Source organism: Dipteris shenzhenensis, chromosome 2 (genome assembly GCF_047967505.1).
Source record: "Dipteris shenzhenensis isolate YYH24624 ecotype China chromosome 2, Dip_SZ_1.0, whole genome shotgun sequence".
Classification (NCBI taxonomy): Eukaryota; Viridiplantae; Streptophyta; class Polypodiopsida; order Gleicheniales; family Dipteridaceae; genus Dipteris; species Dipteris shenzhenensis.
In genome coordinates, this window is record NC_141597.1 from 14,366,303 (window position 1) to 14,438,391 (window position 72,089).

At 43.4% G+C, this 72,089-nt stretch overlaps 1 protein-coding gene and 1 pseudogene across 1 annotated transcript; both read left to right on the forward strand.

Annotated features, from left to right (window-relative positions):
* Positions 1 to 44,593: 44,593 nt before the first annotated feature.
* LOC147904364 (uncharacterized) lies at positions 44,594 to 46,791 on the forward strand. Its single transcript, XM_087394119.1, has 3 exons — positions 44,594 to 45,691; positions 45,900 to 46,165; positions 46,326 to 46,791. Exons 1-3 carry the CDS (start codon positions 44,624 to 44,626, stop codon positions 46,555 to 46,557), a joined length of 1,566 nt encoding a protein of 521 aa, XP_087250245.1. The 5' UTR covers positions 44,594 to 44,623; the 3' UTR covers positions 46,558 to 46,791.
* Positions 46,792 to 59,474: 12,683 nt separating this feature from the next.
* LOC147904365 (uncharacterized) lies at positions 59,475 to 60,829 on the forward strand (annotated as a pseudogene).
* Positions 60,830 to 72,089: the final 11,260 nt, after the last annotated feature.

A 72,089-nucleotide genomic window follows, 5' to 3' on the forward strand; every position in this document is an offset into this window, starting at 1 on the left:
TAGTTGAGTCAATGAGAAGCCGCTTGGGGGAGTTGCAGGGAGCCTATGTTGTGAATGGTCACTGCCTTCAGATTTTCATGCAAGGCTTGAGTTGCCTTGTAGATGTAGTTGGAGCTGACCGAGTGAGTCGAGATTTGGAGCCACGGGTCTACACATGTAGGTTTCTCTCTCTCCCTCAATGAAATCTCTCCCTATCTGCTGTCACAAATCTCTCAACACAAATACCTATCTTTCTCTCTCTCTCTCGGAGAATGAATGGGCGAAAATCTCTCAAAATGAACTCTCAAAGAAGATGAACGGAAATCTTCTTCCAATGGACGAAATTTTCTCTCTATGGAAGAGAATGCACACTCAATCACTCTTGATCTCTCAATCTCTCAATCACTATCTCACTCTCACAAGAAGGATGGTGCCTCAACGGAAGGTAGAACCATGCTATGATACCATGACAAAATATGAAGAGTGGAGATGAGGAGAGTGGGCACAGCTATAAAGCACACCACAAATGACTAACTGTACACTAGATTTAGTTTTGAAAATGTAGAATATATACAAACCCATTTAGGGTTAGGGTTAGGGGATCTAACCCTTTCAGTGCTATGCACATATGATCACATGATGGTGCTATGCACACATGATCACATGATGTTGAGCGTGAACTCTCAACATTGTTTCCCCTCTTGAAGCCTTTTTATGGCTAGGGTTTGAGGGGCTTTCCACCCTTTGTTCGATATGTCAGTTTGTGCAACTTTGGGTGCCTCTTACTACCAAGATCACACAATCCCCCTTGGTATTTTTCCATCAGAGAACCATCGTCACTCTTGATACTGGCATCTCCTTAAATGATGACCTTGTTGGATGACTTTACATGTTGATATGAGAGATGAAAAGGGTGGAGCTCTGGGATGAGAACTCTATGGATGAACTGTGGATGAAGAGTGGTGCATGCAAAGTCCCACTACCCACATTGTTGGTAGCCTAACCTAGCATAGGTAGCAATTTTGGCCACTAGATAATATCTCTTACACTCCGGTGTTCCATCCTTTTGACTCTGCATAGTAGTCTTATGCCGACAATACCGCCTCGAGCACTCGGATCCCCAAGCCAAGGGCAAAGGTGTATAGTAGGAGCCCATCACAGTCAATGATCTCTCAGGAGATATTGGGCTCCACCTAGGAGCTCAAGCTATTTTGGCAAACCCCACTATGCCCCATGTCTCAGCCTCAACCATGGCCCACCCACAGGAGACGACATCCTTAGTGCCCACCCACAGGAGACCACATCCTTAGTCAATGGCTCCTCCTCCTCTCCATGGGCAAGCCTCACAAAAGACCTCCAGTTCTGCAATGTGCCCCATTATCGGTCACCAAGTGGGTATAGCCACACGGCCGAGCAACTCTCCTGTGCCAATCAAATGGAGCAACAATTATTCAAGGCGATGGCCCAGCTCCCACAATTGGCATAAATGATTCTGCAGAGATAGAAAGAACAAGCCTCTCAGCTCTCCTCGACTCTCCTCCAGGCATAGTTCTCCGCACGTGACAGCCACACCTTAATGGTCGCCGCCCAAGCCATAGGGCAAATGGCCCTTGATCAAGTAGAGGAGTACCGCAACAAGGAAGAGGAGCTCAAGCTCTTAGTCACCAAGCTCAAGGATGAGCTCACCACTGCAAGTGTATCTTGGACCAAACACTCATGGATTAGGTCAACAAAGTAGAGTCCCGCCTCCGAACTGCAAATGAACAATGAGTGCAAGTAGAGGCACAACAAGCAATGACTTAGGAGGGCTATGACCACTAGATCCAGACCCTGCAAGATCTCTTGGCACATGAACAGGTGCTAACTATGTCAATACAAGAACAGAATGAGTGGCTGCATACCCCCGGCCACCCAGAGGACTTTGGGTTGGAGGACCATGAGCAGCAAGAATTTCACATGTACAGGGAGGTCTTCACACAGTTAGCCACTTATACACTCGCCCCACACATTGTCCCCCAAACACTCCAACTGCACTTCGAAGCACTCCGCGCATAGAATCTCATCTTCCACCTCGACCTCACTGCTCCACTCCCTCCTAATGCCCTCCAAACCATCCTCCACTATATTGCCGCCCCTTTATCACCATGTCTTATTTCTCGTTATACCTTCAGCCATCTAGTGTCTCTCTCCTTCTCCCCTCTGACCTCCAAACCCTCACTGCCCATCCAATTTTGCTTAAATTCCAGGCATGGTTTCGAGTCATCTCATAGAGTCCACAAATTATCCTTAGGATAATGATGTGATGCAATTAGCCAAGCCTGAGGAACTCATCTCATGGGTCTGCATTCCTGACAATCTTCAAGTTGACATCAATTGGATGCAGACCTCTACAATACTTACGCAAGGGCATCTCGCAGCTTACCACTCCACCATCTACCATCCCCTCGACATCATAATACTCTACAACTGGGTGTACAACTGGGTGCTACAAGCTCTCCAAGAATCACTTTAGTCCTTGGTTAGCAATTTTGATACAATCCACATAGCATACCCCGAGGAAGTTGTCGAGGAGGAGGGCCAAGAAGCCATCATAGTATTTAATTCTTCCACCCCACCTGCTGAGCTCCCACACCCGCCTCCCATTGATCCCACCCAACCCACCCAGCAAGCCACCCAGCCCGTCCCACCCCCCTTCCTCACACAAATCTTCATGAATACTCTTCTAATGCCTCTAACACCAGCACCACATGACATGGGACCTCCCTGTCCATCTCATCTACTGCCCCGATCATCCTCTCAGAAGAGGCCCTCAATACGTTTTCTTAAGTCATCCCATTTTGTTCATATGCTCGTCGACATGGTGCCCATAGGGACAATGGACGAGGAACCAATGCCAATGGAAGATGATGAGGTTCCTCAAACTCCTCCCTCCTTGCCGAAAGATTACAGTGGGGACCCGACTTGCAATTGTTCTAGGAATTGCCTGATAGTGCCCTCATGCACCACTAGAAGAAGTAGCTCAAAGGATCCCACCATCTCTATGAAATTCTGGAGGTGTGCCCCCTTACATAGTTCATCACCCAGCCCTTCAACGAATGACTGGCGGTGGTGCACACATCTCAAGTGCACATGAGGAGGTTACCACCTCTCCCTTGATGCTCCACTTCCCCTTATCGATGCCGATGCCAATCTCCAGCCTCGCTGGTGCATCCCCTTCCTAAAAAAGGAGCAATTTTGGCATAACTACCGCAGTGCCCACGTCGATCAATGAGTCTACCCCTTGTACATGCCCATGGAACGTCAATGGACTTGGGCTGAGTTTTGTGAGCTCCAACAATAGGACCCCAAAATTTTGAACAATTTTTCAAAGTACAATTTTTCGAAAGAGATGACACAAGAGGGATTTTGCTTTCATCTCCAATCCTTCAACAATACTTATGGCTCTGTCCTTGATCTAGCCATCGTTGCAGCTGTCCACTTCAACCACCTTCTCCTCTTACTCCTCCATGATCTCCCAACCCACAGTCGGCCAAGCTACGCAATCTCAACAATTAGATTGTCTTCAACCGTGACATTGGCCCCACTCAGTTTCAGGACCTCTGCCTCTACCTTCGCATTCGCAACCTCCACCCCGACATCGGCCCCACTTAGTTTTAGGTCCTCTGAGTCTGCGACCTTGCCATCACATCCGCATGTATGAGGACATGCACACCACCCATTTTTGGAAGTTTCGCTCATACCTAACTTGGCTCACTCCCTGCCAATTGAACCACTATGTAGTCCTCTAGATGGTCCTCTCCACCCACCTCCTCCACCTTCCTCACACAAATCTTCCTAAATTCTCTTCTAATGCCTCTAACACTAGCATCGCACAGCATGGGACCTCCCTGTGCATCTTATCTACCACCTCGATCGTCCTCTCGAAAGAGGTCCTCAATACACTACTTAAATCATCCCATTTTGTACATATGCCCGTTGACACGGTGCCCATAGGGACAACGGATGAGGAACCAATGCCAATGGAAGATGATGAGGTTACTCAAACTCCTCCCTCCTCCTTGTCGCAAGATTACACTGGAGACCCGACCTGCAATCATTCTAGGAACTGCCTGACAGTGCCCTCATGCACCACTAGAAGAAGTAGCTCGAAGGCTCCCACCACCTCTATGAAATCCTAGAGGTGCGCCCCCTTACATAGTTCATCACCCAGTCCTTCAACGAATGACTAGCGGAGCACACATCTAAAGCGCACACGAGAAGGTTACCACCTCTCCCCTGATGCTCCACTTCCCCTTACCGATACCGATGTCGGCGGGTCTCCAGCCTCGCTGGGGCATCCCCTTCCTAAAAAAAGAGCAATTTTGGTGTTACTACCGCAATGCCCACATCGATCGACGGATCCACCCCTTGTACATGCCCATGAAACGTTGATGGACGTTCCTCGAGCTCTAGCAATGGGACCCCAACATTTTGTACAATTTTCCAGAGTACAATTTTTCGAAAGAGACAATGCAGGAGGGATTTTGCTTTCGCCTCCTATGGCTCTGTCCCTGATCTAGCTGTTGTTGTAGCGATCCACTTCAACTGCCTTCTCCTCTTACTCCTCCACGATCTCCCTACCCATAGTTGGCTGCCGACAGTTGGCCAAGCTCCACAATCTCAACAATCAGATTGTCTTCAACCTTGACATCGGCCCCACTCAGTTTCAGGACCTTCGCCTCTACCTCCGAGTCTGCAACCTCCATGGCCATCACATACACACGTATGAGGAAATGCATGCAACCCATTTTTGGAAGTTCTACTCCTACCTGACTTGGCTCACTCCCTGCCAATTGGACCACTACGCAGTCCTCCAGATGGTGCTCTCCACCCACCTCCTCCAGCGTGGTTGATCTGAGGCAACTCACGAACAGGAAGGGGGACATGTTAACATCCACAAGGTACAGTTGCAAAATGCATGGTAATCAATAACTAGAGATGATTAGGCTTCATGATTTACTTCAACGGTTGCAGCCATGGAAGGAGTGCAGTGCATGCTTCACGGGGTTTGAGCCACAAATAACCCAGGCGGTTATAGGACTCATGGGGTTTGAGCCACAAATTGCTCAAGATCGGCCTCGTATACAAGTTTTGAGCCTCAAATGGCATAGGACTTGAAGGCACGAGGTTAACACCAGTGCTATTTGGGACCCGCTTAGCACCTCCTAATGCCAGGATTGTCCCAAGTGCTTTTATATGGTTAACACAAGTGCTATTTCTAACACACAAGGGTGGAACAATAGAGGAGAGATGGAAAGGATAGTAGAGTTTCCTTGGCACTGTGATGCCAAAAATTGATATTTTTTATTTGGCTTTGGTATTGTTTTTCTCTATGTTTGATAAGAGTTTGAGTATCAAGTAATAGCCTAGCGACTCTCACTTATTTCTATTTTCTAAGATATTGTATGGGATTGAGAGGATGAGTGGAATGGATCATTATAAATACCATGTGTATGAATGATTAATACCTTGGTATGGGGTGAGAGTTATTTGTGTATGGGATATTATGGGGTTTTTTAGAAAATAGGAAGAGTGAGTCATATAAAGAGGTGGGCTCATGTCCATGTGTTCCAATAATATAAGAGAGGCCACATGCCAAGCATGTGGAAGGCATGTGGAGAAGTGTGGAGTCAAGAGGAATCCTTCTAGAATTCCTATGTGGAATAAGGAGGATGTGGACATATGGAAAAGAGAGGGTCTTTATGGGCTCCATGTGGGGAGACTCTTGACTTTCTCAATATTTTAAGAGTCTTGAGCATCTTTTTATGGGACACACACCAAAAAGGACATGGATGGTGACATACGGGCTTATGTGATTGATAGGGAAAGGAATCTATAGGTAGCAATTGTAAATGGGCAAAGGAGGGTGACAAAATCTCTATAAAAGGAGCCCTCCTCTCCCTTGTTCAACATCTCTTCCACCATTAGGCCTCATGTTGTTGTAGCTCTAGTCTCCTCAAGCCTCTTCTATGAGCCTTCTCTCCCTCTTGTAGATATTCTCTTATGTAGACTCTTGAGCCCATCTCTCTCTAGTTTATTCTCTCTCTATGAGTAGTCTTGAAGCTTTTGCTCCCTCTTGTACGTATGAAACCTCTTCTTCTCCCTTGTGTTTGTAGTATTTTGAGTTGCATTGGAGTGGAGTCTCACTCTATTGACAATAAACATCACTTCGTATTCCCTTTTCTTTCTTTCAAAGCCTTAAAAGTTTTTTCTATTTGGCCACTCATTGCACACACATGGTCCATCCATTTCTCGAGCCACCAAAGGAGTTACTTACCTTCTTTTAGGTGAAATCTATGAGTGGTGGATCGTTGATGAAGGTGGAGTCTTAACAGAGCATCCTACTCAGGCGAAATTAGCATGGATGGAGGGTAGTTTTTATGACAGTTTGACCCCCTGTTAGTTTTTTGCTCATAACTTTTCGCTCGATAGTCCGATTTTGATGAAACTTATATCAGCGCAAAGCTCTCTTTAAGCTTCATGTCTGTATGTATTTAGACTTCAAATCAAATACTAGAGCAAAAAGTTATGAGTCTCTGTGTCTCATTTATTTTTATGATAGTTTTTACCCCTGTCTAGTAAACCACCCATAACTTTTTGGCTGCTTCTTTGTTTCTTACAAAACATATATCAGCACGAAGCTCTCTTCAAGGCACATGTTTCCATATGATTAGACCTTGGATCAGATATTACAATAGAAAGTACAACGTATCGCTCTTCTCTTTGGCACAGACCGGCTTGCTGAGATTATGGCCTCTGCTGATCCTTTCCTTCTCCCTATGCTTGAGTACAACATCACTTGGGATGTTACCATCTTCATTCTCATCTAAGGGAGGAAAGTATGGTGTGTTATCTTGGCATAAAAGCTTCTTTTTAATGTCCCTTTCTCAATGATAAATATATTTATCACGCAGTTTGAAGGCAGTAGGAAGTGAAGATGGACAAAGTATGAAAGGGTAGCTTTGTGAGTTGTGGCATATCTTGATGATGATCTTGTGATGACATGGATGTTGGCTATGTACGAGCTTCAATGTATAAGAGTAGACACTGCCCTTGTTCTTCTGACAAGTGGTAAGACCCTCTTCATCTTCAATCTATTTGAAGGCATATGGGACACAAGAAAGATCAAAGAGCAAAGGAGTTACAAGATTGGCTACACCAAGAACCTCTCCAATGACAATGAACTTCACACTATGGTAGCTTGGAAAAGAAGAAGGAAAAGGACAATACATGCTATCAAAGGGGGGTATTTCCCCACATCTTTAATTTAGAATTTTTGTGTGTGTGGTCAATAAGGGTTCTCTGCCTTGGGATGTCCCCCTGAAAAGATTGTATTGGGTTTTGCAAGGGTTGCTAGTCATTTTGTCAAGAAACCTCCAAGAGAGATTGTAAACCAGGGACCAAAATTGGAGTGAGATCATGTTGGAGCTAGGGTGTCCAAATGAGTCTATTGCCAATGCAACTTAGAGTGAGTCTAGGTTGGGATCATGTGTGTTGCCACCAGAGGTGGGCAAGCCATGAAGTTTCCCATAGACTACTACTAGGGGTCAAGGTCATCAATTTGTGGGGGGGTGTTAGAACAAATTGATGAAGGTATACCTATGTTTGTGTATGCTTGTGTGTCCATGTGTGTGACCACCTATGTGGTGAGTGTGCCTGTAGTAGGTGTGATTGATAGTCAGTCGGTGTGAGTGTGGAAGGTTCTAGTGGATGATTGAGAGATTCATGGAGAGATCAGTGGAGTGATGTGTGGATCTGGGATGCTCTCTCTTGAGCTCACATACAATGTATCACTAGCCTATATATTGGAACTTCCTCTCATGAATAATGTACACTTTTTCCTTCATTGTTGATCTCATCATGTCTTCCTTTCAGTTCCTTCAGATATCACCCCCAACGAGGAGAACACTTTGATAGCTCTCCTATGAGAACACAAGGATTGCATGGCCTGGAAATACATCGATATGAAAGGGGTGCTTACCAAAGTAGTGCAGCACATGATCCCCATGCTAGATGATGCAAGGTCGATATGTCAATGCCCCTACCCTATGAATCCCAAGTATGCACTCATAGTGAGGGAGGAAATCCAGAAACACATAGATGTGGGTTTCATCTATGAGATTGAGCATACAGGCTGGGTTCACCCATCGTGATAGTCTTGAAGAAAAATGGAAAACTAGAGTATGCATGGATTTGAAAAAGGTTAACGCTATGAGATTGAGCATACAGGCTGGGTTCACCCATCGTGATAGTCTTGAAGAAAAATGGAAAACTAGAGTATGCATGGATTTGAAAAAGGTTAACGCTACCACTAGGCATGACCACTACCCCTTGCCATTTACGAAACATGTCCTAGAAAGGGTATCCAAAAGGGAAGCCTATAGCTCTTTAGATGGATTTTCTGGTTACGACCAGGTGTCTATCCCCTCATAGGATCAACATAAAATAGCCTTCACAACCAAGTGGGGTGTGTATGCAGCTATAGTAATTAACCAAATTATGCACTTGCCACCTTCCAATGGATGATGAGCACAGTATTCAAGGAGTACCTAAGAGACTTTGTGGAAGTCTTCTTGGATGACATATGCATGAACTCGACGTGGGATGATCACCTGAAATACCTCAAACTCTGTGTTGGAGAAGTGTTGCTTATACCACATATCCTTGAACCCTCTTAAGTGCCAATTTTGGGTCAAACATGGTGTAATTCTTGGCCACATGGTGTCTTGCAATGGAATCTCTACGGACCACAACAAAATCAGATTCATCTTGGAATTACCACCCACCACCAATGCCAAGGGAGTCCAATGATTTACTGGCCACACGGGCTACTACATAAGGTTCATCTTCCCATTATACAAATTGCTAGTATCCTTTGAGTGGACGGAGGAATGCCAAAAATCCTTCGAAACCCTCAAACTAGCCCTAGCCACTGCACCGGTGTTAAGAGCACCCAACTGGGATCTAATATTCCATGTCCATATCGATGCTTCCAACTTTGTATCGGGTGTGTGCTAGTCCAACAAGGGGAGCATAATCTGGACTACCCAGTGTACGTTGCGAGCCACCAACTAAATGAGGCCAAGTTTAACTACACAACAACTGAGAGGGAAGGTCTGGCCATGGTCTATGCAATCAAGAAGTTCAGGCACTACTTGTAGCTACTAACAAGTTTGTCTTCTTCGTGGACCACCAAGCATTGTTATACTTGTTCAACAAGCCATGCATGATGGGATGCATCACACATGGATGCTAACCCTCTTGGAGTTCCACTTCACAGTCGCTATACATAAGGGGAAAACCCATGTCCTAGCCGACCACCTGTTGAGAATCCCAAGCGGTGAAGCCCCGATGGGAGTCAAAGATGACCTCCCTGACGCTTCCCTTTTCTTCATTGACATCTTACCTGAATGGGCCATCGAGATCGGCGGTCACTACCTGGCCAACGGCCTACCCCTTGGCCAAGCTCTTAAGAAAGATAGAGCCTGCAAACTCATTAAGGACACAATGCTATATCGGCTAATTGTAGGCCAACTATACTGCATGGGCAAGGATGGCATCCTGTGAAGATGTGTGTGCGAGCACGAATACATCAAGGTGCTCAAGGAAGCCCACTCGGGAATTGTAGGAGGGCATTTTGTCACTGATGTTACAACACGTGAGGTGGTCCAAGTTGGCCTTTGGTGGCCGACTCTCTTCGGAGACGTAGCCTAATTCATTAAGTGGTGTGACCCCTGCCAACATGAGCAAATCCCACACAAGGTGGACATGATGCCCTTAACCAAAATCTTAACCGATCAGCCCTTTAAGAAATGGGGCATCGATTTTATTGGATCCATAAGTCTAGTAGCTAAAGGAACCGGGGCTAGATACATCATCGTGGCCACAGATTACTTCATCAAGTGGGTAGAAGGGAGAGCCACCATGAAGGGAGATGCGAGATCCACTGCCAAATTCTTATATGAACAAGTTATCATGTAGTTTGGATGTCCCTTAGAGTTAGTCAGCGACCAAGGAGCTCATTTCCTCAATGATAGTGAATTCATGATCATACATAGGAAGTCAATGCCTACTATCCTAGGGCGAATGGCTTGTTGGCTGAGAGCTCCAATAAAACTTGCTGTAAGATCATAACTTGTACAGTAGAGGCCAGTTGTACGGACTGGGACCATAAGCTCATTGTAGCATTATGGGCCTACAAAACATCCTACAAGGTGGCCACGTACTGTACTCCCTTCAGCCTAGCCTTCGGGGTGGAGGCGATGATGTCGATGGAGTATGTAGTGCCTAGTCTTCGTCTTACTTTCAAGGAAAGGCTTACAAAGAATGCAGTGGCAGAACGGTTAGTTGAGCTTGAAAGGTTAGAAGAGACAAGGTTGCATGTAGCCTACTCTCTCTGGGTGGAGAAGGCCCGGTGCAAAAAGTGGTTTGATCACAATCTCAAGAACAAAGACCTGGTAGAGGGAGATTTGACACTCCTCTACAGTGTCCGCAATACCAAGCGCAAGCTCAAGTACTGAGGTATGGGTCCCTACCACGTGGTTGAGATCACTCCACAAGGGGCATGCCGAATAGCCACCCTTGATGGAATAGAAATGGATGGCTACCTTAACGGGAGCAAATTGAAAAGATACTATGGACCACTCACACTGTCTACCCTTCAAGCCATCCATAGACAAAAAGAACTCAAGGCCGAGGTAGCTAGGATGAAATACCAGGCCATTGAAGAAGCTAGAGCATGTAACGCTAATCTCAGACAGTGTAAGCAAATGATACTACTTAAGGCAATGCTTGAACCATTGGGACTAGCAAATGAGCTAACAATAGAACCAGCTAGGTTGCATGTTCAACTGAAGGGCCCATGCATGTGCATCATAGTACTCGTGGATCTGGGAGCAAGCCACAAATTCATCTCTCGTGAGGTATGGGAAAAGCTATAGGTACCCCTAAACCTCACCATCACTTTCATAAGGGCTATCAATGGCCAACTCATAAGCACCTTGTGTTTTGTGAACTTAAGTGTAACAGTTGTCTGCCAAGTAGTAGAAATACACTTTTATGTTCTCCCCACAGAAGCAGCTGACAAACATATCATATTTGGAAGGACTTGGTGTTATGCTGTCCCGAGGGGTTCACTAGGGTTTATCATATGGTACCACGTGAGTGTAAGGGAGGGGGGTACATAAGGGAAGGAAGGTACATTTTATAAGGTAATGTCCCGTAAATAGGGGGTAGATAAGGGGAATTTTCATATATTTATTGCACGCAGGTGACGTCTCCTTATAACTACTAGTGAATCCCCCGTGTACGCTGTGAACTATCAAATCAATTGGTGTGCCCAAACAACTTCTCTCACAAATGGTGGTAGAACTGCGGTAGTCTCGCTATGTGGACCAAGTTCTACTCCTTCACTTTCAGCCTCATCAGCCCATGACAAAGAAGTTCTCCAGGAGGGTGGACCGGAAGCCCCATCCACCTCCAACCTTGAAGGCAGAAGAAGGCCAATTGTAGTGGCAACACAGTGCTATTGTCCATTTCAGCACCATTGCTGTCCTCCACTCAAGAAAGTCATGAACAACAAGTACAAGGGACTATCGTCTGTGCTCAATGCTACTTCAATCAAAACCGATGACTAGAGGGAGTCCAAGCAGCATAGGAGTCCCTAATTGCTCTAGAGACATTTTTGTTGAAAGCATCTGTGCCAAGAAGAAGGACGCACTGCCATCCCACGCTTTGGACTCGAAGCTCCAATCAACCTCCTCAACCATTGCATCCCCCCAAATGTTGGGTCTCCACCAAGCTCTTGGAAGCAACACAAGAACCTAGGTCGACCCGAGATGCAGATTCACAAGAACGTACTAACAAATTGACCGCAACAAACTAGCCCCAGAATCTTGAATGCGATCTATTACCATGTATCATCCAACTCAACACAAAAATCGCACAAGGAAACAAAGGAGAAACACAAGAACCGACCCCTACAATGCTGGGTGTTACACAAGAACCTCCCTCCAAATTCGAAGGCGAACCGTGAAGGGTAGTTGCGATCATACCATCTCCAAAGGTGCCATCCGACTCAAGAGAGCAAATGTCTGTGCCGAAGGCGGTCACACAAGAACCCACTTCTCGCATGACAAAGGACCATTCCACAATGACTCGTCATAATGGCAATGTACCTCTGGCATCCAAGGTAAGACACAAGTTGGACACATGCTCTACATGGCTTTTAACATGCTATGCGGCAACATGACATCTGTCTACACCGCATTCCTCATGATCGTCGAGTCTAGGTGTAGGTGAGTCAATACAGAGGCATATCATGATGCACCCGTAGCCCACAAGTCATTGCCTTACACATACACACACATCCACGGTTAGCACTAGGTGATTAGGGTCAGTATGTCCCTTTTGCATTTTTTTGCAATCTGCACGCTGCCCTCACAATCCATCCCACTCCTCACTGGTACACCCACCCGTTCCTTTCTCCCTCCCACCTTCCCACTTTTCTCCCTCTTTTCGTTTCCCTACTCTTCTCAGATAGTATCCCGCCAATTGTTGCTACATCACTATCTCGCTGACCGTCGCCATTCAAAGATCCCACCAACCATCACCATCGAAAGATCTTGCCAGATCCCGTCAACTGTCACCATCCACATATCTCACCGACCATCACCATTGGAAGATTCCATTGACTGTTGCCATCCAAAGATCCCACCAACCATCGCCATCTGAAGATCCCGCCAACCATCGCCATCCACAAATCCTGTCGACCATCGCCATCCATAGATCCCGCCAACCATCACCATCCACATATCACGCCGATCATGGCCATAGCCATATCCCTCCTACCGTCGCCATTGGAAGATCCCGCTGACCGTTGCCATTGGAAGATCCCACCAACCGTCGCCATCTGAAGATACCACCGACATTGCCATCTGAAGATCCCGCCGACTATCGCCATCCACATATCCCACCGATCGTGGCCATAATCGTATCCCGCCAATCATCATGCTATCGACATCGCCATCCCCATATCCCATCGATTGTGGGGATAGAAAAATCTATATAAAGGAGCCCTATCCTGCCGGGTTGTCAGCATAGCAATTTCCCCCAGTCTCCGCCAAAATTCTATTAGAATTCTCATAACGCCCTACCCTCTTCCACACAGCCATCAAGCAGTCAGTTTATGCCCTCCAACTCTTCCTTCCACTGATTCCCTTGTCACTTGGTTACCCTCATTCTTCCTCATGGATCCAAAAACAAATTCTTTGAATTTGAGATGGAGCTGGGACTCCACCTGCGAACTCCTATTCCGCAGGCCATCAGTCCCTCCGACTCAAAAAGCACGCCCTCGGCCACAATTCACATGGCCTCCGAATTCCCAATCAAGGACCTGCAAGGGGACGAGGAAGTGTCTACGTGATAGGACACCTAGGAGGGTCCGCCGACAATAGCATGCATGCCCTCCTCAAGGACATCAAGAAAGCACACCCTGGCTCCCATAGAAGGAGAGTAAAAAGTCGTGCGCTCACAAATGCACTCACTGCTCAGGGAGGCATGGCTCCAAGAATTAAATGCATGCGCCATTCACTCTCACTTCACCTATGAGGGTCATGATTACACCCTCCACTACCACACAGTAGCAGCTTATGCGGCACTAAAGGAGCTAGTGGTGCAAGAAGCACTAATGGTTGCAGGCCTGAGTGTAGTGGCAGATCGCCTTCCATGCCACTTGGACATGAGGCTCTTGGGAGAGTTCCTCCAGGCCTACAACTCCAATACGAATGTGGGTAGTGGCAGATTGCCTTCTGTGCCACTTGGACATGAGGCTCTTGGGAGAGTTCCTTTAGGCCTACAACTCTAGTACAAATGTGGGCATCTTACAAGATGCAATGGGCACTCCCCACTACTACCACCTCAATCAAGATGTAGTACGAGCTGCCCCAGGCCTGCGCCTGTCTTCATCATGCAATGAAGAAGAAGATGGAGGCCATCCTCAACAAAGTCTGCCACTATAACCACAATAAAAGCAAAGGGCGCATCCACTTCACAGAAATTATCAAGCCAAAGGTGGAAAGACTGGCAAGGGCTCTGTAATGGTTGACACAAGTAAGGCACACCGACCACCACCAATCCATCATGCCGAATATCTTGTTGCAGCTGGCAGACCCCTAGGTCACGAATTGGCAGATTATTTCTACAATAAAATGAGGGATGGCCTCAAAACACATGGGGAGGTCATCGAAAGCCCAATGCTCTACATGCCAATTCTCTACCACATGTTACAGTAGCATCTCCCTATCAACTATGGGTTGGCCGAAAAGTCCGCCCATGGGACTAGCACAAATAAAGCAAGAAGAAGCAGAGGTCAATCCCAAGAGAGCGAGAACAAAGCCTAAGAACAAAGCCTAGTGCCACTCTGGCTGGCCATCCTGCACAACCGGGGACCCAAGTCAGTTGCTCGCACAATACGAGGATCGACAAATGTAGGAATTCCAAAGCCGTCAACTATGACTCCAGCAAGCAGATCCTCGGGACAAGGCAAAAGGATTCAACAAGAGCTCATCTTAATTGATGACCTCCCAAGTGACAAAACAATCACAATTGGACTCCACCCAAGAGCGTAAGCCATGCCGACAACTCTCGATGCACCGTAGGTCTGGGTCTCAGCAACAACAACGACCCATCCTCAAGAGACCACTTCCTTCATCACTCACCGGCACCTGCTCCTCTCCATGGGCAAGCCTCACAGAGGCTCTACAATTTTGCAACATGCCCCACTATTGGGCACCAAGTGGCTATAGCCACATGTCAGCCGAGCAGCTCTCTCATGCTGACCACATGGAGCAAAACTTATTCGAAGAAATGGCGCAGCTCCCACAAGTGGCACAAATAATTCTACAAAGGAGGCAAGAATAGGCCTCGCAACTCTCAGCAACTCTTCTCTAGGCACAACTCTTTGCACATGATAGCCACACAATGATGGTTACCAACCAACCCACAGGGCAAATAGCCATAAATAAAATAGAGGAGTACTGAACAAAGGTTGAAGAGCTCGAGCTGGCAATCACAAAGCTCAAGGATGAGCTCTCTACCAATGAATCCTTGGTCCAAACACTCATGGACTAGGCTGAAAAAGTAGAGCCCAGCCTCAGAATAGCATTAGAGCAAAAGGCGCAAGCAAAGGCACAACACGTCAGGACTTAGGAGAACTACGAGATCCAGATCCAATCATTATAGGATCTCTTGAAGCAGGAATGTGCACTGACAGTGTCCCTTCAAGAGCAGAATGAACGACAATGCACCCCCAGTCACACAGAAGACTTAGGGTTGGAAGACCGAGAGAAATAAGAGTTTAGAATGTACAGGGAGGTCTTTGCACAACTCGCCACTTACACACTTGCACCACACCACAATCCCCTAGACACTCCAAATGCACTTCAATGCACTCCATGCACAAAACCTTATATTCCACATAGATATCACAATCCCACTCCCTCCTAATGCCCTCTAAACAATCCTCTGCCGTAACCTTAATCACTACCGCCCTATTCTCGCCATGTCCTATTTTTCCTTAGATCTTCAGCCCTCTAGTCTCTCTCTTCTCTACCCCTCTGACCTCCAAACTCTCACCGCCCATCCCATTCTGCTAAATTTCCAAGCTTGGTGCCGCATCATCAGGGAGTCCACTAGTTATCCAGTGGACGATGATGTGATGCAAATCGCAAAGCCCGAGGAACTCAGCCTGTGGGTCTACACCCTTGAAAGTCTGCAAGCCAACATTAATTGGATGTAGACCTACGGTCGAGTCTCCGCAATACAATCTCAAGGGCATCTTGTGGTGTACCAGTCCACCACCTACAACCCCCTTAGCATTATAATCCTCTTTAGCAGGGTGCTACAAGTCTCCACGACTCACTTGAGTCCTTGGTGAGCAATTTTGAAACAATACATGTAGCATATCCTGAGGAACTAGTCGAGGAGCAAGGCCAAGAAGCCATCACAATATTTAATTCTACCGCCCCACCTGCCAAAATCCCACAACCACCTCGTTTGGATCCCACCCAACCCACCCAGCAAGCCACCCAACCTCTCCTTCCTCACACAACTCTGTCTGAATATTCTTCCAACGCCTCTAACACCACCACCACACATCATGTGACCTCCTTGTTTATCTCCTTTATGGCTCTAGTTGACCTCCTTGAAGAGGCTCTCAACCCGCTACTCAAAGTAGCCAATTTCGTCCAAACGGCCGACGATACGATGCCAATAGGCACTACAGAGGCAGAATCCATGCCCATTGAAGATGACAAGGCTGCACAAGCTCCTCCCTTCTCCCCACCTAAAAATGTCAAATGGCACCCCGACTTGCAGTAATTCCAAGAACTGCCAGATAGTGCACTTATGCACCATTGGAAGTGCCAACTCGAGGGCTCCCACCTCCACCTCTACGAAATCTTAGAGGTGCATCCCCTCACACAATTCATCACCTAGTATTTCGATGAGTGGCAATGCACGCATCCAAAATGCACAAGAGGAGGATACAACCTCGCCCCTGATGCTCTAGTCCCACAAACTGATGAAGATGCTGTGGTCTACAACCTTGCTGGTGCATTCCCTTCCTCAAAATGGAATAGTTTTGGCGGTACTACCATAGTGCCCACGTCGATCGCCGGATCCACCCCCTGTACATGCCAATGGAACGATGATGGACTTGGGTGGAATTCTGAGAGCTCTAGCAAAAGGACCCTAATATGTTGTACAATTTTTTGAAGTACAACTTTCCCAAACAAATGACTCCGTAGGGATTTTGCTTCCACCTCTAGTCATTCAACGACACATATGGCTCGATATGCAATCCCGTCATCGTGGTGGAAGTGGTCCACTTCAACCACCTCCTCCTCTTACTCCTCCTTGACCTCCCTACCCCCCCACCGATGACTGCCTCCATAATATGACCAATCAGATTGTCTTCAACACTGACATTGGTCCTATGCAATTTCAAGACCTCTGCCTCTACCTCCACGTCCACAATCTCCATGGACACCACATCTACATCTATGAGGATATGCATGCAACCCAATTTTGGATTTATCGCTCATACCTCACTCGGTTAACTCCATGCTAGTTGGATTGCTATGCACTTCTACAAGCAGTCCTCACCACATACCTCCTCCAACATGGCTGATTCGAGGGCAGCTCAACAACAGGAAGGGGGACATGTTAACATCCATGAAGTACAATTGCTGAATGCAGGGTAATCAATGATTAGAGGTGATTAGGCTTCATGATTTACTTCAAGGGTTGCAGCAGCCATGGAAGTAGTACAGTACAAGCTCAAAGAGTTTGAGCCCAAGATACCCTAAGTTTAAAGATTGCAGGCAATGGGTACAAATTATAGGTTCCAATGCACAGGTTGTTGGTTCTAGCTACTGCAAGCTGTGGTTAAGTGTCTCACGGGAGTCAAGCCTCACCACTCCAGGTTTTGAGCCTCATATAGGGGGTTTGAGCCCCAAATAGCTTAGGGCTTGGAGGCATGAGGCTAACACAAGTGCTATTTGGGAGTTAGTTAGGAGCACCTCCTGATTCCAAACTTGTCCCAAGTGCTCATATATGGTTAACACAAGTGCTATGTCTGTTAGGAGGGAGAGATGGAAAGAATAGCAATATGTCTTGGCACCCTACGGGGACCCAAGAGACTTTTAATGTAAAGAGAGGGAGAGTGCTAAAAGAAAAAGGGTTGGGCCTCCCTTCAAAAGGTGACATGTATTAAAGGCCAAATGGTTGACTTTGGTCTTCATTATTGTTTGCACAAGTTGGAATACAAGCTCCCTCTTCTCTTCCAAGAGTGTTTTGCGTGTTCCCTTATTTCTCTTCTAGTGCCCTTGTGTTTGCAACTCCATCCCCCTTCACTCTCCTCTTCCCTTCTCCTTCTCCCCCCCCCCTTCTCCTCTCTCTTCACCCCTCTCCCCCTTCCCTCTTTCTCTCATGGAAACACATTGCAACAATCCGAGAGCTTCTTGAGTGACACATGCGGATGACTCGTGCCTTGCATTGCTCTCACAAGGAGTAGCTTGGAGTGGAGGTTCCATCGGCATCTCTTCAACATCCCCATGACACGTGAATCAGTGTCAAGACTACACAAAGGCCTACCTTGATGACTCATGACAAGGCAATAATGCAATAAGGTCCTTTCTAGATGGTTTTCATCACCCTCCAACATGCATTGTCTCTATGTTATTTCAAAAGTGTTGCAAGGCTCCTTTGTCATCCTCCTCACATGCGAGTCTACCAAAAAGAGATTGTGGTTGTGAGCAACTACATTGCTTATCATTTGTTATTGTGACCACCAACGTAAGGCATAGAAGCATAAAGAAATGTTGGATGTCCTAAAAAATGTTTTTTTAAAAGGAGAATGGTATAAATTAGTCATCCACTTGGGTTTGGGACAAAAAGTTGGGAGACCATGGTACTCATTTTTAAAAAAATTCTATGTTGGGTGTCCTAAAGAATGTTTTTTTAAAAGGAGAATGTTAGAAACTAGGCACCCATTTGGGTTTGGGATAAAAAGTTGGGAGACCATGGTACTCAGTGTTTTTAAAATTATATGTTGCATGCCGATTTAAGCCAAAACTTGACAACCTATATCATTTTATTGGCAAATCCAAATTGGGTCATGCACCATTTCAAGTAAAATGGCAAGTCATGATATAGATACGATGTTTTTTACACCATTTGTAAAGTTGCATGCATCAAAATAAGAATTTTATGAAGTTAGAGCATGGTTCCCATTTTAAATTAAGTTGGATGCATCAAAATAAGTATTTTACGAAGGTATGGCTAATTTTCTTCCCAAGTTTAGAGCAATGCTGCTCATTTTAGGCTATCATTTTGCAATGGTAGGATAGAAAAATGATGGTAGGATAGATAAGTTACGCCTTCCTCTTTTAAGGGGGGTCTCGCAAAAAAAAAACACAAGTCCTAAGCAAGGACAAAGTCAAGGTTTTCTAGATGGTTTTTTATTGTACAAGCAGAATACTTATCAACGCTAAAGAGATGGTGAATGCATGTAAGGACAATGTCTCTCTCTCTCACAATGTAAGGACAATGTGTGTGTGTGTGTGAGAGAGAGAGAGAGAGAGAGAGAGAGAGAGAGAGAGAGAGACTTTCTCAAATATGTCTTTTCACAAATCACTAGATCTTTGAGAAAGTCTCTCTCTCTCTCTCTCACTCACTCTCTCTCTCTCTCTCACTCACACACACACACACACACACACACACATGAATACTTCCCTAACTATGAATTATTCTTTTATGTACCCCCTTGAAATCTTCCCTTTACACTTTCTTTATAAACACCCACATACCAAGCCCACTAATCGTCCCATACCTCCTCTAATCCCTTCTTAACCCATGCACTCATTTGCTCCTTACTCCACTTGTGACTTAAACTTCACTTGTGGCTAAATTGCTTTTTTTAATTATCTAAGAATCCATAAGGTTGTCTATATTCCTAGGTAAAGCGATAACAAGCTGGGGAAAACATGCATTACCTGTCTACCCAAACAAAACTATGAAGTTAACACCTAGTTTGTTTGGATGGTGGTGGGCAAGTGGACCCCAACCTCGAAACTTGGAGTGCCTGAGGATTCGACATTTTTTTTCAATATTATGTTTGTCGAACTCAATATTAGTAAAAATTTTAATTTGATTGAAATTTTTGCAAACTCTAGTTGCATTTTTCAACTTAGATGTCTCAAACATTTTTTCCTTATATGTTTTTCTTTTTTAACTTTTTATCCAAGTGATGGAATTAATTATATGGCTCAATTATTGATGGGACTTTTTAATCTAAACACCCACACACACATTTCCATGGTTGTGTAATTCCTTATACACACACACACACACACACACACACACACACACACACACACACACACACACACACACATACGTATATAGTTATGCCTCTATAGAGACTTAGTGAATGATAGATATATGGATATATATATCTAGGTCCTTATATCTTTGATTATCTCTGATTAGTTTCCTGGTTCATAATGCTTAGCTTAATTTTTACCATATAGTATGCATCAAAGTCTTTTACAAAAAAAGTATGTCAATATACTCATGGAATATAAATTATGCTTACAATTTCGAAAAGATTACTAGGTGGTTGTGTTGGTAGTACATTAAATTGGAAGAGTAGTGCCATTTATTTTTACAATTGTGAATAGATTACTAGGTATTTGGGTTGCGGATCCTTTATAGATAATAGTGTATGTCCCCTTTTATATTTTTGAATCTGGAAGGGGTTTGGTTCTTTGGTAAAAGCGATAACAAGTTGGGGTAAATAGGCATTACCTATCTACCCAATTGAAGCTATGATGTTCTAACACTTAGTTTCTCTTGGATGGTGGCAGGTAAGTTGACCCTGACCTTGGTTTGTGGAACTTTGGATGGATTCGGCACTTCGATTTCTTGTTTACAATTTGGTTATGATTGACAATTATTTCACTCTACATGTGATGTTTTGTTAAAAATGTTACTTGGATGTGTACCATTGATATAGAGTCTGTGTTTTGGACAAGCTACTTTATTTCATTCTGCTTAGTATCATGTACTTGTATCCTCGGATTTTTTAAGTATTTGGTATATGGTATCCAAATGGTGGAATTAACTATATCATGCAATTTTGATGGAAGTACTTTCTGAACACATACACACATTTTCTACATGTGTACACACATTCATGTAGTTATTTGACATCCCCCCCCCTTACCTCTCTTACACACACACACACACACACACACACACACACACACACACACACACACACACACACGTACTTTGATTTTTGTTTGAATTAGTTAATTTTGATCTTGATTAGAATATTTTGTTATATTTATTAGCATAATTATTTCTTTGAAAAAAAAATAAAAATTGATGTTGAGTTTAACCTTGTTATAAATTATGTCATTTATAGTAGTATTATTTCTTGTATTAACTTTGGTGTAATTTCTTTTCTACATTTGGATTTTTGTGAACTAAGAAAGTTCCTTCTTAACCGAGTTTTTTAGATCTTATGTATAGAGTTTGGTCTGAAGGTGCACTTACTTTGATGATCATAGTGCCTAAAGCCTTGGTCAACTATGATGTAACTTCTTAGATGCATTTATTTTTCCTATGATTTTTATATGATTGGGTCACATACATAAATACATACATATACACACATACACTCATACACATACTCACTTACACACATAAACATTCTTTCCCACACTTCTCACAAATACATTGAGCATATTGATATCCACCCATATGTAGTATGAATTTTTGTCAATATTTCATGATTGGTAATGGTATTTGTTTCTGCAAAGTACCATTACCTTGAAGGATGGTGCTACTTTGTTGGATTATAGTATGGAGGATCCCTCTTATTCATATATTTGATGAACAAATTATTCCTTGTTTTGGTTTTGGCTTATGTATCTTATAAAAACAAAACAATGGGGTTTTATGTATATGGCTGGATCCATGGGTAATTTGAAACAAAGTTAAGTAAGAGACTAATTAATTTTCTCTTTAAACACGTATAAGTTTGTCTTTAAATGATTTTTTTAGTATTTGGTACATGGTATCCAAATGGTGGAATCAACTATATCGTGCAATTTTGATGGGAGTACTAATTCTGCACACACACACACACACACACACACACACACACACACACAGTTACTTTTATCCTATTTGTACCCCCTCACACATGCATATGCACACACATGGTTTCTTTACCTAGGAAATCTTTATTGGTGAGACTCCAAAAATCTTTGCAACCTCATAATGTACCATTTTATACTTTGATAGTCCATTTCTAATAATTATTTTTGGAATTACATACATGAGCTAGTCCATACTTGTTATGATGTCTTTTTGACAATCTTTTCCTCATGAGAATTTAAATAGTAGATAATGCTTCTAAATATCTTTTCGTAATTAAGGGGGTTAAAGTCCAAAACTCATGAAAATCTTCCCCTAGCCCTACAACACACACACACACACACACACACACACACACACACATACGCTTTTTATCCCACTCATACCCACTCACACACATACACATGGGTTTATAACACACTAGCCTGTTCAAATTTTCATGACATCTTTTAATAAGTCCTAATCTATTCCTTATGTGGATTTAATGAGCAAAAATTTCTTCTAATGTCTTTATGATTGGGAGTTAAAATGCATATGATTTCTTTTCTTCCCCTATCACTACTCCTTCCCCCCTAGTTACGGTTCTACAATATTCTGCCACCCTGTGGACTTATGAAAGAACCTATGGGTTTTGACACTATCTAAGAACTAATAGATTTGTACCTATTTAAGAATTAAATTATGGATAGATCAAAAGATGGGAGAGGATGTCATCCTTGGCCTACTATGCAGTGCATATGGTGGACATTTATTGTAGGGTGGTGCTACCTATTTCTAAAGATCTCCCTCTCCCTTCAAGCTGTCAACGTCCTCCCTACTCTTCGACTCAATCCTCACGGCTACGTCTCCACTTCCTACTCTTTCCCCATCACTCATGGCTTCATCTTAGGTGCATTTGATCGGCCTCTCATGCTTATTCCTTTCAACTCATACGGCTACTTACCTACTTTTTGCATAAAGTGCATGATATGCTGGCTCTCTCCCTCGATCTCTTCTACCACGACACTGCATGCATGCGCCCAATACCTCCCACCTATCTACACCCTCCCTTATGCATTTTCTTACCTGTATGCACCTTCGTCTGCTGTGCAACTTGGATTACACTCTGCTAGTCACCTCATATACCTGCCTTGGTCACATACATGCACAGGGTCTAGCCGCACTACTCTTGTTGTGTTGTGTCCCAAACGTGGGCTCATAGTGCTAGATCTAGCTATGGTGCTTCCTCTGGCTGGCTCCCAACTCTCCTCTTCTACCCAAAATAAATCATACCTGTATGGCCCTAGTTATTGAAGGTATCTAAAAACCAACCCTTCCTTCTGATTCTACCAAAAGCTCCTTAAAAAAGCCAAATACCTATCCTCTCATGGTTCCAACTCCTCTGGCTCGGCAAAACGTCCAATGCGTGGTTCCCAATAGTACAATGACATCAATGACACCAGCAAACAAATTACCTTTAGATGATGTATGGGTACGCACCCTATCTATACAAGTCAATGGTCTGCACTCTCTATGTGCTGAAAGGCATATTACAAAGAGGTTTTTTCATGTTGTTTTTTTCTCAAAAGCCTTTGAGTTCATTAGGCCTAAGAAAATATTTTATGAGCTCATACGCTACTTTGAACCCAACAAATTGAAGTTGTTTAATGATTTTGGATTTGCTTAGTCTTATACCCCTAACATTGCCAAATGGTTATACCACCACTTTGACACTTTTTCCACATCATATGATGTGTCCCACACTTGCACTTTCCTGAAATACAAGCGCTTTGCTTCCTTTCTAAAAATGGAATTTGTCAATGAATTACATGTCCTTACCACGGACATTGATATTTGGCACCACCCTAAATTGAAAGAATTCCTTTCAAAAGGACTCAACAACCACATCCCGCCCTTACCACCGAATCCTTTCATTGTGGTAGAAGAACTGTTTAAAACCTGGTCCAAAATCTGCATAGTGCTCAAAATCACACCCCTTGGTCTCCACAAAGACAAAATCTGGACATTCTAGCTATCAAAAATTGATTAAAAATGTCAGAATCGGGTTTCCTCTCTCCCATGGTCTAAAGATGAATGTATCTTGAGTGAGATGGACTTTATTTCCTCTCATCTCTTTATTACTGGCCTTGACAAATCTCCTCAAACCCGCACATTTATATGAAAAAAGCTCTATCACCAGATGGCTAGTTAGAGATTGTCTGGAAAGGAGTTTGAATTTACCACCCTTGATAAACAAGTAATTAGCACTTTCATTATTGAAAAACTCAACTCGTTTAACTTAGGACTTACGATCATTACCGCTCTCCCGTTTCTTATGTGTACCTACAAATGTCATAAGCATTCCTTCCATTGGCTCACCAATGCACATCTTGTATTTTTTCTCAAATTACTAGTGTTTTAAATGCTGCACTTAGTAACTTTATTCTTGAAATTAAGAAGATATCATTTTTGTTTCATAAAGATGCCTTGGTATTTTGTGGAAAAAGAATCAATTCTTTTTTGTTGATCGATAACTCGACCTCATCAATGTCCCCTCACTAATCAACCTCCATGCACACATTTGATGTTACAACTTGTTATGAAGCCATACCACATAGTGGTAATGAGAGCCTCATGGAAGCACTTGCCTACTTAGTAGACTTACTAAAGTGTAATGGATATAAGGATTCAAATGAAAAGAACTTACTCTCATCCTTACTAAAACCAGTAACCCTCCCTTGTCTTTTGATCTCTTTCTGCATATCAACCATTACATCCTAACCAATGCATTTGTCAAAGCTGGGAATTTTACTACCAAACAAACCTTGGGAATACCAATGGGATATTCATGTTCCCCATTATGGTGCAACATTTACCTTCTCAAATTTGAGATTGTGTTTGTCTAATGACTAACAAGGCTCAAAGATGGGACATTGCAGAGGCTTTCCTTTTTTAATTCTAGTATATCGATGACCTTAACTTTTGTAACAACCCCTTCATCATCCAGTGCCTTGACCCTCATCAACCTCAATCTCATGACAATGCGTTGTGGATCTACCCTCTTGATGTCATTCAGTTAAAACCCACCTAGGATATGATAGGAAATATTACCACTCACACTACCTTTCTTAACACTTCCATCACATTAGTTAGACCTTTCATTGGCCTTTATACCTCATCTATTGCCTGGAAAAATGACAAATTACCAGTTCCAAATATCTCCTTTATTCACCTTCATAGCAATAGTCCCTTAGATAACTGCTACAAAGTCTGCATCTCCCAAAATTTACCTATCATTTATTCTACTTCAGATCCATTCCTTGCATGGTTAGATATTTCAAAACTCATTCATATGTTTTGTGCCAATGGCTTTCATCAACATAAGATTTAAAGACTTATTTTCAACTTCATTGCTACCAACAATTTCCCCAGTGCCCGAATCAATACTTCCCCACTCTTATCTTTGTTTGGTGCAAGGCAGGATACCACGGTGATGGGTATCCTGCCCCCATCATGTGGTATCCTCCCAGGGCCAGGGAGAGTACACACACATACACACACACACACAGACACTTTTATCCTATTTGAACCCCCTCACACATGCATATGCACACACATGGTTTCTTTACCTGGGAAATCTTTATTGGTGAGACTTGGGAAATCTTTGCAACCTCATAATGTACCTTTTTATAATTTGATAGTCCATTTCTAATAATTTTTTTTGAAATTACATACGAGCTAGTCCATACTTGTTGTGACGTCTTTTTGACAATCTTTTCCTCATGAGAATTTAAATAGTAGATAATGCTTGTAAATATCTTTTCGTAATTAAGGGTTAGAATCCAAAACTCATGAAAATCTTCCCCTAGCCCTACAACAGTCCTACACACACACACACACACACACACACATTTTATCCCACTCATACCCCCTCACACACATGCACATGGGTTTACAACACACTAGCCAGTCCAATTTTTTGTGACATCTTTTAATGAGTCCTAATCTATTCCTTATGTGGATTTAATGAGCAAAAATTTCTTCTAACGTCTTTATGATTGGGATTTAAAATGCATATGATTTCTTTTATTCACCTATCACTACTCCTTCCTCCGTTGGTTACGGTTCTATGATATTATGCCACCCTATGGAATTATGAAGGAACCTATGGGTTTTGATGGTATTTAAGAACTAATAGATTTGTACCTTACTTAAGAATTTTATGGATAGATTAAAAGATGGGAGAGGATGTCATCCTTGGCCTACTATGCGGTGCATATGGTGGACACTTATTGTAGGGTGGTGCTACCTATTTCTAAAGAGCTCCCTCTCCCTTCGAGCTGTCAACGTCCTCCCTACTCTTTGACTCAATCCTCACAGCTACTCCTCCACTTCCTACTCTTTCCCCATCACTCATGGCTTCATCTTAGGTGCATTAGATTGGCCTCTCATGCTTATTCCTTTCAACTCATATGGCTGCTTACCTACTTTTTGCATAAAGTGCATGATACGCTGGCTGCTCGTGCTCTCTCCCTCGATCTCTTCTACCATGACACTGCATGCGTGCTCCCAATATCTCCCACCTATCTTCACCCTCCCTTTTGTTTTTCTTACGTGCATGCACCTTCGTCTGCTGTGTGACTTGGATTACACTCCGTTGGTCACCTCATATACCCGCCCTGGTCACGTACACGCATAGGGTCTAGCCGCACCGCTCTTGGTTGTTGTGTCCCAAAAATGGGTTCGTAGTGGTACATCTAGCTATGGTGCCAGCCCTCAAATTTGAAGGCTGCAACACCCTTCAAAGGGGTTTTTGTCCTTCCCCAGAAGGGAAATAGAGAGATGAACCTTCAAAAGAAGGATCGCTTTGGGAAAAATTACAAAGGAAATGCCACGTCACCCTTCAAAAGTAAATTACAAGAAGGATAACTCTTAAATTGCCTTTCAAAATGAAATTCTAGGCTACCCTTCAAATTTTAGGGCTGTATGGTGCTTCCTCTGGTTGCTATCCATCTCAAGCATGGGCACCTCACTGGCCATCCTGCCCTACATAGCCTTGTATGATTTTTACGGTGGCTTCGTACTCTTGCGTGGCACCTCCTGCCTGCTCAACGGAGTCTTTAGTCCTCCGAAATCCTTGGGCCATGCCTCTAGTCCTCACAAATGATCGCGTGAATGAATGCGCTAGTTCTGCTCTCCCTGTGCTATCTATTATACTACATGTTATTAGTGTTACATTGTTTACTTAGTCTTATAGTTGAGGTTATCTAACGTTCTAGCTAGCGTATGGTTCTTTTAAGGGTAAGTCTCTCTTTATAGACTAGGTTGACCTACAGATTAGCCTATTTATTGTGGCAAGAGTGTAGTCATTAAGTCAATTAGTTAATAACATCGTCTTATTTCATTTCTTGCTAATTAATTGCTTATGCCCCCCAAAAACAATTTCCTTTCAATTTATTTACGGTATTTTACAACTTAATCTAACCTTTTTAACCCATTAGCTATGTACGTATTGGGTCATTTGGAGACATCATATGTACATAGTTGGTTAACTAGAGTACAATGCTACAGCGCCAAGTTTTTCCCCTTTTTAGATAATGGATAACTTTGTGTGGTGTTACAATTTTCCTTATAGTGAGATAATGGGCACTTTATAGATAATGGATAGTTTTTTTATGTTTACTTACTCTATGTACTGACGAATGGATGTCTCCTTTTTAGGACACATCTGGTACTTGTGCCCCTCTCAAGACAGCCCATATGTCCCATTAATATGGATCCTTCCTTTATTGCCTTTGTCAATAAAAAAATGAAGGAAGCTAGAAAAGATGGATTGACATTGCAAATTGCTAGAACACGACCCTATCTTCCTCGAAAAACCAAGAAAATGTGAAACTGCGATTCCAATAGTCTTAACCTGACTTGTGCTTGTCTTGTCCATGATCTTTTGAGATGCTCTTTTGGCCTACCCTATTTGAAACATCCCCCATGGCAACATGCACTTGCCATTTTAAAAAAAATTTACTCTAGCTTATTCCTCCCTTCGTATGGGTCAAGTCACAAGTTTTTCTTGTGTGAGCAACTACTTGTTATTTGATACTTTATTATGAGTTCCTAATAGAATGACAGAGATACTCTATTGATGCCTCCTCTATGGAAAGCTGGATGATTTTGTTTCAATACAATTGTCCCTCATATTGCCTCCTATTTGCAAAGCTAATTATGCCTCCTCTATGGAAGGCTAGGTCATTGCCTTCTTTTACGTTCTAATGCCTCCTACATGGAAGGCTTAAAAATCTATCATGCCTCCTCTATGGAAGGCTAGGAGTTTTTTTTTCAAAATAATTATCCTTATTAATGCCTCCTGCATGGAAGGCAAGCACATCTTGTGCCTAAACAATTTCATAATACCCACTAAGCTATGACACAATGTAATGTGCAGTTGTATGTCTGGATGAGTTTCTTACATTTTACTTGTTGGAAAGCTAACCTCTGTTATGCCTCTTCCATGAAATGCTATGTCGCTATCTATTGTTACAAATTTTTTTTCTAATGCCGTTCTTTGCCTCCTATATGGGAAGACTAGGTAACTGAGTTTCAAAATTATTGTTTTTCCTAATGCCCTCCTATATGGCAGGCCAACACTTCTATCTCCAACATTTCATGATGTCCACCTAGCATTTTTACTATGTAATATGCAATTATGAATCTAGATGGGTCTATTTCTCATAGGTCAAGCAATAACAAGCCGGGGTGTGCAGGCATTACCTATCTACCCATTTAAAACTTTGTTGTTCTAACAATTGGTTTTTTATGGATGGTGGCAGGTAAGTGGATCCCGACCGTGGAGTATTGGACACCTGAAAGATTCAACTTTGATTTCTTGATGTATTTGCAAGATCTACATATCATTGGAATATAATATAGTGATCACTTGTTATAAGCTTTTAAGTGTTTCGAGTGCCATGTTCTTGGGGTATTTTTGTCTACACACACGCACACGCACATCCACACACACACTATTAGCCAGAAAAGAAATCAAGACCAGAGGCTAGAGGCTAAGCATGGCAACGCTCGAGGGCCATAGAGGAAAGGAGATCGTGAGGGCGAAACGTTATCATGGGAGGGGAAAAGGAATTAGAAGGGGGAGGGAATGAAGAGGGAGACTATGACACAAGGGGAAAGGGAGAGGGGGAAGAGAAGCACGTACATGATAGGAGGAGGAATGTAAAGATGGAGACATCAAGGGAAGAGGACCATCCTTTATTTGAAAGAAAGGATGAGAGGGAAATATCAAAGTACTAGCTAGGTGGCTTTACCAGAATGAGCGTGTCTCATCAAGGAATAGCCCCCTCCTTTTATAGCCAAAAGAGGGGGTCTCTCCCAATTAATGCATCCTACCACATGCATGTTGTGTGTGTGGAAAAGTCTCCCATGTGGGCTAGGCGGTTACACACTCTCAATTGTGTGCGACAACCCTTTGCCTCAATTTTCCACATAAATCAAGCCCCATATCTCAAGTCTATGATACTCCCTTGGTCTCTTCCCAATTTTATAATATGTTAAAACCTCTAGGAGGACAAGTGGAGGGTTGGCACAAGGATTCTTGCCACCTCATCCTACTTTCCCCATTATTTAACTTGCTCTCTTGGACCTTCTATACCTCCCCCACATGGGCCTATCCTATATGGAGGGAATAACCCAATATAATATCCATCTCCACGTATTTTATATTACTTCTCCCATGGACTTTGTGCCATAACTCACTAAATGCAGCCTAGGTGGAGGGGTGGCACATGGAGGAGCCATGCCACCTTACATTTTATAATATTACTACCATGGATTATGTACAACACACCTTATGGGTCCTCTTACGTGGAAGGGTGGCACATGGTCATGCCCTGCCACCTCAACCCTGGGCCCTATGCACACCATATTTTATTATACTATTGCCACATATACAAACACACACACATATTAATGCCTTTTTCCTTAGACAATTTTATCCATAATAGTTCCCCCCCCCAGGCAGGGAATGCACAGCATTTCCATGCCTGGGTCCATCACGCACAAAGAAAGGCTTGAGGTAACACTTGTTGATCACCTTCTTGCCATATGGTTCATGCAGCTCCTGAACTTGTACAGACCCATTGCTACGTTCCTTGATGACTTTGTATGGACCAGTCCACAGTGGCAGAAACTTCTTATCCATTTGGTGGTCCAATCTATTATCAAAGCATAGCACAACATCCCCCTCAGCAAAGTGTCATTCCCATCCCTTGTGAATCTTAGCATCCAAGTGGGCCTTTTGTCGATTCTTTTGGATCTCTATTTGGTGTAGTGCAAGGCGTCGGGTTTCATCTAACTTCTCAAGTTGTACCAATCTGGTCTCTACATGTTCATCTTCTGTCATCCTCTGTTCTTGTGCCAATCTCAAAGCTGGAATCTCTATCTCTAGTGGTAAAACGGCCTCAGTACCATACACCAACTCAAAAGGAGTGTGACCTGTAGATGTTTTATGAGTGATGTTGTAAGCCCACACGGCTTCAGTGACCTTTTGATCCCACTAGCTCCTGTTCCCTGTGGCCATTTTTCCCATGGTTTTACAAAGGAGGCCATTGGTCCGCTCTGTTTGACCCATGGATGCCGGATAATAGATACTAGAAGTGTGATGATTAATACCCATGCGATCCATGAGTAACTCCACTGCTTCATTTAAGAATGGACTCCCATGGTCAGAGACAATCTCCATGGGTGTCCCAAAACTTGTGCAGATATGTTCAAATATGAAATTTGAAACTGCCTTACCATTTGCAATAGGGAGGGCGATAGCTTCAGCCCACTTAGTGACATACTGAGTGGCTACCAAAAGATACTTCTTTTTGCGGGCAGTCATGGGTAAGGGCCCGACAAAATCTATTCCCCACTTCTGAAACGGATGGATGGACATCACTGGATGATGTTGACCAGGATGCAAATCCTTCCTACCAAAGAATTGGCATGGTTCACAGGTTTTGCAATACAAAGTGACATCCTTGAACAAGGTCGGCCAATAGTATTCAGCATGTAAAATCTTCTTAGCTGTATGGTCACTGGCATAGTGGCCTCCACAAAATCCATCATGATAATGCTTCAATACCTTAGGCACTTCATTTGCATCAATGGCCCGTCTTAGTACCCCATCCATGCCTTGACGGTACAACACCCCATCAAGGAGGGTGTAGTGCCTACTATCTCTACGGATCTTCTCTCTCATAGCTAGTACTTTCTAGAGGAAAGGAGAAAGCAATCAGAAACCTGTAGATACCACCATACCATGGATCCCCAACTTCTATGGCCGCTACAAGGGTTACATCAAGGCACTCCTCTAAATCAATTAAAGCATTCTTCAAGTTGGAACAACCCCCTTTTACAATTTTGAAAGAAAAATCATATTCTTGTAGAACTGCTAGCCATTTGGCCAATCGGCCGATGGGATTTGGTGATTGAAGAACCTGTTTTGCAAGACCAGTGCTAGTGAGTATAATGAAGGACTTTCCAGCCACATAATGCTTAAATTTCTCAATGCAAAACACCAAAGACAAGGCATGCTTGTCAGCCTCTGAATAGCGTCGCTTAGTGTCGAGCAATTGTCGAGAAGCAAATCGAATGGGATACATGAACCGATCCTCCCCTTGCTAGAGAAGAATACCTGTGAGAGTGTGCTTACCAAAATAGAAAGTCTTTGACCAATCTGGATTGTGTAGAATGGGTTCTGAAGCCAGAGCATTCTGGATTTGTGCAAACCCATGATCACAATCCTCATCCCAAGAGAAATCAACCCCATCTTTTAATAGCATAGTCATGGGTCGTGTCAAAGCAGCATATTGATCAATGAAGCGGCGATAGTATCCTACTAGATTGACAAATGAGCGTACCTGATGTTTGGTTGTTGGCAGGGAGAGCTTGAGGATAGCTTCTACCTTCTTGGGGTCAGGCTTGATGCCCTTGAATGAGACAATATGTCCCAATAACCTCCCTTGAGTGGCTCCAATGGTGCGTTTCTCAGGGTTGAGACTACCGTTTGCATCATTGACCCTTTGGAAGGCCAACCTAACCTTCATGACATGCTCCTTATGTGACGAGAATATACAGAAATCATCTAAAAGCACCTCCAAGAAATCCCCAAATAAGGAGCAAACACCATCTGCATAAATCTTTGAAAGGTAGCAGGAGCATTGGTGAGGCCGAATGGCATTACTTTGAATGCAAATGTCTCCCAGGGTGTGGCAAATGTGGTTTTAAGCACATCTTCTTCGGCAATTTTGATTTGATAAAACCCAGAGTAACCATCACAGAAAGTATACATCTCATGACCACTTACCTTCTCAAGAATGAGGTCTTGAAAGGACAGAGGATGATGATCCCTCTTGGTGGCTGCATTGAGTTTCTTATAGTCGATGCAGTCCCGCCACTTGTTGTTTTTCTTTGGGGTGACCACCACTGGAGAAACCCATTCAGTATTGTGAACCGAAACAATAAACCCAACCTCTACAAGCTTCTGAAACTTTGAGCACAAAGCATCCATCTGCAGGGGCCCTAATCTCCGATACTTCTGACCCACAGGCTTCGCATCAGGCTTCAGTTCTATCTTGTGCTCTATGGCATTCACATGGCGAAGGTGGTGGTAGCTAGTTGCAAAGAGGTCAGGGAAATCTTTGAACATTTCTAGGAACTCATCTTTCTCACTTGGAGTGAGGTCTGGGGAAAGAATAGACTCAAGCTGTTGAGGACTAGCTATTACCTTTTCTGCAGATGGTGTGGTCGGAGACACCCCCATCATGTAAACTTCCTCCTCTGAGAATTCCTCCCCCCCGTTTGATTCTTCCATTGATTCAGACACCGAGGATGAGAGAGTATCACTGTCTTGCTCCTCTTCTTCTTCTGGTTCCGTGGCACCGGGTTGCACCGAGATCTTCTCCTTAGAAGCACCGAAAGACATGTGTCTTGTCTTCCAATAGCTGACTGCATCACTCTTTCTCAACCATGGTCTTACGAGTATGGCTGGGTAACTCCTGCCTGTATCTTCAATGTCCACTACATAGAAATTGACAATGGTGGTCAACCCATTGACAGTGATGGGCAAATCCTCAACGACTCCTAGGGTGGCGAGTCGTTGACCATCTACTACCTTGATTCGAGTGGAGGAACACCTTGTACATTTCAAATTCAATTTCTTCATGATTCGGGGCACCATGATATTACATGCAGCTCCCCCATCAACACACACATTTTTGACATGGCAATTATCTATGATGACATCGACTATGTGTGGGTGCCGATCAATTTCTTCAAAGATAGAAGATACCTCTCTTACCTTTCCCTTTTTCTTGTTCCTCCTTGTTGAGAGCCCTTGCTGCAGCTCACGTCTCACCTTAGGGCTTAATGCAATTAGTTGAGGGAGCGTGATGCTCAAAGAACGATGAGCAAGGTCTTGAACGACTGAATAGTCTTCTTGCCCAAGCCGATGGGAAAATCCGAGGGCAACCACTTACTCCTACAGGATCTTTTAGTCTTCTCTATTGGTGGGTCTGCCATTTCAGCATCTGAGGGCTCTGAGAAGGACACCTTCTTCCTAAGGTGGCCCGGTCCATGGTTTGGAGAGGGGTCCGAGGTGGTACGACTTCTTTTCCCAAGGTCAAGGATCTCTACATCAGAATCCTCAGCGCCAGACTCACTTAGAAGATTCACCCTTGGAATATTGGGGCATTCCGTGCGATGATGACCCTTCTGGTGGCACTCGTAGCATACAACATTAGCACGGTCTCTTGGAGGGCGATTGGCTTGATTTCTGATGCCCACCATCTCAAGCCGAAGATCATTCAGGGCCTTGGCTAGGTCATTGACTCCAGGTTCTATTGCAGGGGGGGCCTCTTTAGGTGGAGGGGCCGAGGGAGTAGAAAGGAGGGGGGCTCGTGGGTGAGGCTGGGGAAATCTTCGAGGCGGAGGGTGAGAGTATACACCTTGTTGAGGGTAAGCATCTAAGGGAGGACCATACATTTGAGGCGGAGGCGGTGGATACATCCCTGATGAGGGGTGGGGGTATGCCCCTGAGTTAGACCCCCCAGGTTGTTGTTGCAAGAATTGAGGGGGTTGCGGAGGGACAATTGTCTTCTTTGAAGCGGGGTCAAACTGAACTTTATCAAACTTTTGAGCAATCTCATGTGCTAGCACCATAGTTTTTGGATTCTCCCATTTAAGGTTGAGGCGAAATTCATCACTTGCTCCTGCTACAAGGTAGCCCAGCACATATGCTGAGTCATTCCAGCTTGAAATTCGGCATTGTCCTCCTGTGTGGCAATTAAACAGTCCAGGAGCACGGCTGCTCGATCCACATATCGACGCGCCGTCTCACCTTCTGACTGCTTTAAGTTTGCCACCTATAGGTACACATTCTCTGGCTCCTCTTCTTTGCCGAAATACTCAATCATTGCTGCTGTCAACCTTGGCCAGCTTCGGCGAACGTCTTCGGCCTGCTGCTTCTCATACCACACTTGAGCCAAACCCTCTAGAAATGTGGGAAGAACCAACAGCCATCTGTCTTTAGTAAGAAAGTTGAGAGAAACACAACAGCGCTTGAAGGCCACAAGATACTCATTTGGATTTTCTTCCACTCGTCCACAAAACATGGGAATGTCAGCCATGCTTGGAAGATGGAAAAGAGAGTGGCAAGACGAGGCTTATCTATGGATAAACAATAGAAAGAGGAAGCTTGAACTAAAAATCGGGTGAAGATACATCCACAAAGCACACATACGCAGGGTAGGGTGTGACTGATGTATTGTGAAATACTACACGGGAAGAATCTTCAGCATAGAATAGCACATAGACAATCTTAAAAGGACCAACCCTCATGATATCACATCCATCTTTACAAGTGAGGGTTAGAGACGCGGCGCTGCATGAGGTTGTTCATCAAGGCAAACAAGAATGCCATGACAAATGTCAACAGTTGGAGAGCTTGCACATCACCTTCAGCTTCTTCCAGTTCTTATAGTCACCATACTATTTCTTCAAGGGGTGTGTGGTTTGGCATCCTTCTTTTGAGCAATGTCCTTGAGGACCTTCCTGATGATCTTTCGAAGTCGGTGAACTCGCATCAAGTATGTCCAACACTTAGTTTCATGATGACCACAACCTTTGCATTCCTTACAAATGATCACCCTCCTCCGTGACTTGCGGCTTTGTTGGGGTGGTGCTTCCACTCGCATCATGCGTGACTGAAGTACAAGCTTCACGTGCCAAGAAATCAGCAACTAGATTTCGAGCTTGAGGGATATGCTGAATTTTTACCTCTTCAAATTGGTTGCAAAGTTCCAATGCTTGTTGATGTCGTGGAACCAAGCCTTTGCTCCACACCTTCCACCTTCCACCTTCCACTAACTTGTTCACACACTACTTGAGAATCTCCTTGCACTTCAAGTTGCTTGGCATGATGCTCTTGTGCCTTTTGTAGCCCAAAAATGAGCGCCAAGTACTTAGCTTGATTGCAAGTACTTGCAGGTGCAGACTTGCTGTAACAATACTCCTCACCACCCGGTGAAGTGAGCTTCACACCCACGCCGGCAGCCTTGGTCAAAGGTTTGTAAGCTCCATCAAATTGAAGGATACAAGATGTCATCACACCAAGACTAAAATTTGGACATCCCAAGTTTCTCGGTAGTCCAAGATAGGTAGGAGGAGAGGGTGGGGAGAATTCAACACTTGAGCCAAACATTCAGCACCAAATAAACTTGCAATCCTTTGTTGATAGTTTATCTTTAGACCAAAAAGAATTATAACTTGAAGCTCGAAATGAGGCACAAAAGGTCGATTAGGTACGAATGGATTCCTTGATTGAAACATTACCAACCATAGCCGAGGCCTAGAAACCTTTTAGTGAGATTGAGAATAAACCATTCAGGACGAGCTTATCCACAGGAATTAACAAGCAGATGCGCCAAATCTCCCCCCAAGCTTGGGGAGCATCCCACCCTTCGATGAAGAACACCGTTTTAATTACCTCTGAAGCAGCAAGTAGTTCGATCACCGCACAATGAGTAGAAGTGAAATCAAAGTTCTCCCAGCGTATCAGTAGTTCTTCACCATGAATCATCCACGGTGTATCATTCCACCCATCATCTCCTTGAACAATGTAGTGGACAATCAGCCATTGAAGGTCGACATGAAGATCAAGGAAGAGATCTCGTGCATTGGTAGCCATAAGGCGCAGAGGACCAGGCACCAAATCCTTAAACGCGTCGAGAAGTGACATAAATATCCACCCTCCTCATGTGGCGTGCGTCCGTGAAGTGAACTTGGAGAAGTTCTGAATCGATGATCTAGCAGGAGATGTGAATAGAGCACATGAAATGAAGTACTTTTGCTTTTTACAGCAAGAGCAAATTCCCCACGGTTAGAGAGTTATAGTTCCCGAGATTTTAATATATAAACAAAAATCATTACATTTATCACTTCCAACTTGTTGGCCCAATGAGAAGTCTTCCTTTTGTGAAGGGGGAGGTCTTGGGTTCAAATCCTACTCTTTAATAAAAAGAGAGGAGAGGAGAGGAGAAGGAGAAGAGAAAGAAAAGGACAAGAGGAAGAACAGAAGAGAGAGGGGGGTGGGGGTTCTGCTATTACAGTTTTGCAAAAACTCAGAAGAACTGTCCGCGACCAAAAGATGTAGCAGCCCAGAAAACTATCGCGCAGGTGAACACAGTAGATGCGCGAAGCGAGAAAAATGTCCGCGACTAGAAGACGCAGTAGCCTAGAAAACTATTGCACAGGTGAACACAGTAGACGCACGAAGCGAGAAAACTATTCGCGACTAGAAGACGCAGGAGCCTAGAAAACTGTCGTGCAGGTGAACACAGTAGACGCGCGAATCGAATGCGTGCGTAGTAGCTTAGAAGGAGCACAGATGGTACAGTTTTGTAGATGCGATTGGTACGAGCAGAAGATTCACCACTAGCCGTGGAGATTTCGATCCCAGCAGCCAAACCATTTCTATTAGCCGGAAAAGAAATCAAGACCAGAGGCTAGAGGCTAAGAATGGCGACGCTCGAGGGCCATAGAGGAAAGGATATCGTGAGGGCGAAATGTTATCATGGGAGGGGAAAAGGAATTAGAAGGGGGAGGGAATGAAGAGGGAGACTATGACACAAGGGGAAAGGGAGAGGGGGAAGAGAAGCATGTACATGATAGGAGGAGGAATGTAAAGATGGATATCCCAACACACACACACACACACACACACACACACACACACACACACACACACACTTATGTATATAGTTATGCTTCTATAGAGACTTGGTGAATGATAGATAGATGGATATATATATCTAGGTCCTTATATCTTTGATTATCTCTGATTAGTTTCCTGGTTCATAATGCTTAGCGTAATTTTTAGCATATAGCATGTGTCACCATTTTTAACAAAAAAAGTATGTCAATATACTCATGACATATAAATTATGCTTACAATTTCGAAAAGATTACTAGGTGGTTGTGTTGGCAGTACATTGAATTGGAAGAGTTGTGCCATTTATTTTTACAATTGTGAACAGATTACTAGGTATTTGGGTTGGGGCTCCTTTATAGATATACACACTGAGGTGGAAGATTTTTGTTTATTTGGTACACTCCTCTCATATTAGCAAACTCTATATATCAATTTGTTAAGATAAAGGAATGGCTTTTCTTCATTTTACGTGGCCTTTTCTTTAGTTTATGTGGCCTTTTCCATCATATCATTAATTACTTTTTTCCTTTTAAATGAAATGTTTGTGTATGCTTCCTCAGCTATATTATTATCATTAATTTCCATGTTTCCCATACTTTCCAATAATGTTGTTCTTCTTAGCTCCCATTTCTCCTTTGTGGTTGTCTTCTTAATTCCCCTTAACAGTTTCCCTCTTAATAATGTTTGGGGTCTCTAATTCAGACGGCTTGATATATTAATATCTATATTAACTTGGTAATTTGAAGGGACTTTTTCATTTGAAAAGTAATTTCAAGTGAATATACTTGTACACTCCCTAGTGATTACTGTAAATATGTCACCTTTCTGGTATCCTAGAATATTCTGGGACCTTATGTTTCATTTTAGAGCTAAACAAATATATCCCTCCCCCTTACCCTTAACTTGTGTATGAGTTCCTAATATCTATTTTGGATTGGCTTATAAAGGAGTGGGTGTTGAGAGTTCACGCTCAACATCATGTGATCATGTGTGCATAGCACCATCACGTGATCATATGTGCATAGCACTAACCTTATAGAGTGCTATAAAGGAAAGGGTTAGATCCCCTAACCTAACCCTAAAAGGGTTTGTATATATTCTATTTTTTCAACTAAATCTAGTGTACAGTTAGTCATTTGTGGTGTGCTCTCTAGCTGTGCCCTCACTCCTCATCTCCACTCTTCTCCTCTCCCCTCTTCATATTTTGTCATGGTATCAGAGCGCAAGGATAGCTTCATCCAAAAAGTAGTCATCATCAACAAAATCAAAGTCAGCATCAGCATCAGCATCAACATCATCCTCAGCAACATCAGAATCAGCAAAGAGGAAATCATTCCAATCGAGAAAGATTTCAAGGACGAGGGAATGCATCCACCAATGTGTCAAACATTCAGTGCAACTACTGTCACAAGTTTGGACACTATGAAAGAGATTGCCGCAAGAAGCAGTATGACCAAGGCGGTCAATCCAGCAGTAATTGAGGGAATTCCCGAGGAAGAGGAAATCATCATGGTGGACATTCTAGTCACAGTCATTTTGCAAATGAACATGGAAATATGTTTCTTGCAAGCAAGTAATTGCATCAGACTGATACAATGCACCTAGACACTAATTTCAATCCCAAAGAGGATTATAGTTATCAAGTCAACCAAGTGGAACAGGATCCTTGGTACATCGACAGCGGTGCATCATCTCATATGACAAATCATCAGGAATGGTTCACAGAGATGAAACCATTAGAAGGACAGAAAAAAGTCATCTACACAGCAAATGATACACCGAATCCAGTTCAAGGGACAAGTGTTATCCCTATGAACAATTTCACTGGTACAAAAGGATTAATCAAGATGTGCTCTATGTTCCGAAGCTCAGCAAGAACCTTTTGTCAGTAGGTCAAATGACAGAACACAACTACAAAGTCATCTTCGACGGTGATGAATGCACTATCAGAGACAAATCCAAAAGATGTTAGCTAGTAGCAAAAGGTGTCAAGGAAGGACGCTTATACAGAATGCTAGCTACAGTACCAGATAAGCATGCCATGTCAGCTCAAATGCAACAGATGCCACTATCTGCAAAATGGCACAAGAGATATGGTCATGTCAATTTCAAGTACTTGTTAGATGTCAGGAATCAGAATATAGCAATTGGGATTCTGAAGCTACAGTTTCTTGGAAAAGTTTGTGAAGCATGCTGCTTCGGCAAACAAAAGCGAACCAACTTTGTCAGAAGTGCCTCTCGTGCACGAGGTATTCTTGATTTGATACATACAGATGTATGGGGTTATGCCCAGACCCGCAGCATCAATGGTTCACTTTATTACTTGACCTTCATCGACAACTACAGCAGATATTGTTGGGTCTACTTTTTGAAAGAGAAATCTGAAGTGTTTTCTAGATTTCAAGAATTCAAAGCCATGGTAGAAAACCAAACAGGCAGAAAGATCAGGGTCATGAGATCAGACAGAGGAGGTGAATACATGTCTTCAACATTCATGAACTTTTGCAGAAATCATGGCATTCGAAGACAATTCACATGTGCAGATACTCCTCAGCAGAATGCAAGAGTTGAAAGGAAGAATGGGACTTTAGCAGGCAGTGCTAGAGCAGTGCTTAGTGAAAAGCATCTTTCGAATTAGTATTGGGCAGAAGCAATAGCTACAGCAAACTACTTGCTTAATCGGCGTCCTACCGAACTGATACAGGGTATGACTCCCTATGAAGCATTCACTGGACACAAGCCACGCATTGGGCATCTCCACATATTTGATTGCATAGCATATGCCCACATACATGATGATCATTGCAGGAAATTGGATGCAAAGTCACGCAAATGCATTATGGTTGGCTACAGTGAAGAAAGCAAAGCATTGGTGCTGTGACAACAGATGGAGTAGAGCTAGTGGCAGCTGAATCGGCCAATGGTCTAGGTGTAGACCCATCGACATACTCCCATTTGTCTTGAAGCACAAGAATGGTCTCCATTCGGTATTTCCATGTACTGTAAGTGGAGTTGTCTAACTTAGCAGATGCCTCCAGATTGAGGTTGCTAGTCGACATGGTGCAAGAAATGGACTCAAAAGTGTCGTGAAGATCTCTGTATGAATCAACTGCAAATACACTGAAGATGCTAAGTGAAATCTCTGTACCGTCGGTGAAGATAGAACTGCAGTATATAAAATCTGATCTATATTACAAAGCTTGTGGCAATGATGCCGGGAATAGCCAAGAGGCTTTACAAGGCTGAAATGATGTGCACGATGCCATGAGATAGCCGAATAGGCTTTACAATGATGGCATGTGTGTGTGAAATCAAGTGCTATCTGCCCACTGAATCAATCTGCAATGCCTCCGTACTCTCTGAAGTCTCGTCACTGAACCGATAAACGTAAGGTTTCAGGTAATGTAATGATGTGAAACCGTATGTGAACGTATGGACTGACTCCGAGTAGGTACTAGTCGAGAATTTCGGGCATGGCTTAGAGTGGCAACTTGGGGAAATTCAAAGCATCAACCGCATCAACCGCAAAGTCATTATCTCCAGAGATGTAATCTTTGATGAGGAATCAGAATGGAAAACCTCACCTACACAGGGGATAGAAGCATCGACTTCAGAGTCATCTACAGAAAAGGTTGATGAAGAAGAGCAAGAATTGCCAGCAACACCCCAAGCAGAGCCACAACAACTCAGACGGTCTACTAGGGAAAGCAGACCACCAACTAGATTGACATATGCTCAGAAAGGCAAAGCAATTCAGGTGGAAACCACCAACTATGCTCTTATGACTACCATCATGGCTACAGAAGAGCCAGTGTACTTCGAAGACACAGTAGACAAGCCAGAATGGCAAACTGCTATGAAAGAAGAAATGGATGCTTTGTATAAGAATAACACTTGGGAATTATGTGACCTTCCACCAGGAAAGAAGGCCATAGCCAACAAATGGGTATACAAAGTGAAGTACAATCCAGATGGCAGTATTCAAAGATATAAAGCCAGATTAGTTGCAAAAGGATTCGCACAACAATATGGTCAAGACTATGATGAGACTTATGCTCCAGTAGCAAAGATGGATTCCATACAGTTCTTGATATCACTAGCGACACTCAATAAATGGAATGTGTATCAGCTCGATGTCAAGAATGCATTTCTCAATGGTTATCTAGACGAGGAAGTCTACATGCAACAACCCGCAGGTTATGTTGAACCAGGAAAGGAGAAAAAGGTTTGCCATCTCAAGAAAAGTCTCTACGGCTTAAAACAAGCACTCAGAAGTTGGTACAACAGAATTGACAAGTATTTTGCTGATCTGGGATACATGAAATCCAATGCAGATCATACTCTCTACTACAAAGTTCAAGGGGAAGACATTACTATTGCACTTTTATACGTAGATGATCTAATTGTGACAGGAAGCAAGGATAGCTTCATCAGAAAATTAAAACAAGACTTATCTGCAGAGTTCGACATGAAAGATCTGGGACTTATGCACTATTGTCTTGGAATTGAGTTCTGGAGAGATTCAAATAGCACATTCATGAGTCAGCTCAAGTATGTTGACAGTCTCCTGAAGAAGTTTCATATGGCAGATTGCAAGATTGCAGCCACTCCCATGGAACAGAGTTTGAAACTTACTAAAGATTCAGAAAAGCCTACAGTCAATGACAGATACTATAGGCAGCTCATTGGATCTCTTATATATCTGACAATCACACGGCCAGATATTTGTTATGCAGTAAGCTCACTAGCACAGTTTATGGCAAGTCCAAAACAGTCTCACTGGAATGCAGCCAAAAGAGTCTTGAGATACATCAGAGGAACAAGACAGTTTGGGATAGAATACAGAAAAAGTCATCCACGGTTGCATGGATACTATGACAGTGACTATGCCGAAGATCATGAGACTAGGAGATCGACACAGGGATATGCATTTTTCCTTGGTCAAGGTGCTATATCATGGTTGTCTAACAAACAACCAACTGTTTCTTTGCCTTCGACTGAAGCAGAATATAGAGCACTCACTACAAGTGCATGTGAGGCTATATGGCTCAGAAGACTATTGTCAGAAACAGATTACTTTGATGAGTCAAAGCCAACAACAATATACTGTGATAATCAATCGGCTCAAGCATTGGCCAAAAATCCAGTATATCACTCCAGGACAAAGCACATTGATGTCAGAGAGCGCTTCATTAGAGAAAGAGTGTTACTTGGTGACATCACTTTGTAGCATTGTGATAGCAAAGAAAATGTTGCAGACATCTTTACCAAACCACTCGGTAAAGAGCTATGAGAAACACCGACTAGCTCTTGGTTTGACGCAGAGGAAGGACATTCCCATTAAAGGGGTGTGATGGAATGTAATGCTCAGTCCTTCTTCGATTCCCCAGAATCATCATGTTGAGGGAAGGCCTACTTCATGATGTTGATCTTGAGGGAAGGTGTTGAGAGTTCACACTCAACATCATGTGATCATGTGTGCATAGCACCATCACGTGATCATATGTGCATAGCACTAACCTTATAGAGTGCTATAAAGGAAAGGGTTAGATCCCTTAACCGTAACCCTAAAAGGGTTTGTATATATTCTATTTTTTCAACTAAATCTAGTGTACAGTTAGTCATTTGTGGTGTGCTCTCTAGCTGTGCCCTCACTCCTCATCTCCACTCTTCTCCTCTCCCCTCTTCATATTTTGTTAGTGGGTCACCCTCTCATGGATTTGCATGAACAAATATAGGATTGTCTCTTCAAACATGCTTGTTACTTCTTTAACATCTTACCTTTTAAGTTTTTGAATCTAGAAGGGGTTTGGTTCTTTAATAAAAGCGATAACAAGCTGGGGTAAACATGCATTACCTGTCTACCCAATTGAAGCTATGATGTTCTAACACTTAGTTTCTCTTGGATGGTGGCAGGTAAGTTGACCCTGACCTTGGTCTGCAGACCTCCGGATGGATTTGGCACTTGGATTTCTTGTTTACAATTTGGTTATGATTGAGAATTATTTCACTCCACATGTGATGTTTTGCTTAAAAATGCTACCTGGCTGTGGACCATTGATGTAGAGTCTGTGTTTTTGGACAAGCTACTTTATTTCATTCCACTTAGTATCATGTACTTGTATCCTTGAATTTTTTTAGTATTTGGTACATGTTATCCAAATGGTGGAAATAACTATATGGTTCAATTTTGATGGGAGTACTAATTTTGAACACAAACACACACACACACACATGCATGCACATAGGCACCCACACAACCGCATACACGAGTCATGTACATGGAAGGGAGGACAAGGGTCTTATCATTATAAATAGGCTTCGTAAGAGAAGTTGAGACATATTGAGGAGACGGGCCATAGTCAAACCTCCTTGTTGGAGGAGTGCTGTCAGTATGTGGCATTCAGATGGGATATATGACAGAGAAACTGGTTTGCTCTAGAAGGTTATTGACTAGTGCTGGGCGCCAACCCTTAAATTAGCCCAGAGTATTTTGATGGATGCTTTTTTTTTTTTTGGGGAGGGGGGCGGGGAGGGGGGGGATGAACTCTCCTTTTGTTGGACATGTCCCATCTCGAATTGGTCTTTTTCCATATCCATCAATGCCTCTATGAGACGGTGGCATCCACACCATCTGACCCTGAACTCAAGGCAATGACTTGAAGATAGGTCGAGCACATGTGCACATCTGTTTGATTTCTACTTCAAAAAGTTGCCTGTCGGAAGGTATTGGAATTAGGGGCACATGCCTACGTGAAGTATGCCAGACTTCGCTGGATTTACAGTCACATGTGTAGGCCAATATTATGAGGTTGCTCAATGGGCAATAAGGGTGGGATGATCCATTGCTGTAGGCATTGATTGGTCAATGGGTACGATCCATTGCTGTAGGTGCTGATTGGTTATCGGGCTCCAACCTGATACCTTGCCTGCTTGTGTATACCAATTGCAAGTGTCAGGCAGGGATTAGACTTTATCCTTTCATCCATTACGAATTTTGGTGCCATGTCAGCTGCTCCCCCTCGAAAGGGCATGCTAATAGACTCATGTGCCCAGGTTGGAAGGCTTCATGGGTGTATTGGATAAAGTAAGCCTCTGTGGACTGAAGCAAAGGGTGTGCTAGGGCCCTTATTGAGTGCTATGCTAAGCTAACTCGAAACTGAAAAACTGAAACACAAAATCCGAAACCCATCGTCGTGGTGGCACTTTGATGGGCTGCAAAGATGTCCCGCGGTGGAGAATGTGGTCTCCTAGACCTATATATTCTGATGGCCTATGTTCAAGAGTGAAGCCTCGTCTCTACATTGATTTAGAGTTGCACTCGTGTCATAGAGTCCTTGTTCCTCTTCACAAGCTATCTTGCCTAACATGAATCATTTCTTATTTCTAGGTTTGATTTCTTTATTTGAAATAGGATACAATATGGTGCGATGCAGATTGTCATGAGATAGGCCAGGCATCGATCGTGCGTGGTGTGGTCACTTTGCGTGTCGTGGGTAGCCTCTCCATGTGTGTGGTCACTCTTCGTGTCGTGGGTGGTCTTTGGAGGTGTGCCTCGAGGAGAGAGAGATGTTCAAAGATCTACTCTAACACCCACAAAACACACACACGCACATTGTGATTGCAAAGAGAGACATGCTAACACAACAACAAGGCCAAGGCCTTGGCTTTTCCACAGGTTTGGATCACCCATTTCTGCAGCATCATCCTCATTGCCTTCAACTGCGAGCTCCTTCTGTTGTTACTTCTTCATCTTCTTCTTTTTCTTCTTCTGTGTTGAAAAACCCAAAACCCCTCCCTCACCACCATAGCTTCTTCGCGACCTGTGCCCCTGGCCTCGAGCACCTCGTCGCTGCCGAACTCTCCTCCCCCCCCATCTCTGCTTCCGACGTCCAAATCGGTTCCTCTGGTGTCTCCTTCTCCGGCGCGCTCCTCACCGCCTTCAACGCCAACCTCTGGCTCCGCTGCGCGATCCGTGTCTTGGTCCAACTCGCTTCCTCCCCCCTTCCCCCCCGACGAGGTCGCCAGATCGACCCCATCTACGAGTTCGTGCGAGAATCCGTCGATTGGCCGACCCTGCTGGTAGAGAACGATTTTGCCAATAATGAGCAGCTGCAGGTGGTAAAGAGGGCGCCTAAGAAGGGGAATGCAGCAGCGACCAGCGGAGCTGTTGTTCATGGATTGCGGGGGACTGACAAACGCCCTGGAGGATTCAACAAATGGAAGTTCAGAAGCTTTGCGGTGCAGACAAGAACGCACGACTGTTTGCAAGTCGACAATTCTATGTTTGCATCCGTCCGAGCGAAGGATGCGATATGCGACTCCATTCGGAAAGCTTGCGGTGGCTGCAGACCTGATCCTCCTGAAGACGGAGGAGCTACAGCCGACGTGCCCCTTTTTCTGTCTCTTTACAAAAATCATGCGTCCTTATACAGGGACATGAGCGGTATAAGTTTACACAGGAGAGGGTACAGGGATGTCATGCACCGAGCGAGCTTGAATGAAGCTGTCGCTGCTGGTGTGCTAACCATCGCCGGGTGGAATCCCCGAATTCCAGGCTTTGGAGCTTGCAACCAAACTGCTCTTTCGCAAGGCATGTCTTTATTGGATCCCATGTGTGGCTCAGGAACTTTACTCATTGAGGCAGCACTGATGGCATGTAATAGAGCGCCTGGCTTAATGCGCTCGCGTTGGCCTTTCCAGGTGACGTGCATTTATTCTCGAGTCTTCGTGTCAGCGTTTTCCATAGCTACACATGTAGACGTCGAGAGGACTACTGAATGGAGGTTGTGAATTTCAGGAATCACTATGCATAGGAATCTTCCACGCATGGCTTTTGCTTGCACTAAACATTACTATTTGGTTTAGTTTTCTGTGAATTTCTTTATTCATCTAATCGACCATTTTGCAGACCTGGCATGATTTTGATGAACATCTATGGAGGGCTTGTCAGGACGATGCTGCGACAGCTAAAATTTGTCCACCAGATGGGCTTAGACTTTTTGGCAACGATATTCATCAAGGCGCACTTTCTTTGTGCATGAAAGATGCAAAATCTGCCGGAGTGCATGATCTTCTTGAGCTTTGCTGCAAGGATTGCAGGGATTATATGCCTCCAACGAAGCCTTCCTTAGTGGTGGTTAATCCTCCCTGGGGTACCCGGCTTGGAATGAACAGGTGAGATATGAATGCCTTGCTTTCCTGGAGGCATACCTTTTCGTGGGAAATTTTCAATAGGTAACACACGCAGTATTTATATGCCAAAAACTTGTCCTTTATTTGGTTTTCTTTTGTTTGACAAAATTCTGACCCCGCACTTGTTTTGCTTTGAGTACAGAAATGAAGAATACGAAGATGTCATCCCCATATGGCAAGGCCTCGGGCAGTTTTTAAAGCAGAGATGCAACCGTGCAGATGTCTATGTTCTTAGTGGAAATTCATTGGCAACTAGAGGTCTGCGGATGAGAACGGACAAGAAATGGTCAATTACTGTTGGGGGTATAGATTGCAAATTGTTGCACTATTACGTTCTGCCCCCCAAAAGTACAATCAATGCTGAGGATTTGTGAGCATACACGGAACGTGTCTTGTGTGTATGAATGATCATCATTATCTCATACCGATTAATCGTTGCGAAGTCCTTGCTCACTGTTTTCTTCCATGTAATGAATTCTGTCGTGATATTGAGGAGCGATTTGAGGGTGCAAGGCCCTTTGTAGCATACAGCTTAACCAGTTGTTAGAGATGTAGAAATGCTGATAATGATTGTAAGGCATAACGGGAGTTTTAATGATTGCATGGCATATGGTTATTTTGGAGCCCAATGCAATTGTAATGTGATGTGCTGGATCATAGCGCATCCAGTCGTAAGTTTAGATATTAGTATTGCAGTTGAGAAAGCAAAGCTTTTGTGTTTGCTTATTGCAGACAACACGGCCAAGTATTGCCTTGCCCAATTGCAGCGTGCAGAAAGACAGCAAGGTTATGCAAGCCAATAAACCATCCCCCACTTTTAGGCTAAGAGCTGAGCTAAAACTTGGTCAGGCTAAATACAAGAAAGCCACTCCAGTTGTCATATCTGGTCTTGTGTGAGGAGAAGGTTACGTGAACTTCATAAAGGATAATCAGTAACATGCTGAACTGGAAGCTTTTAATGCATTACGGTGCTCTCTAAAGTAGAGTGCAAAGATACAAATGGAAAGTTGTTAGAGGGCCTCCCTGCGCCAGCCAGTGGTGCTTGGGGAGCCCTACTAGCAGGATCCTTTTGCAGCCCCGCGCTGCTAAAATGCTGAGTGATGCCACTTTCCTGGCAGTGCACTGCTGCCCTGGCTGCCTGGATTTTCCAGATTCCAGCCCAGCATTCCACTGCTGGACTGGCTAAATGGAGCCTCATTCTCTGAAACTGCCAAGGCGGGCCTTCATTCCCGAGTGCTGGGGACCTGCAAAGCAAGTTACAGGAGGTGCAGCTGGTTGGCTCCTGCCTGCAGTTCATCAATCCAGAGACGCGGGGACGTGCTTCCCTTGAAATGAGGAAATGCTGAATGGGCAGCCTCCCCAGCCTCAGTGAGACGCGGGGAGGCCCTCTTAGAGCAGGGAGGATGCATGTGGGGAATGAACCAAGGAAAGGCATATTGTTCCAACATAGTTTATCCCATCTAAGTGTCTTGGGTGAAGTACTTTCCCCAAGCCGATGGGACTTGGACCATTGTGAAACTCCTTCCCTGTAGTTACGCCCATTGTACTTGTTGTGTGGTCACAATTGTACATGGGTGCCTTCGTGTGGAGGGTGTGATTTACCAATGATTTCCTTGTTTGCCTAAGTATTGATGCACGTGTAGATCTGTAAGGGGATTAAGTGATGGAGATGCACTCCGGCTTGAAGGCAAAAAATTGAAGGTGCTTCTAGGTGAGCTTCAATTGAGCTGTTTTATTTGTGTGAATTGTTGCCTCATCTTTTTATTGCTTGTACTTTGAATAGAGGTTTTCTTTTTTGGGGGGCAAAGAAAAGAATGTTTGAAAAGCCAACCAATACAAGTCAGCAATCCTAAAGGCGCTGATCATGGGAAACAAAATTAGAAAACCGGCTGGTTTCCAAAGAACCCAGCCTATTGCGTAGGGAATCTCTGGTACAGGGCTAACAATCAAGGCGGAGGACTATACAGCCAATGAGTCCCTGATGGAGTGAAAACATAAAAAATACCAGCAGGGCCAAGCCTTGCGGAAATGTTCTTGACGTTCGGTGGCCCCTCTAGATCCCGACATCTTGCGCTCCCAAATGGTGCGTAGGGTGTAATGATGTCCTACAAGATGGTGACCAATGTGGTTCACCAGGTTGCAACAAGCAATCTATACATTCCACGCCGTAATACAGGCCATTGGTTCCCATACTCTATCCTTCGGAGAAGAGAGAGGGCAACTTTGGTTGGAGGAATTGCCTCATGTAGCTTGATTTTGTGGATGCTCTGTCCATGTATCCTGTAGGATGGGGAGACCTTGTTGATGGAGAAGGCATGGGCCTCCTCTGTCAACTAGTAGTCATGCCCTCAGTGAAGTCCCTCTAAATTCTCTACATCCGATCTACAATTCATAGGGACCCCATCTGAGCACTGAGGCAGCTCCAGTGACCAACTAAAAGATGTCATAAATCTTTAGTGGCCGTAGGTTGGACCACATGTGCGTCTAGATTCTCGACTTGATCTCCTGGGACACTTGTTGTTTCACCAATGTTTCTCTTTGGTAGTCCAAGCTAAGGACTCTACTTGAAGGCATTGTCTTATGTGGTGTTGTGCAAGAGAAAAAGGCTACTGTCTCCACGCAATCTGAGTGACCTTCTAGCCCACTAGAATCACACACTTGCATCTCACTAGACCTCGTAGAGAGGACGACCTTCCTAGAGTCAAAGGCGCATCGTGATTCGAGATATGACGAGGGTTGATGAGCCACTCCTTGCCCAAATAGCCTACTATCCTCATCATTTGCCAATGAATCAAATCCAGACTCCCATCCATCTCTGGGTCTCTCGTTCATTGGTCGGAGGAGCCCTCCTAGCCCCACTCGGAAGAAATTAGTCCTACCACGCTTAATCATAATCCTCAAGGGTGCCCCTATCTTGGACAACTGAACCAAGGCACCCTATCCTGGAGAACTGAGTCAACTATCGACTAACTGCCCAGGTTTGGAGTGTTGTGCGCCATGACTCAAGAATGGCTGCGTAAATCTCCCTCATCTGTTGGCTTGCCCCTCAGAGATGAGAGATGGCATCCAACCGTGCCTCTGCCTTTCTGGGGAGCCTGCTCCAAGTCCCGAAAGAGGTGGTTGGACCACTGTTCCATTGTGACGAACTTACATAAGTCCACTTACTGAGCATGTGACCATCTTGGTATCTTCGAATGCCAAATAAGAGGCTAGTAATGAAACTCCTCCTTGCATCGAGGCTGAGCCCGGATGAGGCCTTCTACCAACCGTTGCCAAATCTTGTGGAGAATCTGCATTAGTGGGGAGCCCTTGTGAGAGGGGCCTTTGAGAAGATCCACCCATGAGACTATTGCCCTCCTATTGCCACTGACCACCTGTGAATGGGGAATTCCTGAGAACCACCGTTGGAGTAGGAGCTTCCATGGTTCTATGCCTAGGGTGAGACCACACATAATTAGCTTGCCAAGGGGGCTCTACTTTGCATCTCAAGGTCAATATGCCCAATCCTCTGAGTTTAGGAGCTTCTAGGGTTTTGTGCCTAGGGTGAGACCACACATAACTAGATTGCCAAGGGGCCTCTACTCTGCATCTTTAGGTCAATGATGCCCAATCCTCCGAGTTATTGGGGCATGATCATTGTCTGCCATGTAACTGTCTATGGTGTTCCATGTATCTCAGTCTATGGTGTTCCTTGTGCCATCTAATGTTGACCATATGAAGTTACACACCAAGCACCTGAGCTACCCCATGCAACCCCTATGAAAACACCAACAAGAGGCTATGTACTAGGTTGTAGCGAGGCCACTAGGGAGTCACCTACTAGGGAGGGTTTGGTTGAGCTCCAGTAGAGGAGCTTGTGTCAGCACACACTCTCTAAAGCCGGGGCTATTTGATGCTTTATTAAAATGTCTATACCCACTTGTCTGCCTCAGCGGGATCCAATGAAAGCCAATGTCAGCCCCCAATCGTGGATCTCTTGAATGTCCTTTGTCATTGTAAGGAAGCCAATAGATTTGGTCCAGTTAATTATAGGTCCGGATGCTATGCAATAAACATCAAATGCCTACCTGACCGCCTCTAGGCTTGCTATTGAACCCTCCACGTAAAGGGCAGTGTCATCTGCAAACTCCAGGACCGATGCTCCTCTTCTTGTCAAATTAGGAGCCTCATCCTAGTGAGGTCTACAGTCTGAGAGCATAAAAATTAGCCTAGCACCTCAGCTACAAAGAGGAACAAGAAAGGGGCAAGGGGGCATCTCTGTCGAACCGAGCAAGTGAGAGAGAAGACCTCACCCATATAGCCACCAATAAGGTTTTGACTGGAACTCGTTGCATACAAAGGTTGAAACACCTCTGATCCACCAGTTTGAGAATCCTAGTCTCCGCATAGTGTCCTCCAAGAAGGACCACTCCACCGTGTCATAGGCCTTTCCAAAATCCAAGAGAAGGATCGCAAGTGGCTGAGACTCCTCCCTGGCCCACCAGTCCACTATATCCCAGAAGGTGAAAATGTTGTCTAGGAGGCTGAACTCTTGAACAAAACCTATTTGCATATCATGAATAACGCCCATTAATTGGGGCCCATATGCAAACTCAAGACTTTGGCTGAGATCTTGTACGTGGTGTCCAGTAGAGTGATCAGTCTCTTGTCCCCCGCCACCCTTTGGGATCAAACGTATGCATCCACGACTTAGAGACTGTGGAATTGAGCCTGAGTCGAAAATCTCCTAGAAGTCACGGGTGTGCCGAAAGTCAACATCTTCCATGGATTTCTTACTACTGGCTGTGATTTGTCGAAACTACTAGTTCTGCAGGGAGTTTTCTTGTCGACTGGACATTATTAGCACGGGAAATGTGATGCGATTGGTTTATTAACTGCCAAGAACTTTTGTTTCTATGCTATGGTTCGCTGCTGAGATGAATTCTTCAATTCCCGACCATCGTGGAGTCTCCTTTTGTGGTGCTTAGATGCTTGCATTTATCACGAGTTTGGATGAAGCCTTCGTTTCTAGTGCTCTTTCGTCTGTTGCTACGTTCTTCTAGGGTACTATCTCAGAAGCCACGGGTCGATTTATCATGCACTGCCTCTCAGCAGATGAAATTTGAAGCTTTTTCTCTCTGAGCGGTTTTCCGATGTTGCTACCCGTGTTTGACATTCTTTGCTTGGGGCAACCTCTCCTTTAGTCCATTACGTGGGAGGTCTCTCTGATGATGATTGCCATTTCATTCTACTTGGTTGCTAGAATAAGCAGCAACTCTGTTTAATCTTATGCAAAGGAGTATGAGTTGGTGTGGCTGCTGCATATGCTGCGCCGATTCCTTAACATCCCCAAATGCATGATCGTTGTGGTTCTCAGCCTGATGGTCTTCAGTTCTCACCTTGGTCCAACCAAGGCTATGAGGATCTTCAAAGCCCTCACTCGGCTTCTGTGAGGTCACGGTGCTACAATCTCCTCTGGCGACTCGTTTCTTCTTTTCATTTTCTTCGCATCGTTCTTCCTTTTGGCTAAAGTGTGAAGGGTGGCTTATATGTTGACACGTGGCAATAGTTGGAACCTTGGAAAAAGGATTTATTCTTAGGTATTGCAATTGGTCAACCATCACGTTGACCAGCCTTCTTATGCTTTTTCTAATCAGGAATTTCTTACCGTACATTTTTTGGGAGAAGTGATGATCCTATGAGTGCCTTTCGATTTGGAGGAGGATGAGCGTGGTTGTGCTCACGTGTGGCTACATATCAATAATAGGCTTCTTTGCCATTTTGGTGAAGCCTTGATGGCAAAGTCATTATGTGAATCTATGGAGAAGTCACTTTCATAGTGATGTATATTTTTTGACTCTTATTATGTTTGTATCCTCATTGAAATTATCTCTCTCTTATCCAAGAATAGACGCTTCCATGTTTATATGACATTGGCAAGACCTTCCTATAAAATCATATATGGATTTATGTAAGTAGAGACATTGATGCTACAGGATGCATTACATCTATAGAGTCATTCTCAAGAGTCATCAACACACTACCCTCTTTATATAGTGAGTTGCATTATTACCATGTCTCTTTTAAAATCCAAAACCTTGGAAATAAGCCTGTAGTAACTGATAAACGCTTTCCCAAATTTCTATCAATTGATGAATATACAATACTTCACCCTGTTTGTATTGAGGGGGAGTGTTGAGAATTAGACATCGGGTTGATTAGAGGGGTCTAAATCCACATTGACATGATTGGTATAAGTGGATATTGGATACGTGTTGGATGTGGATGATGGAGACTTGGTCCTATTTAGTGGGTGGACATGCCCTTGTATTGTGTGGATCAACTTAGCCCTCCATTTAGAGGGTGATAGCTAATCTAACCTTGATTGGATCCTATTGTGTTGGTCTCACCATGTTCTTCTCTCCTTCTCCCACATGAGCTTTCCATTCTTCCATTGGGCACTCCAGATTTCAACAAAACAAAGACTACCAAGAAGTCTAACTTTGCCTCTCACCACGGGTCCATACCATTGATCCCGAAAGTACGCTGCTCCCACATGCTCCTCTTAGGCATTGGCATTTTCGTGAAAGAGGCTCCTCCTTGCTTGTCCTTCTCAGGTTGTTGAAGTCACCTCCAACAATCCAAGAGTCCACAATAGGAAGGCTCTCCGTCAACCATCTCCAAAAAGAAAGGCGCTACTATTGAGAAGTAGAAGAGTAAATGTTCAAAATGCTAATCTTGGAGTCACATGAGCGTAATCCCATCCAAACAACCCTCAACTCACACTGGTTGTATACATTCAAAACCAATACCCATGTGAGAGAAATACAAACCCCTGCACTCCTACCTCCTATGGAAAACCACAACTTTGGGCCTCTCCCTGGGAGGAGATGGTGTTATGTAGCATAGGTTGCTCTATATTCATTTTCGTCATCGTGCTCGTAGACATGGGTGAGTGGTTGCATCTGCCACCATTGAGGGCCGATACATTGATTGTTGCCATGTATGGTTGCTTTCTTTGCTAGCCATGTGTAGCTTGTGTCGCAACATTTTGTAGATGAATAGATATTGATTGTGCAAATGGCAACTTAGGAGTTAGCAAGGAGGCAAATCCTTACCAAAGCTCTCAAAAACCTTAGAATGACACAAAACTCATGAACTAAACCTTACAAAACTATAGGAAATGAATGAGAGGAACAAAGGAGGAGAACCTTTCAAAACTTGTAAAAAACTAAAAAATGAACCTTAGAGAATCTCAAAAACCACTCAAAGACCCCTCTCAAAAAACATAATCACTCAAAGAATGATAAATAGAGCTTTGAAGGATAGAATCAAAATCCTTCTAAATTGAAATGGAGAGGAAGAAGAGATCTACAAGATGAGCTAAATGAGTGATGAAGATCCCTCTTGAAGGAGGGCTTGTATCTAGACTGAAGCAAAGGGTTTTGCCTTGACCTTAATGGAGCAAGCTTTTTCATTCTCTCACACTAGATAGAGCATGGATGGCTTTGATACGATATTGAACGATCGGGGGGAGAGATTGCTAACTGTACACTATGCATTGTATACGATGTTGTATTGAACATAAAGATGAATATATATATTAAGGTCAAGGTTAGGTTTTGAACCTATGCTCTATATCTATGGTGCAATTCTCACCATTCTTAACATCAAGTAGGCTATAAATTTCTGCTTGCTATGAGTTGCCATTTATTGGTAGTGGGAGCAACCCCTACAAGGTATTATTAAATTGATGTATCCCCTATAAGTTACTATAAACTAGTAGCAGGAGCAGCCTATATCGTGGGATTAGTCCAAAAAATTCATGTAAACCTATAGGAAGTTGTTTTTCAAACCTAGTCATGGAGCAATCTGAGTTTTCAGCAAATACAACATCTCAATTGATAAAATCCTTTGAGTGTAGGGATGGTCGAGACTATATTCTTGCTTTCAATACTATAAACAACAAATATGCATTTCATGGCCTTGTCATCTAGATCATCTCTATATTGAGGCACATACACATATTGTCGAGTTCCCCCATACTCCGAGTAAGACTTTCTGAGCAAAGGAGGAATCCATCCAATTTTGAGTCGTATGACAAAAATAGTTTCATAAACATTTATTCCACATTGCAAAACCACTTGCTTGTAGCATCTGCACCTCTTCTTGTTGCAAGCATGTCCCCTCATCAATGGGACAAACTCTAGGCGTAGGACCTGGCACTCCCACAATTGTCTTTCATTGACAATCAGGAGTGAATATTATAAATATTGCAAAACTAAATAAATCCCTCCGTTGTGCCTCCAGGATATCTGCGTCGCCCCCCAAAGCATGGTGCAAGCACTCCCAAAGCAATCTTACCCTCTCTTCACAAATGTATCGTCTACATAGGCTACCTTGTCGATGCAACCTACCAAAGCAAGTCATCTTTCTGTTAGGCTCAGTTCTTCTTTGAATCACCCACATTGTTTTTGGCACCTTTCTCTCCTCCACCATGACCTCATTGGGCCCTTCTTTGTGGCTAGATTGATTGTGTTGCTAGTTCTGGTCTATGATTATCCTCATCCAGTAGTTCATCAGGATTTGCAATCACTGGCCTTTTCTTCTGGACACTGCATTGATAGTCACTCATTTGCTACATACTATCTTTAGCCACACCCATCTTGTGCATAGAAGCATTTACCATATCAACCAATCACTTTCAAGATGATGAACTAGCACCTCTATAAAGTACTCAGCCATATCAACCATGTCAGGGCCATAGCTATAGTTGAACCATTTTAGATATGCACTATATTTTACACTCTAAAGAATGGCCATGGATAAATCTGCATCACTGGCCTCAAACAGAGAGATACATTCTTTGCACTAAAAACTCCCTCATGCTTGCATGCTGGTAGGAACAAAGATACCTAAATCATCTTGTGAAACAAACCAAGAGCCCAAGTGAAATGCTCTAGTGTCCCACCAAGCCAACCACGTCTCCAGTGCAGGAATCTCACCTTGAACATCATGACCTGCATGCCAAAATTTCCTAAGCTCATTCTTGCACATGTCAACAACATTGGCAGATGGTGCATTCCTCCATTTCGTGCAAAGCGATTTGTGCTCCTCCTACGAGGATGGCCTTATGCACTTATATGTGTGACGCACCATGTTCTGTTCCCCGTGGAAAACACAACTTCTCTCCCTATTTGGATCGTTTTTCTTTGCTCCACCAAAGTACACATTTCGTACTGCAAGCCAATTTGCATTTGCCTCATCTACCATAAAGCCTATGAACTCAGGTTTTGCAAACCCCTTGTTTTCAACGTCATTTAGCATTTTCCAAAATTCATCCTGGGAAAATCTATCCTCAACCCTGAACTCACATGTTGCAATGGTCAAGAGCTCACACACAAAAGGATCATACACATGTGCTGACATTGTTGGCCAACCGAGAACTCTGTGAACATGATCAAAATGCACCCACATTTTTTCCAAGTTTCCCTTGGTCTCATTTTGTTGACGAGGTCAACACCACTTCTTGGACCCTTGGTGGACATTTGAAACACATGGGGTTGGTGTTGTGCACCCAATTGACCTAGAAACAAAACACTGTGTATGAAAGGATATCTGCACTTCTTCTTGAGTTCCAAGACGGCCTCAAGTCCTTTAGATGTTAAACACTGTGCCTTTTTATCATGTTCTTAGCACTTCTCAATCCGTTTATTACTGGACAACGGAGTGGCATACCCTAGCAACTTGATGAACTGATCCTCCCCAATCTCTGTATTCTCTTAAGATGAATCACCCATAAGCATATCCAAAATCATGTCCCTAGCCACACTTAACTCCAGCTGCTTTGGTGTTGCAAAAGGATTCATCTTCGCTCTTGATACCGACATTTCCTTAACGCTATCAACATCTACCCTACCGGTACCCTCTTTGTAAGGATGAAGGTGATTTCCAAGATCTATTGCACATCTGGTGGTGTTCTCGTAATCTTTTGGAATGCAATAGTATAAAACTGTCAGACAAGTGGAAACACACTCTGGAGCTTGAGCACAATGGCGATAAGTTAGATTTCCATCCTATGCTCTAATCAATCCCACATTACAAATATGTTTCATTCTCCCTTTCCATTGACTTTCATTTGGAAGATGAATTCTAGAGAAGTACAAACAGTTGAGATTGATGCATTGTAGGTGCCCTGCACATCTACTAAAATGCACCGCCCCATCAAAACAATCACTACTGCACGTCACATAGTCAATCCATGGATGGTAGTCATGCTTTCGTTCCATCCCATGCATGGAACTCTTCTTTCCACAGGGAGGTAGCTCAAAAGCAACATATCCATCGTAGATCTTTGGCAACTCTTCAACTTGCATGATATTTGCAACATTATGTAGAGTAGTATGCAAACTAGTGCTCAAAGAAAGCCCACGAATCAACTCAAGAACACTAGTGCAAGACTTACTATTCTTATTGTTGTCCTTGTCTACATCTATATGCACTTTGGAGGTGGATTCATATTTCAAAACTTGGTAGCTCTTGTTGAATTCAGGATCCAAATGGTACCCGTTCTCTCCATTGTGCAGCAGAACTGGTTCGAGCTTTATACCTTCAACATACAGTCCCAAAGGCTTTAGATTCATAGGTGTATCTTGCAAGTCAAATGATTCACACAAGGTTTCAACAGAAATCTCTGTTGTGTCCTCCTTGAAGACCAAGATCATCTTTTGCTGAACTTTAGGGTCGAAAAAGGTAATCTTCGTACTCATCTTGTCATTAAAGTGATCACAGCAGAAGTAGCACAATAGAGAAATGTGTTGCAAGGACTTAGAAGAGTAGAGAATGCAATAGAAGTGGGACACGAGAAAAATAGAAGTGGGGTAGGAGCACAATGTGTTGCAAGAAGAAGCTGGTAGAAGGAAGTGAAGCTAGCCATAGATAGCTCTCATGAAAAGCAACTGGCCAAAGGTAGCTCTCATGACATGCAACTGCCCATAACTCACCAACTCCATAGAATAATGTTAACAAGGATGACGGCCACGAATAGTTACTCAGCCCACCATTCCATAAAAACAGCCTAACAAGCATGTCTCCAGAGGAAGGTATATTCCAACATGCATGTTATAAGTTTAAAACCAAAGATCTTATAAGTTATAAACCAATGAGATAAAGAGGCCAATAAAATAATGAGGCAATAAGTTAATAATTTAAAAGCTAATAAGTCAATAAACTAAAAGCTAATAAGTTAATAAGTTAAAAGCTAATAAGTTAATAATTTAAAAGCTAATAAGTAAATAATTCAAAAGCTAATAAAAAAGCTAAAAGCTAATAGGTTAAAAGCAAATAAGTTAAAAACTAATAATTTAAAAGCTAATAAATAAGTTAATAAGCTAATAACTTAAAAGCAATTAAGGTAAAAGCTAATAAACTAAGAGCTAATAAATAAAAAGCATATAATAAATAAGTATGAAGGCTAATAAGTTAATAATTTAAAAGATAATATAAATAAGTTAATAAGCTTTAATTTAAAACTTCAATAAATGATAATAAATATGTTGATAATAAAACATATTAAATAAGTTAACTAGTTAAATAAGATACTTGCTAATCAATAAAATAAGTTGAATAAGTTCAAAAAGTAAATAAGTTAAATAGGTCTGAAAGCTATAAAATTTATCATAATTTTGAGATCTGATGTCAAATCAAAATAAAAATTTTCACAAATCCGCCATCGTAAATATTTCCCTCAAGCATTGATTCTTTGATGACTATATTGTGAAAAGAATTTCAAAGCCAGTGGCATAGTGAGACTCCCCAAATAGTACATGCATAGGTTGAGGGGCCCTTATCCCTAGAAACCCTAATCTCTTCACTACTTATTCTCTATCCTTTCTCATTTGCCCTTTTCCACTTTGCAACCTCCTGCACAAGCTTCTTCTCTATTGCTGCTTCCTCTTTATTGCTACGAAGATGTCTTCTTCCATGCCCAAGAGTTATTCTAGAGCAACACGGAGGTAGGCTTCCTTACGAATTCATTCTTGCTTCATCCATTCTCTGGTTTCTTTCCCGAGCTTTTGTTTCTTTCCTGAGTTCTTGTTTCTTGCTTCATCCTTCCCTTAGCTCTAGAGATGGTGCACCAGAGCCTTCCCAAAGCTCAGCCAAGGGGCTGAAATGCCCCATGTTTGGAGCAAAACCATGGTCCAGAGAGGGTGTGCCAGAGCGCCCAATTTGGAGCATGGATTTGCTCTAGACATGGGGAATTTTAGCCCCTGGTTGAGATGAAGCTTAGGGCTAAAATGCCTTAGGTAGAGGCAAAACAAATGCCCCCAGAGAGGGCACATCGATGCACCCTCTCTGGGGGCTTTTTTTTGCCTATGCATGAGGCATTTCAGCCCCAGGCATCAGCTCAACCTCTTTGGGGCCCTTTTTGGACTCAACCAAGGTGAATTTAGCCACTGGCTGAGCTGATGCTTGGTGCTGAAATGCCTCAGGTAGAGGCAAAAAAATGCCCCCAGAGAGGGCGCGTCGACATGCCCTCTTTAGGGGCATTTTTTTTGCCTCTTCTTGAGGCATTTCAGCCACTGGTTGAGCTGATGCTTAGGGCTGAAATGCCTCAGGTAGAGGCTAAAAAATTGCCCCCAGGGTGGGCGCATCGATGCGCCCTCCTTGGGGCATTGTTTTTGCCTCTATCTGAGGCACTTCAGCCCTAGGCATCAGTTCAACCAGGGGCTGAAATCACACTCGCTGAGGCCAAATTTTTTTGTAAGTTGAAGTTCATGAATCTTTGTTTTCTTCAAGTTCATCTTCAAGTTCAGAGATGCAAAGTTTGAAGTTTGAAGCTTCATGCTTCATTTTGGTTTTAAAGATTGGAACTTTTTTGCATTACTATTTCAATGCTTGCATTTATGTTTCAAGCTATTGTTTGTATTTTGTTTGTTTTACATTTTGTAGAAGTGTTGACCGAGAGATTATCCCTCTTGGAGGAGGGGTTTGTTTGTATGAGAATTCACTTTATCTAGAGAGGGGGGAGGATATTCTCCAAAAGATAAGAATATTTTCTTGTTTTCAGTGTCCTCGAGCTCCTTTGTGCAGGCTTATCTCTTATGCCAAGGTGAGAGGGCTAAGGGATGATGTGTCTAGATTGAAAGCCGCCATCGGTAGAGAGGGTTATGTGCAGGAGAAGGGGGCTTTTATTGTTTCTCTTTGGACTTCTAGGTGAGAGGACTACGATGATGAGGCTGTCATGTAGGAATGGGACCCTATATGGGTTTCCATTAATGCAGAGTTTGAGGTTGAGATTGCTTGGCAGGTTATGTCCAACAAAACGTTATACGTTTGGGAGGGAAACCACAGGACCATTGCATGGCAAGCAACAATCAAAGAGTGGTTTTCATAGACACGTGAGAAGCATAATAGAGTCTTTTGCACAATCATTGATCCTACATGTGTCAGTGAGATTGCTCTATTATCCACCTTGTAGAGGATGAACTTGTAAGAACTATTTTCCTTTTTCTTAGAAACATTATTTGGTTCACTAAATGAAGTCAAAAGTGTTCCTTTTAGTAGAAAGAGTATTTGATGGTTGATTGCTTTTATTGTATACCTCTTCTTTGAACATTCACAACATGAATACACATGCATTGGTTGCTACCTCTTTGAGAGATGAGCTTATGAATTGCAAAAACATTTGTTCAACCAATCATGAAGAGTACTTGAAGGATTTGCCAGATAGAGATAGGAGAATCATTGCCAGCATTAGGCGCAAATACACGAAGGGGAGTGAGTCATGGTATCCTCTTACGAGGAGATACCTTAGCAAGTTGGTTTATAATGTATGTTCTTCTCTTTTGTTATTTAGCAATTAAGTTGCTTTTGTTTACAGGCTAACATTTGAAGAGTTGTGCTTCATGCTACTTGAAGGTTCAAATCTCTCAAGCACTTGGAAAGAAGCTGGACAAAGCTAAGCATTCTATGTCAGAGGAGGAGCTTGGGAGGGTGGAGGAGAAGGAGGTCGAAGAGCTTGCAACTCGATACAGTGAACGTATTGGGAAGGTGCATCATCTCTCTTACTCTAAAAATAAATGATTATGTTTTTGTTGCACTAGTGCAAGATTTACAATTCTTATATTTTTGTATTTGTTTACATGGCATACTTTAACTTTAAGTTTGAATGTAGTACATTGTAGTGTTTAAGTTCAATGCTATTGCTTTATCTTTGTGTTGATGACAGTGTACATGAATCATATGATGATGTACATGTTTGTGGTTTTATGTTCTTAAGTTAGTCCATGGAGAAACTTTCACAAGTTTATGTTAGTTTGAATTTTATAGTTCGTGACTGTTCATGTTTATAGTTATATTTCATTGAGTAATATTTGTTTACATTTTTCTTTACTGATTTATGTCTTTAAGATTAAGATGGTTACAAAGTTAATATTTCGTTGGGTCTTTTCTAACATAAATTTCCTTTATTTATTAGTATTCACATTTTCGTCGGTTGCTTAAAAGGTTCTTTCAATTGTTTGCATGTCTTAGATTCTCAATATAATTGATCCGAGACTTGGGGATTAGTGGATGGCAAAAGTAATGTCGTTGAGATGGGACACAAAAAGTTTTGCCACCCTCAAGAAGCTGAACCTTATTGCACTTCATGAGGCTCCAATCTAGACAAAAATCTTTCGGTTGTCTTTATTCAAAGCTAGCAAAACCATGAAGGCTTTGTATGGTCTTCTTTGTGGAGACCATTTATACAGAGTGTGAGTACACTGCTTGTTTACTTGAGTTTGTGATTCTATTTTTTATCATACCATCTAGGTAATTATCAATTGTGTTGGTTTAGATGGCTGAAATGTGAAGGCACTCTCAAAAAGATATACTAGATGGGCCTTCGTATTCTACTGGACTTCGATGACATTCCAAGAATTGTGGCTCTTCCTGCTGTTGCTGATTGTACATTGCATGAGTTTTATGATGGAGAGTTAGGAGGTGTTGCATGTGGTCTTCAAGGCTGAAGAAGCTGCGAAGACCCCGAGTGAGAGAACCACTCGAGAGGAGAGCCTTGCTTCTCTGTCTATGACAATACCCCAGATGCAGATCTATTTTTCTTCTTTATTTGTGTTCCATTTAGTGGTTGCTCTTCTCAAAAGTGTTGAGTACTCGCAAGAGCTAGAATGCAGGAGGAGATAAAGGTTTTTGCTTCTAGCGCATGAGTTGTGGGGGAGTCTGCTGCTAGGAGAGGTAAATAACTTTTGAGTTTGCATTTTTATGATTGGATATATGTTCACATGATTTAAGTAGAAAAGTATAAAGTTACATTTTACTTAGTTAAAAAAAGTTCAAGTGAGGTTTTTAGATTGCATCTTATAGTTTGTGTTATGTGGAAGTGTATGCTTGTGATAATTGAGTGGTGCATGTTTAAAATATGAGTATGCTTCTCAAATTTGTATGTAGATCATGCAACAGTCATCAGAGCCAGAGTTGTTTTGAGAAAACAACTTAGATTTGTTTTCTTGGCTGACCATGCATGTCATGGTGCACCCCTTGTTGGGAACCATCGATGCCTAGTGGTGGTGGAAAATTACATTGCCATTGGCCACGATTTTGCCACTGGTTTGCGAAGCTCATCCTTTGCGGACATACATGCACATATGTCTTGACGTAAATCGAGAGGACGGTCTTATGTGCGGAAGGGAAAATCTGTAACTTGGGCTGCTGATTTGATTTTCTTAGATCTGTCCTTTAGTGGGGACCATGTCATGCCCCCCTCATGTCCACTTTGGGATACTTTGTTGGAGGACCACGTGCGCTATGGGTTATCATTGTCGACATCGACCCTGTTAGATGAAGGGTGGTTGGTTGTCATGGTAGCTAGTGGCGGTAGTTTATATGGCTATTAGTCTATTTTTGCAAGCATTTTGTGTTTATTTTATGGTTTGTAAACAGTCTCAATACCTTGGCTTTCAAGGGAGAGTATTAGTTAGGTGGAGCACTATAGTTGAGTCTCAGAGCTCCATTTTGCACGACGCATTGTAGTTGTGCATCACACCTCGTTTGGATCCTATGAGTCGACTGGATCACACATTGGGTTGATGCTTTTTTCAAACTCTATTTCCATCTTTCTTATTACATTGGATTGTGCAGGTAACTAATTTGGTTTTGATGTTTTGTAGGCTTGTACATCACACATATTTCTAATGCATCACCAAGAAATGCACCCTTGGACTTTTGTTGATCGCGCTTCCACATTCTTCGAGGCCTCGACATGCAGGCGACAGATGATGTGATGTATGTACAACTACATCCTTGATGATGCTCTCGGGACCATCACAGAAGGGATGCCTTTGAGGGAAGGCATGGAGAGGAGCCATACCTTCCTCTAGTGCTTTTTGGAGATGCTTTGTGCTCCAAAGGGTATCTGTGTTGAGCTGGCATGTGGCACAGGCCCATTGCTAAAGGCATGCCTTAGCACAGGATGTGCTTTTGCATCCCTAGATGTGGATGATAGAATGATGCACTCGTACATTATTCCTTTACTTAGTGCTAGCAGACAAGGTAGGGAGGACATCATAGCACAGGGTGAAGATGAGGTGGACACCATCATTAGGGGAGAATTGGGGTCTCAAAAGGGCCTCATAAGGAATGGATTAGGGAATGCTTAGTGGGCTAATGCAAGGGGCTTGGAGGGTCCCAAAGAGGCCTAACCAGCCCAACCTAGGTGGGTTAAGCCCACATTTGAGCCCACCTCTCCCCCATCAATGAGGGGAGGGGGCCACTTTTTAAAATTTGAATTTCAAATTTTGAATCTCCCTCCCTCCATCCCTCTCTCTCCCTCCCTCCCTCTCTCTCTCTCTCCCACTCTCCCTCCCTCCCTCCTCCTCCTCCCTCTCCCTCCCTCCCCCTCCCTCCTCTCCCCTCCTCCATCTTGCTCCTCCTCCTCCCTCCTCCCTCTCCCCTCCTCCTCCTCCTGCCTCCTCCTCCCTCCTTCACCTGTAGCATCTCTCCCCTCCTCCTCCCTTCTACAGTAGCTCCTTCCCTCCTTCTACACCTGTCACCCTACTCTCCTCCTCCTCTTCCTCTTGCCCTCATCTGCTTCTCCTCCTCCCTCTTCCTTGCTACTCTCTCCCTCTCACTACTCCATCTTTGCTAGCTCTCCCCTACATTTTAGCTTGCATCACTAATACGTCTCTTTGAGTACACATGGCACCATTCGAGGACATATTCAACAAGTACCATGTGAACCTACAATTGGAGGCAGAATATGCAAGCACACGCTCTTTGGGATATAGTGGAACTCCTCAAAGTGTGCTCCACAGTCTTTGATTGCAAGGGAAGAAGCATCTTGACCTTTGGGTGGATGGAAACTTGTATCCTTTAGACCCTGCCACCCAAAAGAGTCCTCCTTTTCATACAGTGCATGATGTTGTTTGGTTTGTTGGCAAGGGACATGTTGGATTTCTCGGTTATTGCAATCAATTGAACCATTCTCAGACATTGGCTATGCAAGCAAGTGAGGTGCAGAGAGCCCAAGTAGAAGAACTTGCACATTTGGGATATATTACTATTGTGGCAATGCATAATAGTATGCAGGATCTCTAATTGCAAAACAAAGAACTTAGTGACAAAGCACATGCACTAGACTTGGAGCGACATGAATTGGAAGAATCAATCCAGAAGCTCGCTGAAAGCAAACAAGATTTGGAAAGGTCTACCTATGGCCAAGTTCAACGTGCCGTGGAGAAGGAACGAGACAAGTCGATAGAACGAGTACAAAAGTTGAAGGGAACACCTTTGGGACTGAAGGAGAGGAAAAGACAATTGCAATCTATGGATGCATTGTCAACCAATAATGGTGCCTGAATATGGGCTGCAAGGTTAGTTCCCCAAATTTTCAATGAAATTTCTTACTCCAAAATATTTGTGGTGTTGCATTCTTTCCACTAAGAATCATTTGTACTCTACTTTAGGAATTTCATGGAGGATGTGATGGGAACAATGGAAATGGATGATAGTGATCCTTCATATGTTCTAAGAAGTTTAATAAAGTCAAGTGATGTCATGGAAGTGTTGAAGGACCCTAGCTAAAAAGGGCTATGTAAACAAGTTGCTAGAGAGGTAATGAAGGATTTCAAGGGCCCTCATCTAAGAAAAGGAGGTGCTTGGAGCTTGTGATGCTGCTGGTGTAAGTCGTGAAGCTTACAACTCTGTTTTTAAAATTTTCAAGTCTACTATGGAGGAAAAGTATAAGATATCTACAATGCCATTTCCAACACCGTGGTCTGTAAGGCTTCCATGTCAAGAAACAAACCAATGTGCTAGAGAAAAGCTTGGAGGATACCATTGTGTAAGTGGCACAATGACTTGGAAGAGTAAAAAGAAATTCGGCATCCAAACGTTTGAGATGAATGCTTTCAATAATGTTTACGTGGTTGTAGAGAATTTGCAGAGAGCCATGGTCAAATTCTATGGGATGAGAGAAGAAGGTAAGAGAAATTCCCTCTTCACATTCAACTTTATTTCTTCTGATTTCTATATCCTTACTGAATTTCACTTTCATTGTACAGATGGCAAGCTAGTATTTGTTATAAAAATGGATGAAACTCAGCTGGTAAAAGAGCACAAGCTAGAGAGGGTGAGCATTTGTTTTATGAACGACGCCTTGCATTTTGCTCAAGGGATGAGGAGGTTGCTCATATAGTGGCTTGTAGCCTTTGAGACCCCAAAGGAGTGCCACGAGACATTGAAGTGGGTTTTGGAGAGAATCGGCATCCCATCGATTATTCGAAGACAAAAGGTAGGGCAAACATTAATAGTGGATGGGCATGGAACGTTTCAAGTTGAATGGCATCTAGCTGGTGATTTGAAGACCCTCAAGTGCTTGTATGGTTGTGATACAGGTGTAGATGCAAATGGACATGCTTGTATTGCACCCACTCTCAGAAGATGCAAAAGGGAAGCCTATAGTGGGAAAATGGCATCCTTTCTTGCAACCAAAGTGCAGCCCTTGATTGTCACAAAAAGTATCCTAAGTGGGACCCCATTCTAGAAATTCCATTGGAGCGGGTACACATGTGTACTTTGCATGCTGAACTATGTATACTTGATAAGTTACTCTATCTCCATCTAGTTTATGCTTGGAATTTGAGGCCATAGCAAGTATCTGCACAATGCATTGCAAAAGTTGAAGAACAATGGGACTTCACAAAGGCAATGTGAAGCTTAAGCAGGACAAGAAACAATCAAGAAAGACACAAAATCTTCTTGCTAAAGTGTCCATGGGTGGAGAAAAGGCAAGTAGGTTCTTGTCCAACCACAATGCTGATAAAGAAAAACATACATTGGCTCAAAGCACCCTAGGTTGGGAGTATTGGAAAGCTTTGTGTGAGTGCACCACAAATCAAGCTTCACATCCGCAAATTGCTACTTTGAGAGAAAAACTGTGGACAAAGCTTGATGCATTTATAAAGTTGCTTAGACAAGGTCAAACAGATGAGCTTTATTATGAGAGATTCAGGACAACATTGGGAGAATTCATATCATTGATGGTAGAAGCATGGGGGAGTCACATATTACACGTTACATGGTAATCCTCCTTAGGTTGAAATTTTGTGCTTTAAAGTTGAGTCAGTTTGTGTTCCTAACACAATGTTTTTCTTTACAGCATATTCTTTACGCACATGCACCATGGTTTGTGGAGCAATGGGGCCCTCTGTCCATTTGGAATACTCAAGGAATGGAGAAATCACACTACAGAGCAAAGGTAGCATACTTCAAGAATACAAGGCATGGGGGTGGTATCGCGCGAAGCAATGCACTACACAAAATGTTCGATTGGTTTTATAGATGTCTAGAGACCAGGACTCTCAAGCGCGATAAGGTAGAGGTCTCAAGTCTCGCAAAAGTGGTTCAACATGTTAAGAAGACAAGGAGATGTGCTGCTTGGAAGTCCTCAATAGGGAGCCAAGGGGTTGCGCTTTGGTTGCAATGTAGAGTCAAACAGGGGAGGCATTGGGTCCTAAGAGAGCCCCAAATGTAAAAAGTTTTGATGAATAAAGTTAACACTATTTTGAGTCAATTATAGATTCCAAAATTCACAATTTTGTTTGGAAATTGCAGAATTGCATGGGTGACATAGCAAGGCAGAGGGGTGAGTGGGTTAAGAAGGAGGGTGGTGAAGATTAAGTATTATCGAACTGGCGACAAAAGACGCGGGGGAGGGGGTGCACTTGAAAAACCCTAATTTAAAAGAAAAACCCTAAAGTGCTTTAAAAAAGACTATATAAAGCACTTCAAAACCCTAAAATCCCTCATTTTTGTTAAACAAACTGCTAGACCCACTAGATGTCATTTAGATGCTACCTGTTGTCCTCCTCACAACGCTATGGCCTTCGAACACACTGCAAGCCCTAGTGGCCAAGAGGGCAATGATCAGCAAGGATCTGAAGGCGGTTCTCAGGATCAGGAGTCCAAGCAACGTGAGTCCCCACCATCCAACTCTCATGGGGGATCCCAGGGATCTCAGCACCATGAGGAATCCCAGCACGATGAAGGATCCAAGCATGATCAGGGGTTCCTCTTAGTCCTTCCACACAACTAACTATGGAAGTAGAGAGGTCTCCCAAGAGGGGCAAAATAGTCCAGTCAATCCTACACAATTGCCCCTTCCTCCTTCGTGGGGTCCTAGCGTGGAGCATCTAGACCAACAAGGGGAGCAAGAAAGGCAAAGAGAGGAGATGGAGAGATTACAGGGGCCACAACAAGAGGAAGTATTTGGCGGGCTTGTAGATATAATGAACCTTGGGCCCAATCCTCCAACCAAGCAGACTGCACAGAAGAGCACCATCAACCCTCTGTGCCTCGATATTATCAGATATGCAAAAGAGGAGGCCACCTTGCAAGCATTAGGCTAGGGGGAGGTTTCTAGAGAGGGATCTTCAGGGTGATATAAAAGGAAAGAGTACTTACGAGAGGAAGATCACTGTGAAACTGTGGCTTGGAGGAAATTAGCGGAAGCCCTCATATTCAGTTGATGTATCATACAGTACACTTGTAGATGTTCTAGTGGCTTGCCTTAGGAGCCAAGTCATTTGGAGTTTGCCTTTTAGAGCTGAGTCACCTTATGAGCCCTTGCCTTAGTGCCTCTACTTTTTGAGCTCACTTGCACAGTTTGGAGTTGAAGAGCTTGCCTTGTAGGCTAGTTAGGGTCTCCACTATTCTACCTCCCTCTCTCTCTCAATAGACTCTAGTACGAACTGAGCAAGAGCCTCAACTTGCTGTCTCACAGCCTCATGAAAAGGAAAAGAGACCAAGGACAAAGTAAACCCCTAGGCACAACAAGCCACCTCGAAGGACCCACCAAACACAAGAAGAGGAGTCTGAAGAGGTGGTTGCAAGGGAGGAGAGGCGAAAGAAGCTCAAAGCGAACAAGCGGCCATGAAGCCATGTCTAGAGGCCAGTGCAGGGTCCCCCAAAGATTAAGCGGTGCAAAAAATTAGGCGTGAAGGCACTTCAGGAGATCCGTAAGTTCCAAACCAATGTGGACAATCTCATTCCCCGTGCACCCTTCCAGCGTGTTGTACGTGAAATAGCATGGCATTACAAGAGTGATGTGCATTTCACTTCAGGCGCTATGGGAGCAATTCAGGAGGCAACGGAGCAGATGACAGTAGGTCTTTTTTAAGATGCGAACTTATGTGCTATCCATGCCAAAAGAGTAATAGTGATGGACAAGGACCTTGCACTTGCCAAGCGCATCCGCTCTGATCCCTCCCTTAAGTCCTAGATGTTGTTTAGGTTCATTTGGTGTAACCTGAATCATTTTGTAAATCTCTACCCTTTGAGGCCAATGAATAAAAGATATTTTTATGTTCTATTACTATTCCCATGTTATTATACATGTTACATGATGCTTTCCATCAGTTTATGCAAGTTCAGTGTCAATTTGAGTGGTCAAATGATGTTTTTTCATCATGGTGCAGAAGGCAAATGTAATCGGCATCGCACAGGGAGCCCAGAAATGCTAAAACCCACTATGGCGCATATGGGGCCTGTTTGACCAATCAAACAAGCCCCATATGCGCCATAGCGGGTTTTAGCATTTCTGGGCTCCTCGCATGGTCAAACAGGCCCCATATGCGCCATAGCGGGTTTTAGCATTTCTGGGCTCCCCGTGCGATGCCGAACACATTTGCTCAGAAATGACCACTATAGCACAAATATTTATCTGATAGCATGCTTTTGAACAGAATAGTGAATGAGAATATTCATGCCAACAACAATTAAAGTTACAAAATACAATGATAGTATAAAATAAATTTTGTAAAAGAACACAAAATGGGGCACTGTATAAAAAGTATATATGTATTCATATAAAACAAAATTTCTATACAATAAGGCTTCAGAGTCTTTCTTTCTTCTCTAAAACACTAAGAACATTGGGCTTTGAATTCCCAAATACACTCCTAGCTCTAAACCTAGTCGATAGAGAGTCAACGCTATTGTCATTGCTGGCCAGGGACATGGCTGCTGTCGTCAATGCCATACCTTGAAAATTGGTTCCAAAGGCATTGAGGGCAGCCACGTGGTTCACCAAAATGACCTTGTCAGCATTGCGATTGATGTCAGCATGACCAATCACTCATGACAAGGCCATGCACTTCAGGAGGTCATTAGTGCCATGTGGAGAAAACTTTTTGTGGATAATCACAAAGCGCCCTTTTGCTTGGCCAAGGTAATGTGTCAGTGAGTGATCTCGGCCGAAGCTACTGCAAACAAGGTGTTGTCGAGATGAGAATAGGTCGACCTCAAATGCCCCCTGCAACAGTCCAACATTACATTAGAATTCCATTAAAGCAAAAGTATACCAAGAGAGAATAAATTCAAAGCTCATAGTTTCTTACCACTATGGAGTCGTCATGCTCAATCCCTTCCTCTTTGGCAATGAGGATGGATCCAGAGGCCTCCTTCTATCTAGAGTGAGATGTGGAGGCTTCTTTTAGAACATCAGGTAAGTCGGAGTAGATTGATGTCTCTGCATCTTTGATTTGGGCCAGTGTTAAAGCAAGAACATCTTCCATTGAATCATCTGCTCCCAAAAACCTAGGTTCTTGTATAGTCGTGTCCACCTCATATCCACACAGTACACCAAGAGCTTCATCCTCCCAGAGACCAAGAAAGAGGTATTGTTCTCCATCGACAAGAAGGGGAGCAAGAAACCATATCATTGTTGCGCGGTCAACAGAGGTGGTGCCCGAGGTGGATAAAATTTGAGTAGACTGGGGTTTAGGAGGTCGCTGTAGCACTTCCAGGGCCAATGCAACTTCCCGCTCCTCAGCTTCTTCATCTATGGGCTCTTCATTGTAGATGTTGGGCTCATCTACAGAAATAAGAGGATCGGAAAGGGTAGGGGCAGGGTCAGGGCTTGAGGTTGAGGCCTCCTCTTCCATTTGTCTCTCTTGGAGAAGGAAAATAAAGGTCATTTCCTAGGATAGGAACGTATTTCCTATGTTTCCGACGACTCAACATGCTAGGAGGTCATCAGTGTCCACCTCCCTAAACCCTAGGGATGTGAGTTGGGCTCGAAAGTGATCTACACACTTCACGAACCTGGGTTCTTGATTGAAAAAGTACTTCAAATAATCAATTGGGACCCATCTTTTTGCAGACTCATCAAGTTGATATGCAAAACTCACGATGTAGTCTTGCATGTACCTGACGAGGTCTTCAAAATCGTCTCGGGCTCCCAAGTAGGTGCCTAGGACATCTATACTCTTATCAAAGACTGGAAATAACTCCTCCTCTCTATCAATTAATGGAGTATGGGAGATGAAATCGTGGAAGGCAGACCTAGCAGAATCCATGGTAGTTTGGTCTATGATAGTGAAACTTTGAAACTAAAGTAACTTTATAACATATATATACCAAAATGTTCTAAATATAAAAAATAAAAAGAATTATAAAATTTTTAGGAAAAACTTGACATTGACTTGAAACAAAATCACTCAAAACATCAAAATTAATTGCACCACTATTAATTGGAAAATGTCAAAATCCACAATTGTTCCACCCCACATTATTTACAATCTTCAATATTTTAGGAGGGATAAAAGTGGCACTATACACGAGCTTCTCTGCATGCTTTCCTACCTTTTCACCATTTAAAGTAAAGTGAAAGGACTCAGACATGCCATCCTCCATGACCAATAGGTGTTCCCGCACGTCCCTCAAAGTCCACTATGACGTGACAGTCACATTCTTGACATCTCCTAAATGAGAACCAATACATAAACTTACCCTTGTATTATCATTGTCGTTAGAGTCAAGGGGGAGCCAATTGCCACCTGTTTTCTTCCAGCGCCTATATTGGAAAGCAAAATATAATATGGTGGGAGATGTGGTACTTGACAACCACATTGTCCTTACATACATGGCATTGAAACAGATCACCCTTTTGTTCACCTGACCTGCTTCCCCAATTCACCCCAAGCAATTCTTCAAGGGCATTCTCATGTAGGCACTTGCATGACCACATGATTTTTGTTCTGTGCATTTGGATATTCTGAAAACAAGAAGCAAAAATGTGCAGAGGCATAAACCAAGACAACCTTACCCATTTAGAGCCAAGTGTAGACTTCATGGCCATGCCCACATCCTTTGTAATCTTTTCCTTGTATGATTGCATTGTTCTTGTGTCCACCATGCTTCAATCCATGTCTTCAAGCTGTGGTGTTGCAATGCATTGAAGATGGCCATAGTTGATGCCATCCTTGGAGTAATGTACTTGGCATTATGCCAATAAATATTTCTCTGTTTCAAAGCAGAGGACTTCTCTCCAGCATGCATTTGACTTCCTAAATCCTCATGAATGGCAGTAAACTTACCTAAGAAGCACTCGACTGGTTCCCACTCCTCAAAGTCTAAAGGAAATACATCTGCTATGCACAAGTGCTATTTCAAAATACAATTTCAAACTGACTCATTACACTGGTTCTATTTCAAAATACAATTTCAAACTGACTCATTACACTTCAAAATCTTACACAAAATGTAGACTTACAATGCGATGGTATTGTCGATTGATTGCTTGACGAAGGAAGGCGCATGTCCTTCCCCATGTAGATGTGTCGCATCGTTGCAAGCAATCCTTTCTTCCCAAGCTTGAACTTCATAATGCGGCCCTTCCATTCATGCAAAAGATCACCTCTTCTGCTCTTGGGAAGCTTATGTGGACCCTTGGCAGATCCTCTCATGACTATCCAATCATTCAAGCTGTAGGTGCAAGGCACCCATTCACCTAGTGCATTTTTGCTCTTGTGCGACACAGAGTACATGTATGGTCTCCTCACCATGCTTGTACAGAGGTCACAACAGCAATAGTGGACTAGAAAGTGCAGCTTGGAGGGAGAGAGCAGCTCCGATAGAGGGAGAGAGAGGGAGAAGGTATAGAGGGTGCAACTGAAGGTTGAGAGAAGCTCCAAGAGGTGCTGTAGCTAGGAATGGAGGGAGAAAGCGTAGAGGGGGATGAGCGACTACTCCAGGAGGTGTTGTAGCTAGGAATGGAGGGAGAAAGAGTAGAGGGGGATGAGCAGCCACTACAGGAGGTACTGTAGCTAGGAATGGAGGAAGAAAGAACAGAGGGGGATGAGCAGCTGCTGCTGTAGGAGGTGTTGTAGCTAGGAATGGAGAGAGAATGAGCAGCTGCTACAGGAGGTACTGGAGAGGGAGAAACACAATGGACCAGAGTAGGAGGCGGCAGAGAAGATGCCAAATGAGTTCCCACATTTGAAAAATGGAGGGAGAATGGAGCTGGACTAGAGAAGAGGAGGGGGCAGGCCTGTAACAAGCTGAGAGTGGGGAAAAATTCGCCTAGAAGGGCCCACCGCCTCTTGAATGACTTGTCATATGGGAGAAGGGTCAAGCATGGTTTGAGGGG

What these genes read in the sequence shown, in the direction of transcription:
- LOC147904364 (XM_087394119.1), top strand. Translation starts at nt 44,624, where the DNA reads ATGCTAACACAACAACAAGGCCAAGGCCTTGGCTTTTCCACAGGTTTG. An exon ending in GCTCGCGTTGGCCTTTCCAG is followed by an intron (nt 45,692 to 45,899) that starts GTGACGTGCATT and finishes ACCATTTTGCAG; the next exon opens with ACCTGGCATGATTTTGATGA. An exon ending in ACCCGGCTTGGAATGAACAG is followed by an intron (nt 46,166 to 46,325) that starts GTGAGATATGAA and finishes CTTTGAGTACAG; the next exon opens with AAATGAAGAATACGAAGATG.